General features: G+C 44.9%; 1 long non-coding RNA gene across 2 annotated transcripts; it reads left to right on the top strand.

The window, feature by feature from the left end:
- Positions 1-32173: 32173 nt before the first annotated feature.
- On the top strand, positions 32174-56173 carry LOC113624987 (uncharacterized). 2 transcript variants are annotated; one of them, XR_003434531.1, is made up of 4 exons: positions 32174-33554; positions 33741-33894; positions 50285-50384; positions 55731-56173. It is a non-coding gene; the product is annotated as an uncharacterized LOC113624987 (long non-coding RNA). The 2 variants fall into 2 exon arrangements; XR_003434530.1 differs by lacking the exons at positions 50285-50384; positions 55731-56173 and adding an exon at positions 37417-39252.
- The last annotated feature ends 11453 nt before the right edge of the window (positions 56174-67626 follow it).

The raw sequence follows: 67626 nt of genomic DNA on the forward strand, positions 1-67626 counted from the left end.
CAGATGCAGGTCCCCACTTTAGCAGAAATGACTTCCTGATCGTGGCGAGAGCAACAGGCCCCTTGAGACCTCCATCTACGGTGTGGCTTTTGGGTGTCACTCCTGGAAGCTCAGCCTGGAGTCTGTTTCTTCAGTTCTGCTATTGATTCTGTGCATTTAATACCCTTCCAGCCAGGTATAATGGGAGTTCCTCTTTGAGCAAGTGAGCACTGACCATTAGATTATGGCTGCACATACCTGGGAGGCATCACAGATCATGGTTAAGATTCAGGGGAGCCAGATGGGCTGGCTTCACTTCTCTTTACATATGCTTTGATTCTCTTCTTCGTGATGAATAGTGGAGACGGAGTCTGAGGACCCTCCTCTAGGCTTCTGGCCCCTCATTTAATAATATCGAGTTCAAGCCATACCTGCTCACTTCCTACTGCTATTTGCCAGAAGATTCGATCACTACCCAGTCTCATTCAGACAGAGCTATATGGAGGAAGAACTAGCTTCATCGTGACCCCACTGCTGAATTAAAATCATCTGGAGCTTTCCTTACACTGATATATATGTTAGAAATTTTTTCCCCTCATTTAGATGGGGGCCAAACAAAGGAATACGTCTTTTATTTATTTCCTTGAAATGATTCTTACATGATAATTGTCCTTAGCATAATCATGGCTTGGTTCCATATTCTCACAACTGAACACTTTTCTTTTCATTTTGGGGTGAGGTGACAGAATCATAGAGAAATACTAATCAGTTGGTGTGGTTTTCTTGATTAAAGGAACTGTAAATGACTATTTGAAAAAGTCAAGGAAGGCTTATTCTTGGATTAATACCAGGTAAAATTTGTGTCTACAATTCATCTTACAGAGCAACTGGCTACTCTTTAAAAGTTCAAACACAGTAAGATAAGGAAAATGAGAATAATCATGCCATAAGCCTCAATCAGTAAAATATCTCAGGGAATGGGCTGTCCAACCATTAGGGTAACAAGAAGGACTTTTCTTACTAATTTCTTTGTAGCATAATTTTGGCAGCCTCAAGAAAGACCCACACATCCAAAGAAATTCCACTCCCTTGGCTAACAAATTGCTTTGAATTTCTTTACGAAGTTATAATGGTTAATTTTATGTGCCTTGACTGAGCCATGGGGTGACCAGACGTTTGGTTAAACGTTATTCAGGGCGTTTCCTGAGGGTGTTTTTGTATGAGAGGAACATCTGCATTGGTAGACTGAGTAAAGCTGATTGCCCTCCTTAATGTGGTTGGGCCTCATCCAATCAGTTAAAGGCTTAAATAGAACAAAAATTCGGACCCTCCTCCAAGTAAGAGGGAATTCTTCCTGCCTGACTTCCTTCAAGATGTAACATTATTTTTTCCCCCTGCCTTCAAACTGAAACATCGGCTCTTCCTGGGTCTTAAACCTGCCAGCCTTTGGACTGGAACTACACCACTGGCTCACCTGGGTCTCCAGCTTCACAACTCAACCTACAGATCTTGGGGCTTCTCAGCTGCTATAACCACACGAGCCAATTCCTTATGATGTATGTACAGAAGACATATATATTCATCCTATTGGTTCTGTTTCTCTAGAGAACACTGACTAACACAGTAACAGAGAAGGGACAAAAAAGTACCCATATATCCCAGAGGACTCTCATATACACCCACATACTCAGGAGTGAGTGGCTCATCTCCCTGCCTCTCGAGCACACATTTGTAAGGAGAGGATGGAGGAAGAGCCAAACACTTGACCCTAAAGAGCACAGAAAACACCTGTGAAGGAGATACTTGCCACAAAAACCAGAAGCTTCATTTGGTCATAAAACGTATCTAAGATTTTTCAGCAGAAACTTAGCTACTGGTAGAGGGGTAAAGAGAACATTTCCATTTAGGGGACATGGACTAGACAGACTGGTTAAGAGATGGCCACAGCTTCCCAGTGACAGCTCAGCTGGAAAGGTCTCACCCCATTACTAATCAAGTAGGATTTTAAACAGTGTCCATCACTTCCCGGGCAAAATAAGAATGGGTTTTGCAAGTCACAAGTCCAGATATGCAGGCTTGGATGCAAGGTAGGTTTCCCTGGCCTGCTGGTCCCTGACTCTTTGGCAGGATGGCAGCTCACTCTGAGCTGGTGAAAATGTGACTACCCACATAGACCTCTGCTCAAAGGTCTGAATCTTGATTCCAGATTTCAGTTGTCAGCCTCGAGACCACGAGGGTCAGGAGGGATAGAGACTGGGAACCTGGCATCGCAAGAAGGACAAACAAATAGTGAAACAAGGGGAAAGTCCAGGTTGTCTGAGGCAAAGAAGCAAGCAGGGACATGGTCGAGGTGAGCTCTGGGGACCAGGCTAGACAGTTCCTCAGGCGTCTTCTGGTCTAACACTTCCGTTTTTCAGGTGGTGACACTAAGGTCCAGAGAAGGGAAGAGGCTTGCCCACATCATACAAGACATTCTAGGGACAGAACTCTGGACTCTGTCTCCAAGACCCAATAACTTCTCTGCTTTATAACAATACTTCTTAAAAGAAACCCAAACCCTATCCTTCCACCAATAGGACAGGAGATCTTAGGGTCAGGATCCAGGCCAGAGCAGCTCTAGAAAGCAGGATTTCGTACTCCGGGCCTAGAATAGAAGCCATGTGGACACTGCCCATCCCTACACCTCTCACTCCCATCCACACATTGGAGCAGGAAGGGGACCTGCAGGTGACCTGCCCAGAAGAGTGGAGAGGAAGGGCCCAGGTGACCAAACACCCATGTTCCATATCTGTCCCTGTCAATCCCCACAAATCACTTTCCCTCTTTGTGCTTCAGTTTCCCCATCTGTAGAATACATTGACCTAACTTCACGCTCTTTAGTTTTATTGATACTTGGACATCCTACATGTTAAATGATTAAGTATACCTGTTTGAGGCAGAGACAGAAATACTATATTTATGTCCAGAGGCAGAACCATTCTGTGCTGCAGTCACCAAGGTGTAGATGTTCTGGAATCAAAGGCCACACAAAGGGCAGATTTCTATTACAATTAAAAGAGGAGTCAGAGGACGCAAGAGAAAACGCTAATTTGTCTTCACTTGAAAATATTTCCAACAGAAATTTTGAGGAGGCTCATCCCCTCTTCCAGCCGTGCGCCTCTCCCATCTTTCCCGAATGGAATTCAGCTTGAGAGACAAATAAAGGATGACATTTTCCGTTCAAAGGTAACCTGTCTTGGGTCCCAGGGCAGCTGGCTTTGGCAGAGGTGACAGGTGAGAGCAGGCGCTCCTGAGTGAGGACTCGGAAGTGGACATCCTGCATGGCTTTAGGTACAGGTTACAAAGGTGTTATTGACAGCTCCCCACTGAGGTCTGGAGCAGAAAGGACACTAGATAGGAGTACGTGGGGATTTTTTTGTTTGTTTGTTTGAAAAGATATTGGGTATCCTGATGCTATTATCTTGGTAATTACAAATTGCTTACACCTGTGAAAAGCAGCCACCTAAGGGAGGGGAGGGGTCCCCTTGAATGTGGTTATCACAGGGCATTTGCCCCCTGCCCTGCCCGTCCTCCTCTGCCATCTCCCCACCTCAGGTCTCTCACATATCTTTGGCTGGTGATTCCCAGATATGGGAATCATATGCTCCGCCTGCCAGGCTGCAGTGTACCCTGCTCAGGAAGTCTATCTCGACCCATAAAGTCGGGCTGGGTGCCTGTATCAGATGTTGATGCTCCATCCAGAGCTCCTCGGATCCCTTTACTATTTCTCTGTACTCCTCCCTGGTTTTCTTCTGTTTTCCCCTTTGGAATGTTTTTGCTTCCTGAAGCTTCTCCAGGACAACTGCCCTGGGCCCACTGGCGCTGGCAGGTGTAGCGTGTTGGAGAATGTGCCTGCCCCCGCAGAAGTGCCTAGCCAATGACTGGCAGGGTGGGAGTCTGCAAGCTCATCCTCTCTTGTTGGGACAAACTCTGAGACCTGGCTAATACTCCAGAGTTTCCCTATGGGGTCAGGTGGAAGCCACTTGCAGTGGGACTTATGCCTCTCACCCTTGTTGGGTCTCTTCCCCTGTCCTGCTTCCCCTGCTCTTTTTTTTTTTTTTTTTTTAAATAATTTATTTGTTTGGCTGCGCCGGGTCTTAGTTGCCACGTGCGGGATCTTTTAGTTGCAGCATGTGGGCTCTTAGCTGCGGCGTGCAGGATCTAGTTCCCTGACCAGGGATCGAACCTGAGCTCCCTGCACTGGGAGCGCGGAGTCTTACCCACTGGACCACCAGGGAAGTCCCTCCCCTGCTCTCTTACCGGTTTCTCCCGAGACCACTGCTTGAAAAATCAGGAACATATCAGATGTACCAATCTCTAGGGAACCCAACCTAGGATGGCACTCCCATGTGCTGCCACAGCTTTATGGACCTGCCCCATTTATAGTACTGACCACAGTGACCCATAACTCTCTATCCACTAGCCGGCCCTGCCACTGGACTGACAGCTTTCCAAAGGCAGGAACTGTTTTGTCCAGGGCTGTATCTCAGGACAAACTGAGGACCTGCCAACAGACTCAATGACAGCTTGTAAATGAATGAATGAACCATTAACTCCAGCTATCAGAATCAATCCCAATAGAAGGCTGAACCCAGAAGGATATCTGAACAGTATGCTTTCTTGAAAATGGAGTAAGAATGTTATGGGACCCTACCCGCTGGGCCTAGGACCAAAATAACCCCTTCTTCCTCGTGCTCTTTTTGTGTGTCTTCACCAGCACACTTCATCAGGCCTTTGCCTGTTGATCCCATTTTCCAACAGGCCTTACTCTTAAAAATAGACCTATGGGGCTTCCCTGGTGGCGCAGTGGTTGAGAGTCCGCCTGCTGATGCAGGGGACACAGGTTTGTGCCCCAGTCCGGGAAGATCCCACATGCTGCGGAGTGGCTGGGCCCCTGAGCCATGGACGCTGAGCCTGCGCGTCCAGAGCCTGTGCTCCGCGACGGGAGAGGCCAGAACAGTGAGAGGCCCGCGTACCGCAAAAAAAAAAAAAAAAAAATAGACCTATGTATTTACATCTGTCTTCTTAGTTTTTAATTCCTCTGCAGCTTCTGCATCCAGGCTCTCAGAGTCCCCCACAGCGTCCACATTCATCTCTTAGCTTCTCGCTTACTGCTGGATACTGACCTGCCTCAGAATTCCACCCTGAGTCCTGCATCTGCCACATCAGATCTGCTAACTGCTGTCCCCAGGTGCCCCCAGTCTCCAACTGGTCCCCATCAGGTGCCCTTTCCAGACGGCAGGACCTAGAGCATTGGACTCTCACCACAACACCCCTGGCCCCTCCTCTGTTCTCACCCGGTGCCAGCACAGTGTGGAATGTGGCTGTGACAGAGAAGCCCATTCTGTCACCACCACACAATCTCTGGCACGTTCAGGCAGGCCTGGGCAGGTCACCACGGGTTTTGTTGCCAGGAGGGAAGGCCCACAGCTTTCCCAGAAAAAACCGTGATGAAGGCTTGGAACTGTCACTTGGCCTAAATGGAGACAAGCAGATTGGAGGGCTCTCACACTCTAAGTCATCTGGGGTTCTGGAGGATGGCTGGCCATGGGCTGAATTTATCCTCAGGGAGGATACCAAGGCCCGTTTGTCCAATTTATTTGAGGGCAGGGGTGAGGCACAGAAAAAATAATTCATATAAAAGAAACAAAAGAGCTTGAGAGAAAGAGGCCCCTGCTGGAAAAGGAGGCCCACCGGCTCAGGAGAGGGCCCGGGAAGCAGGTGTAGAGGAGAGAGAGCCATTGGAAAGGGCTATTTAGTTGCAGAGAAAAGGCTCCTAAATCTCACACACACAAAAAAGTGCTTGAAAATGAACTTTGTGAACTTATGCTCCTTTGCCTTTGCTAATGTGGCAAATGCCATCCTTTCATCAAATATTCACAGGCAAGCTATGAATACTTGGGAGTCAGGCTGTGCAGGAAATGATGGTGACCTTGGCTGGGCAGTCAAAGAGAGGGCAGATAGGGCTTCCCTGGTGGCGCAGTGGTTGAGAGTCCGCCTGCCGATGCAGGGGACACGGGTTCGTGCCCCGGTCCGGGAGGATCCCACATGCCACGGGGCGGCTGGGCCCGTGAGCCATGGCCGCTGGGCCTGCATGTCCGGACACGCTCCGCAACGGGGGAGGCCACAACAGTGAGAGGCCCGCGTACCGCAAAAAATAAATAAATAAATAAATAAAATTTAAAAAGAGGGCAGAGGATATGTTAATGATTTACAGCCAGGGGATTCCTTCGACACAGACTCACGGCACAAAGAGCCACAGGAGGGATGGCAAAGATGAAAAGGCTCCATGCAAGGTGATCCCGGGAAGAGCATCTGGGCAAACAAGACTAGTTTCAAGTTTTCTCTACCTTTATTTCTACCACATTGCCCATTCCAGATCCTCATCTGTCACACCCATACAAATGTCAGAGACCCCCAATCTTCTGGCCTTCTTTCCCCTCTTCCTTCAAAGAATATATATTGTCTTCCTTGCACCAGGCACTAGGGAAACTGCCGTGAACAAAACATCAAAATCTCTGCCCCGGTGGCACTTACATTCCAAAGGGAGGACACAGACACACGTATAGCAAGTCAGAGAGCCATAAGCCATGGAAAGAAGAGGAAAAGGGAATACGAGGGTAATGGGAGGGGAGGGTTGCAAAGTTAAAGACAGAGGTCAGGGAAGGCCTTGCAGTTGAAACTTTTATTAAGCTTCTCCATGCCAGACATCATGCTGGCCACTATGCATGCGTTGGGCACAAATTCCGAATAAAAGGATGGGATTCGCCCTTGTAAAGCTGACCATCTAGCTCCTTGTCTGCACACCTTAAATCTCTCCTCGATCTGGCTGGCCTGGTGATTTTCCTGTAACACAGGGACCACCACATCACTACCCTGCTTAAAAATCCTTCCATTTTCCTCACACCTCAATGTGGCGAGGATCAAATTCTGCCTCCTGAGCAGGTTTAACGTTCCCCGTCCCACCCACATTCCAGTCTAGGATCTGATTACAGCCTTCCTTCCCTCTAACTAGGTACCACACAGGCTAATTTGCCTGTCATTATGCCTGTCATTCTGCCATCATTATTAGTAGTGTGCACTGTACTCTCAAGGTGGATAATAGCTCATGCAGTCACGCTACTTGTAGCACACGCCCAACGCTTCAGCTTGTACAAAATACCCACAATTCTCCAAAAACACGTGCTATTGCCAGCTTCCTCACCTTGCTCGCGCTCCCCCCTCAGTCGGGGTTACCCTTTCCTGCCGTGCTTGTCTGACGAAATCCTCTTTATCCTAAAAACCAGCTGAAATGATACCTTCTCTCTGTTTCTGGGCTGTCTCCGCACCCTCACCCCTCTACTAGACAGCATCATTTGTTCCCTCCTCTGTGTCCCCAGTGCGTCACCCCTTAAGCTGGTGCAGTGTGCTCCACACCTCCATCTGGGTGTCATCTCCACCTCTGCCCTGGGGGAAGGGCCTGGACGCTGTCCAGCCCTGTGTCCCCAGGGCCTTGCCCAGCGTCTGAACCACAGTAGGTACTAAGTGTGGAGTAGGTTGAATGCAGTGTGGTTGTGCTCTAGCTGCAAATATAACAGCTGAAAGCACTAAATGCTTTCAAGGAAACTTCTAGAACTTGAAGACTGGATCTGCCATGCATTCCCCCCGCCCCGCCCCCAATCTGTCACATAATTTCTTCAACATAGTGTGAAGTCGGTGTCCTAACAGTGGATCTCTTGTTGATCTGCACCTTAATTTTCTGGCTCACAGGTGCTCACTCACCTGTACTCTGTATTGTCTCACCTTCCACTTCCCTTGCCTCCTGGGGGAGAGCCACTGTGACATGTACCTTAGCTCTGAGTCTTGGGTCAGGGGAGCAACGAAGGATATTCTCAGCCTATGATGACTGGGATAGTAGGGAAGTGAGATTGGGGCGGGGGTGATGTCAAGAGTGGGAGCCAGCAAAAAGCACCCCTTATCCAAAGCTGAAATGAGAAGTTTCTAAAAAGGGAGACATTCGAGGGCAAAGTGTTGGTACCAGCAGCAAAGTTTCAAGCAATTCTATGTTTATGAGTCTTCAGTAAGGGAGGACAAGGGGGGAAGTTTAACACGTGACTAAGGTCAGGAAGCCAATGGTTAGAAGAGGGGGTACGAAGCAATGGAATGAAAACAAGCTATGCTTTTAAAACCCTGGCTCACCATCACTCAGGTGTTGTTTTATTCATTCGTATTCAGTCATAGTCGCCCAATGAATACTGAGTGCCTATCTTGGGCTGGGCACTGTGCAAGGTGTTTAAAAGACAATGATTAGAAAAACAAAAGACCCAGTTCATGCCAGTCTAGTGAGGAAGTCAGAGATAATCAAATGCTCATAAGATAAAGATGCCCACTTTAGCATTAACATACATACACCACCAAATGTAAAATAGCTAGCTAGTGGGAAGCAGCCGCATAGCACAGGGAGAGCATAGCACAGTTCGGGGCTTCATGACCACCTAGAGGGGTGGGATAGGGAGGGTGGGAGGGAGACGCAAGAGGGAGGGGATAGGGGGATATATGTATACGTATAGCTGATTCACTTTGTTATACAGCAGAACATATATATAATTGCTTAACAATGTAGAGCAATTATCCTCCAATAAAGATGTTAAAAAAAATGCCCATTTTAAATGGTCGTAAGTGCTCTGAAGGAAGCATACACCGGACTCTAAGGGCCTATAATAGACCAGGCCTGCCTGGGGAAATGATGGGGAGTTGTGAGCTTAAGGATGAAGAAAAGTGGGGCTGCGGTGGCTCCCCAGGTGGAGGTGGTAGCATGTGGGAAGGTCTGGTGCCAGAGAGAAGCAACGCACCGCAGACTTGGTTTGGAGCCCAGAGGGTAAAGGGAAAGCAGGACAAGATGAGGCTGAGAGAGGAGGGCACATACCCTGCAGGGCTGTGTCAGATACCTTAGGGCATCTGGTCTTTTTGCCAAGAGCATGAGATGACAGGGAGGTTTCTAGCGGTGGGAGTGGGGGTAAAGAGTATGTATGTGTCACCTGATCAGATATGTATTTTGAAAACTTCATTCTAGCTGCAGGGTGAAAATGTGTCATAGTGGAGAGATCACTCAGCAAGCAATTGCAAGAATACAGGCCAGAGATGGGGTGTGGAGCTCAGACTAAGGAGGGGGCCACGTGACTTCCCATAACCTCCCTGAGTTTCCGTGTGTCATCCTATAAAAGAGACAGTAAGATTTAGAGCTCTGGGTAAGTAAATAGGCAGAGCGTCTACTTCACAGTAAATGCTCAATAGACGTGTGGTTTCCTTCCCTCCTGAGTGAAGCAGGCAGCTGACACCTTGGCCGAGATTCCTGGGCCTGTCAGGCTCTGCTTTCTGAGACAATTTTGGTTTTATTCACAGAAGCAACCCTGTGTTTGTGCAGGGAAATGGGGACAGGAAACAGCCCAAGACACATTGTGGAGAAGTTCCTTTCCAAAATATTTTTGAGGTGTAAAAAGAGAGGACAAACTATATAGATTCCAGGAGTCTCTCTCTCTCTCTCTCTCTCTCTCTCTCTCTCTCTCTCACACACACACACACACACACACACACACACACACACACACACACACACACACACACACACACACACGGGTGAGGTTCCTTAGGTAAAAAATGACATTGGTCTCTATCACAATAGGGAGGGCCAGTGTCCTAGCTAAGAAGGCTGATGCATTCCCAGGAGTATTGTTATATTTGAGGTTTCCTTGGAAAACCCTTCCTGTCCCTTACAGCCAATCAAGTAATGAAAGTTGCATTGGACTGTGATCAGGTAACTTAGATAAAGGCCTCTTGTGTTCATCCTGGTGTGTGCAATATCAGGTGACCTGCTCTTCCAAGGAAAATAAAGAGTAGCCATCCTCCAACTCAGCAGAGGGGGAGAGAAAGCCTCCCCCCATTTCACGTGGTCAGCTGGAACAAAGCTTCATCATTGGTTGGCTTACAGAGTACACAGCCAAGGGATACCTGCACATTTGCATTAATCAGATGGTGTTACCGTAAGCACAGTCAAAGATGCTTCTGGCAAAAAAGAAAATGTAATTTCATTATCTCCTCTCAAAGTAACAACCTACAAAAGAAAGCTCAACTTGAAGCACTGAAAACAAATCATTCGTTCCTAAAGACAAAATTGGGCAAGAACATTTTGCAAAGCTTACTGTAATGTAAACAATTCCTGCGATAAAAGCTTGTAACCAAGAAAGTCACACTTCCTTTTAGTACCCAAATGATGATGGCATTAACCCCAGCAACTGGGTTGTTAATTAATAGCTCCCATCAAAGTGTCCCTTAGTTATCTCAGAAAGCTCCCAAAGGGCGCCCCAGTCTAGCCTCTCAGACTCCTTGGGTGGGGCCTTCACCCTCCTCTCCTGGTTGGCTGTCCACTCAACCGGATGCTCCCTTGCTGTTCCAACCTGTCAAGCAGATGCCAATGACCCTATTACGGGGGCTCCTCCACGGAATGGCCAGGAAACTACTGGAGGGTCCTGATCAGAGAAGCACATGCTCTTCTTATCTTTAACAGGTTCACGATGTTGCTATGCTAGAAACAAACTGTAGGGGGCGAAAGTGCCAGCAGGGAGACCTGTTTAGAGCCTACTGATGCGCAGGTGAGAGACGAGGAGGCCTGGACCAGGGTGGTGGCAGTGGAGGTGGTGACATGTGGTCAGATTCTGGATGTATTTTAAAGGTAGAACTAATAGGATTGCCTAATTGCAACGCAAGAGAAAGAGCAGAGTCAGGGATAACGCCAAGGTCCTTGGCTGAGAACCAACCGGGATGGAGCCACCATCGCGTTCCCTGAGTAGAGAATTGGCTCTATCCACCCTGCTTGCCTGACTGAGCCCTAACATTGCCGCTTACGAGTTCTTAAGCCCGATACTGGGACCAATGAAAGCTGTCTTTCAACTTTATTCACTGAAGATTATATTTACCTCTAGCAAACAAACCATAGTCACTTGTCGGCCAAAGAAGAAAACTTTAAACAGATTTTTTTTAAATAGCAATTTTACAGGCAAAATTTCTTTTCTTTTTTTTAAATTGAGATATAATTGACATATAACCAGGCAGATTTTCTGATTATTATCTAATAACTTTAAACATAAATTATTAAAAGGCGAATAAAAATCTTTACTTAAGAAGTGTGCACCTAGACAATCTTTGGCTTAATGAGGAAATCAAAAGGGAAATTCTTACTGCTAAAAAGCAATAAAAAGGAGAAACACAAAACTAAAACAAATGACCCAGCAAAGCTGTCCTGAGAGAAATATTTATGGTCTATTACAATTCTCTTATAATTGGAGAAAGAAGACTAAAAAGTAAAAGAACTAAGGACTTGTCTTAAAGAACTAGCGAAATAACAATAAACCAAAGGAAACTAGGAAGAGATTTATAAAAATAAAAGCAAAATTTAATTAAATATGAGTTAATTAAATCTTAATTTATTGATTTATTAAAATTTAATTAAATTTAACATTTATTTAAAAGTTTAAATAAACCTAAAAGCTGCTTCCTTAAAATAGCTAAACCCTTAAGAAACCTGAATAAGTAAAAAAGAGAAACAAAAAAGGGAGATTCAACCCTATGGCAACAAATTCAAGAATTTAGAGAGAGAAGATGACTTCCTGGCACAGTACGTACTACTAACACTGACCTAAGAGAAAGAGGGAAACCTAAACAGACCAATTCCCATTACTTTGAAAGGTGATTAAAGGTGTACAATATCAAGAGTTTCTAGGACCAGATGGCTTCCCAGGTTAGTAACAAACCACTGTTTGTTCCATTTCCCTCTCTTTTTAATTCAGCCACACCACTTGGTTCTACAGTGAATGAATATAGAATAGTTACACAGTCATAATATCTGAATTCTCTTTATTGGTTTTCTATTTTAATAGAAACAGAAAAATCAGCTCACAGACGAAGCAAACTCAATTATAACTGTACTATAACATCCAAATGTTATGAATCGAAAATATGGTTCCTTGACTAAAAAGGGGAGGCTAATACGAGGAGAAGTAGATGGGAGAGTAGGCGCATCTAATAAAACAAGTGTATAAGTATGTACAACTTTGACGGATCAAGATATAGAGGTTTAGGTCTATTATTTAATGATAATCATCAGAAGAACTCAAATTAGGACTAACACAAAAACCAAGAAAAGGGAGAGGGAATGGAAAAAGGAAGTGGGAGGTGGAGTAAGTGTGCTAATTTCACCGTATTTCATATTGAGGAGTCAACAAATACTGTCTTAGATGGATAAATTATGAAATAAAGATTTAAGTATCAGAAGTTAAAGTCATGGTGGTAACCACCAGAAAAACTCAAAATAGAAGTGGGTAAAAGCAGTCATTTCTGGGTGTAAAAGAGATATAGTACTTTAATTTTATTTTGCACTTTTTTTTTTAAAGCTGATCATCTCTTTTATTTATTTATTCATCTATTTATTTATTTATGGCTGCACTGGGTCTTCATTGCTATGCACGGGCTTTCTCAGGGTCTACTCTTCGTTGCGGTGTGTGGGCTTCTGACTGCGGTGGCTTCTCTTGTTGCCGAGTGAGGGCTCTAGGCACACGGGCTTCAGTAGTTGTGGCACGTAGGCTCAGTAGTTGTGGCTCGCGGGCTCTAGAGCGCAGGCTCAGTAGTTGTGGTGCACGGGCTTAGTTGCTCCGCGACATGTGGGATCTTCCTGGACTAGGGCTCGAACACATGTCCCCTACATTGGCAGACGGATTCTTAACCACTGTGCCACCAGGGAAGTCCCTTATTTTGCACTCTTATGTTCTGTTTGCATTCTTAAAATCAATTCTTATAAATAGCAACATTCATGTATACATACACAAAAATAGAGGAGAAAAGAGCCAACACAACAGGTACCCTTTGGGGGAGGGGAAGAGAGAAAAGCCTCTGGTTGTAGCATGGCCAAGGAAGGAATTTCATGGGAAGACTTCTGATGAGCAGTTTTCAGTTGTTTGTGGTGGGGTGTGCCCTGTGAGTCCCCCTCCACCATTCCCACACAGTCTGCATTGCTCTGGGGTGGATCAGAAGTCCTCAGGAGCTACCAAATGGGGCACCCGGGTGGGCTTGGGGTGAACACAAACAGCACATGTGGATTATAGAGCTGTAAGACAAGGAGACAGCCAGCGCCCTGGTTACACAAAGATGGGTCCAACAGTTTCTGTCTTGAGGAGTTCACAGTCTATAGAAAGAGCAAGATACAGAAATACAGCTTTGCTTAGGGCTATGTGTAGGTGAACACAGAAAAGAAAACTGGAAGAGTCCAGAAGGTCACTATGGAAAAGATGACCTCTGAGTTACATGTTGGAAGTTGAGTAGAGAGAGGGAGAAAAAGGGCTTTCTTGGCAGAGGAAGAGGAAAGGGGCCTGACAGGATGACGCTTGTTCCTGGAATGTTGGGTGATTGGTGTGGCTAGACCAGAGGCTATGTGGGGTGGGGAGACTGACAGGAAATAAAGCTAGAATGATACTCTGAGGCAAATCGTGAAGAGGTTGGGCATTAGCCCATGGGTGTTGAAGCATCAGTCAAGGGCTGGGAGTGGGAAAACAGCATGACAAGATTTGCACTTTGGAAAGATCACTCTGAGTGGAGGCTGGGAGGCCAGTTAAGACTGTGAAAACTAGGGAAGATATAGTGAAAGTATGAAACAAGTCTGTGATGTGGGAGTTGTGAATCTCAGTACTTGTCAGCAGCACATGGGCGGTCACTCAGAGAAATCCAGGGAAGATGGGCTTGACCTTGACCCACTCAATGGAGTGCTGCCTGGAAAGACCTAGCCAATGGTCAAGCACAATATGTCTGGGTGCAGCAATCCCCAGGTATGGTTTAGGAAGATGGCGGGCATCAGTGATTCTGGAAGTATGGCCATCTCAACAGACAGGACACCAGACTGGAGGATCCAGAAAGGAGGTTTCAGAAATCCAGGCAGGCAGAGGCCTAAGCCAGAGCAGGGCTCTCAGATGCAGCAAAAGCCTCTCAAAGGCTTACTTTCCTCCCTTTTTCTTCTAAACCAACATCTGAATCAGAGTTGGGGCCAGATAGAGTCCTGCGGCCGCCCCAGTCAGGTCTAATTTGCTTTAATATTTATTCTATATTCATTCAACAGAGTTGGAAAGAGAAAACCTATTTTCAATAAAAATGCAATGCAAACATTATGAAAAAAAGTCCTCTTTATTTTCAAACAAAGCATTGTTAAATATTAAACAATATACTAAAATTTTTTATTTAAAATTTAAATTTTTGTGTTTCATTGATTGTTTTTTTCTCACTTATAACTAGATAACATTAGGTTACTCACCAACTCAATTACTGTAGATTAAAGTGATTTACAATAATATATGGGTTGGCCAAAAAGTTCGTTCGGGTTGTTTCCATAAGATCTTATAGAAAAACCTGAACAAACTTTTTGGTTAACCCAATAGTTACACAAGTTTTTACCCATCTACCTCCTACCCCTGGGTTTTGAACAAACTGCTTTGAATCAATCCCTTCTTCATTATTGACTAGCTGTATGACAAGGCATGTTACTAAACTAAGGAACATTTTTCTGATCTGGAAGGCAACAGTATTATTATCTTCCTCTCAGAGTTGCTGTGAGGATGAACAAAGTTTATTGTGTGGAAGTTCCAGGAACATAATAACTACTCAATAGATGCTGGTTGCCTTGCTTTCCCAGTCATGTGGTATCTAGAAGTGGGGTTACTGGCAATCGGGTATAGCCAGTGAGACAACATCCCTCATGCCCTCAGTCTTCTGGAAAATTAGGAGGAGGTAGGGAAGAATCATCAGGAGGTATTCAGGCTGTACCTGTTGAAAGTGTACCATATACTCCTGTGAAGTCGTCACTACGGTCGAGATAGTGAATATCCATCATGCCCTAAGTTTTCTTGTGCCCCTTAGTAATCGCTCCCTTCTGCCCCTCTCCACTATCCTCATTCTCCTGCTCCCAGGAAACCACTAATATGCTTTCTTTAACTCTCCAGGTTGTCTTCTTCTTATCAAGTTTTGAGAGTTCTTATACATGGTGGAAAAAAAAAGTTCTTCAACAATTATACAATTTGCGAGTGTTTTCTCCCAGTCTCTGCCTTCAGTTTGGGTTTGTCTGACATTTTCTCATGATCAAACTGGGGTTATGGGATTTGGGGAGGAATATCACAGAGGTGAGGTGCTCTTCTCATAGCATTATATTGGGGTGCCTGCTAGCAAAATGACTTATCGCTGGTGATGTTGATACGGATCAATTGGTTATGGTGGTACCTGCCAGGTTTCTCCACTGTAAAGTTTCTTTTTATCCACTTTCTATATTCTTCGAAAGTTGGTTAAGTCTATTCCGTACTCAACTAGAGGGGAATTAAGTTCCACTTCCTGGAAGGGAGAATATCTATGTACATTATTCAGATTTTTCTGTAAAGAAGTTATCCCTTTTCCCTGTTATTTATTTACTCACTCATTTATATCAGTATAAACTCACGGATATTTGTGGTTTTTTGACATGTTCCCATCCCCCCCCCTTTTTTTTTTTTTTTGCGGTATGCGGGCCTCTCACTGTTGTGGCCTCTCCCGCTGCGGAGCACAGGCTCCGGACGTGCAGGCTCAGCAGCCATGGCTCACGGGCCCAGCCGCTCCGCGGCATGTGGAATCCTCCTGGACCGGGGCACGAACCTGTGTCCCCTGCATCGGCAGGCGGACTCTCAACCACTGCACCACCAGGGAAGCCTCCAACCCCTTTTTTTTGTACTTCCTTATTTTCTATGCACTACAAAATACTCCACGCTCATCTTGTATTTTCTCTATCCCAGCCCTAGAGTTAGCTATTTCTCCAAGGATCCCTGCTTCCTTGAATTGGAGGCAATAGTATTTAGAAATAAATATCTGAATAATGTACCGTGCTCCTTGTTAGTGGTGTTACTGTTTTTAGGCATGGGGGGTATTTTTTGTTTTCCTTGTAAGTTTCTGTGTATTCAGAGGGAGATTGAGAAATTTACAATTAGCCAGTCACGGAAAAGAGTTCTACTAAAAGTGTGATTCATGAACCATCAACGTCAGCATCACCTGTGTGTTTGTTAGAACTGCAGATCTTGAGCCTCATCTCAGACCTACTAAGTCAGAAACTGAGTTGGACCCAAGACTCTGTTTTAATAAGCACTGTAGGTGATTCTTTTGCATATTAAAATTTGAGAATCAATGATGTAAGCAGTAGGCTGTAGAAATACAAGTTAACTGCTATTGTATTTGGTACTCCAGTCCTGCTATAGGTGGTGTTCCAGACAATGGCCAAGCTAGTTGGCTTCTTAATCCAGCTATGATGTCAGTCCTTGGATTCCTACCATTCTGAGGATGACACATCAGACAAGGAAGAGCAGACAGGCCAGACAGAAGAAGCAAAAACAAGAACAAAAGAACCAATCATCAACAAAATACTAGGAAACCAAATCTAGCAGCATACACAAAGGACCATATACCATGACCAAGTGGGATTTATTCCAGGAATGCAAAGTTGGTTTAACATCTGAAAATCAATTAGTTTTATATATTATCAATAGAATAAAGGACAAAAAGCACATGATCATCTCAATAAATGCAGAAAAAGTATCTGATGAATTCAGCACCTCTCCATAATAAAAACACTTAGCCTAGGGATAGAAGAGATCTTCCTCACCTATAAAAGGTATCTATGAAAAACTCACAGCTAACATCATACTTAGCAGTAAAAGACTGAATGCTTTCTTTCTAGTTTACAGATTTATTGTGAAGACTGAATGAGTGATAATGTGTGTGAAGTACTCACAACAGAACTAGGCACATACTGAGTCAGTTATAATTATAGAAATATTGGGTGTAGTTTCTTAGTACAGTTTCAACTTACTATAGTTTCTGACACTTATTAAGGGCAGGATTAATATTGGCTGTTACTATTAATATTATTTTAATGGAGTCTTATTATCTTGGGGTGAGGGAGATAGCATACAGAAGTTTCTACATGAAAGGAATCCCGGAGGGACATGGAAGGGACTATAAGCATGAGAATTCTGTTTGGAATTTTGATACAAAAGTAGTACTGAGCATTGGCCAAAGTCCTGCTATAGGGAAATACACTATGGCCAGTTTATCCTGAGGTCTGCTTGCTGGCAGCACTGAGCTGGGGTAGGGGTATTCTATAAGCAGGAGAAACTGCCTTCATGGACAGAGGTGTTAGTCACCCCCCTGCCCCCACCTCCACCCCTACACCAGCTATGGGGTCTGATCTCCCTCTACATCTTGTTTTATTTATTTATTTTACTTTTGCCTGTGTTGGGTCTTTGCTGCGGCACACAGGCTTTCTCTAGTTGCGGCGAGTGGGGGCTACTCTTCGTTGCAGTGCGTGGGCTTCTCATTGTAGTGGCTTCTCATTGCGGAGCACAGGCTCTAGGTGCGCGGGCTTCAGTAGTTGCAGCATCCGGGCTCAGTAGTTGTGGCTCGCGGACTCTAGAGCGCAGGCTCAGTAGCTGTGGCGCACGGGCTTAGCTGCTCCGCGGCGTGTGGGATCTTCCTGGACTGGAGATCAAACCTGTGTCCCCTGCATTGGCAGGCAGATTCTCAACCACTGTGCCACCAGGGAAGCCCCTTTACATCTTGTTTTACATCTTGTTTTCCCAACACAGCTGGCAGCAGTTGCCTTAGTATTTCCTGGGCCTCTTCTCCAATGACACTCCCTTCCACACAACCACTCTCAGCTGAAAGGCACCAAGAGTGACCATCTGTGAGACAGGCCTATTCAATATGCTTTTTTACAGATCAGAGGCCAGGTTTTGTTTTGTTTTGTTAATTGCATGCCAAGCTGTCACCTAGAGCTTAGTGAAGGGTATGAACATATCCATAAATTATCCAGTATTCAAAGGTGATTTTGATATTCCTATCAGGAGCCTCTTTATGCTCAAATGAGCATGCAGTATTTTTGCAAAGGTAAGCATTCCGAGGGAGCTGCTAATTATTTGAAACTAGGGTGCTTGGGTGATGCAAACAGCAATGAATAAATCCCAGGAGTGGCTAAGATAGGGCATGATTTTATAGTTGCTAGTGGGGGACTTACTTGGGAACTGTTTAAAAAAGTAAGAGTGACCCATTAGATTATTTCATAATTCAAAAGTGGCACACTATCACAGTGATGGGGTTCAGAGGGAACCCTAGGGATTTTTGTGTCCCTGATGGGGGGCAGAGTTTCCTCTGGGCAACACTGTTGTTACTGAGGTACCCCTCAATAACATGGTGGCATGAGAGCAACACTGAGTCACAAACTGAATTCTTAAAATATCGAATTAAGGAAATTCTTCTGAGGTATGGGAGAAGGGGACATTTAATCTCAGATCCACGTCTCTTACTGCTTTCTTTACTCCTTGGCAGCTGGATCTGCTGATGGTTTTAACTCAGGGTCAAGCCTGTCCCAAATTCCAAGCCAATCTCAACAGGCAAAGGCAGGGCCTTTCAGTCATTCATCTTTTTTTCCTTTCATTTATTCAGCATACACTTGGTGATAGGCATTGTTCAAGGAATGAAGGGATAAGAGACTATAAAAGGCATGGCCCCTCCCTCAGAGTAGCTCACTGCCTACGGCTGGAAATGGACACATAAATAACTCTAATCTTCAATTTGTTCTAGGAAGCCCAGCCCTGCCCCAATTAGTCTCTGCCTGACTGTGGCTTGCTCAACAAATCCAGCCCCACACGCTCCGCATTCCAGCCCCACATTACCAGGAAGTGTTAGTGCCTTGCACCCAGCTCCCAAGTCATGAGATGGTCTCACACACAGCAGGGTAAAGAAGAAAGGAGGGTCGGAAGAATGAAGGAGGCAGGACCTAGTGAGAAGGCAAGGTTGTCAAGACCAGCTGTGGGGCAGGAATAGAACATTTGATAGGACAAGGAGGAAAGGGGCAAGGCAGTGGGTCTGTTCACATCTGTATCTTCATTATCTAAAACTTAAAATTTTGGGACTTCCCTGGTGGTCCAGTGGTTAAGACTTCACCTTCCAATGCAGGGGGTGCGGTTTCGATCTCTGGTCAAGGAGCTAAGATCCCACATGCCTCGCGGCCAAAAAGCCACAACAGAAAGCAATATTTTAACAAATTCAATAAAGACTTTAAAAATGGTCCACATCCAAAAAAGAAATTCTTTAAAAAAAAAACAAAAAAAAATTTTAACTTTGTCATTAAAAAAGGTTTGTGTTATTCCCAATATTGTTTAGTGGTCAGGATTAGGGGTTTGAGGTCAAGCCAACCTGAATTCAAACCAGTATTTCTCTTACACCCAGGTAAAAGGGGCTCCTGCCAGGACCCACACGTACTAAGGATCCTACCCGCTCCCAAACACACACGTACATATACACAAACACTATCGAGTGACTTTCTTAAAACTTTTTAAGTGCCTCTCTGGTGCTTAGGACCAGGCAGAGCTGGCAGTGCTGTCCAGGTGGGTGCCCTGATCCCAGATGGGACTTGCATGAGCCCTTACCTTGTTTCTCCCCTTGGAAGCTCTCTCTGACCCTCCACCCCATGCATGGGTCAACCAGATGTCCCCTTTTTCCTTATCAGGACAGCAGCTTGGCAATCCGATTGCTTCTGCTGGCTGGCATGGCATTTCTTTTGCATGAGATGTAGCTGCCCAAACAGTACTGACATGCTGACGTTGCTACTCTCACAAATGTACCACTAAGAATGAGTTCCTGGCCCTGGGCTACTGATGTCCACCGTTGGCCCTCAGGGTTGAGCCGCATGTGTGCGTGTACTTAGGTACACTTGTCCATGTTCTGACCACAGTACTGGCTTCAGGCTACAGACTCAGAGATGTTGGGATGATAGCACACCCTGCACAAGCCTCCTCAGGCTTCACACCATGTGAATCAGCAGTATTCCCAGGTGGCTGTGCTTATCTCCTCTGGGGCTTTTGAGACCAACTGCCACTCTGAAAGATCAATGGATCTTCTGATTGATGATGTCCTCTCTAGCCAACGTGGTGACATGTGCTCCCCTGGACCTGTGTTGGACCACGCAGAAGTTCCTGTACAGAAGAGACTATTTTTCTTTCTCTGCCATGGACCCCTCACCTATCTTAGGAAAAACTTTCTTGGTTTTATGATTCATCTTCAGTTCTAGTCCATGCATTTGATCCAGAGGGTTCACGGAAAGAGATTAAAATGACCTTAAGGAATTAAGGTTTGGGGAGAGAGAATGGATTCAGTAAGAAACAGTTAAGGAATCAAATTTGTTTTCTTTGGAGAAGAGAAGGTAAATGGATGGTTTAATTCTTGCCTTTAAGTATAGGCAATAATTTAACGCAAGGAATATAGAAAAATTATTCTTTATGTCTGAAAAGACTAACAAGAGGGAACGAAATTAAATTAGAGCTGGGGAGATTTCAGAATGATAAAGGGTGATCGGAGAAAGCCTCCCTACCCTGGGGGACAGATGAAGGAAATCAGACAACCATTCACTCAGCTTTTGTTTTCCTGAGAATTTTCAGGGTTTTTTGGGAGAGGGGGTGTGGAGGAAGGGGGAAGGATGCAGGTGTGGTCCCAGTGGTTTCACCCAGGTTTTCAGCCTCAGCAGATGTGTACAGTGTTTAGCGGGTAGGCCTGAAGAGATTATTAAGTCTCAAGCCCAGGAGCAAAGGGAACTGGGTTCTCAGGGGTATCCTGAGCAGCAGAGCAGCACCTCTAGACTAAACAAACACCTCTAGGTGTGCCTCCACCTCTCTGCCTGTAAAAAGGGATTACAGACTTTCTTTTGTTCTATCATGTCTAGGAAAAGTCACTGAGGTTTATATGCAAAATAAGTTCCTTAGAGGATTCACAGTCTGACCCACAGCCCACATCAGCTGAATTTCTGCACATCGAGCTCCGGGCACAACAAACATGCTCACCATCTCCAAACACGCCCTGCTCCTTCACCCATAGCACCTTCTTTGCTGGAAATGAGCTTCCCTTCCCTACGCTCTCTCTATTCTGGCCAATTCCTACCCATCAGTGAAGGCCCAGCTTAGATGTCATCACCTTTGTGAAATGTTCCCCCACCCTCCCTCAAACTGAAGCAAACTGAGTCCTGCCTCTGCATTGCTGAATGACTTGGTCCACACTATTGCCTCCCCTCTGGACTGAGCTCACTGGGGACAGGAGTCGTGTTTCAGTCTATCAGTCGGTCAGTCAGTAAACAAATGATGGTTGGACACCTACTGTGTCACAAGCACTGTGTCAGGCACAGCAGATACATCCATGAATGAAACAGACAGGATTACTCCCCCGTAGGAGCTTACGATCTGGGTAGGACTCTAACAGATAAAGAAGGCATTACAATGAATTTGATAAGTAAGAGTCCTGTAGAAGAAGAGGGTGGGGATGCGTGTTCCAGATGGAGGGAAAGGCATATGTAAATGGTGGTGGCCAGATAGAACCTGGCACATTTAAGGAAGAGAAAGCAGCTCAGTACTGCTGTTGAATAATACTGGCAAGAGATGGGGACAGAGGGGAGAGCAGGGGCCACGTTACCCTGTGCCTTTTGAGCCCTTTAGGAAGATTAAACTTTATCCTAAGAGCAAAGAAGAACATCTGAAGAGTTTTAAGCAGGGAAGTGGCATCTCAGATTAGCCCTTTGAAAGATGACTCTGGCTGCAATTTGAGGAATAGATAGGCAGGACTTGTTATGGAGGCAGGGCCAGCAGTGAGGAAGGATTTTGGTGAAATAATTTGGTGAAATAAGATGGTAGCAGCAGGAATAAAGACAAGTGGGTTGTTGACAGCGGTGTCTCACAGGTGGAATGGACAGAGCTTGTGGCTTACTATATATGGCTACAGATGGAGGGTAGAGATGGTAATGGAGGGGAAGACTCAGTGGAGCCTTCTAGGCTTTTTTCTTGGACAATGTTTAATGGAGGGTATTAACCTCCTAGGGCTGCCTTTGCAAAGTACCACAAACTGGGTGGCTTAGAACAACAGACAATTATTGTCTCAGGGTTCCGGAGGTCAGAAGTCTACCATCAAAGTGTTGGCAGTGCCATGTACCTTCTGAAAGCTCTAGGGGTGGATCTGCTCCAGGCCTCTCTTGTAGCTTCTGGTAGCCTCAAGTGTTCCTTGGCTTTGTAGATGGCTGTCTGCTCCCTGTGTCTCTTCATGTGGCTTTCTTACAGTACTCATGTCTCTGTCCAAATTTCCCCTTTTCCTAAGAACACCAGTCATATTGGAGTAGGCCCACTCTACTCCTATATGACCTTATCTTGATTAATTATACCTGTAGCAACTCTATTTCCTAACAAGGTCCCATTATGTATAGGGGATGTATAGGTATTATGTATTATTATTATGTATAGGTATAGGGGATGAGGACTTCATTAAATGAATTTGCGGGGAGGGGAATTCAACCCATGTTGCAGGGCGTGGGGGTAGCATCATTCACTAAGACAAAGAACTCGTGATAAAACAGGTTTGGTGATAGAAAGATGAAGCCTTGAGCTTGGGGGTTGTTGCATTCAGTGGCCCTGTGGGAAACCAATGAAGAGATGTCTAGAAAACTCTTTGATACATTGGTTTGGTACTTAGAAGAGAGGTATGGCCTGGGCTGGGAATATACATCTGAGAGTCTTCAGCATATGGGGTAGATAAGATGGTGAATCTCTGGGGAGGGTCAGACCCCCTGGGGAAAATGAACAATTCATCTTTGAAACCCCAGCACTTAGCTCAGCCCCTGCCATTGCTCTAAATGTTGAATGAATAAGTGCCTGATGAAATGAAAATGTTTCTTAAGCTCGCCATTAGTTTGAGACAAGAAGGCTTTGCATGGGTGACGGCACGGCCCCCTCTGGCTCTGTGACATGGAGGGAGTATACTTTGTAGGAATGAGAAACAAGCGTCCTTAGGTTTTACCTTATATTCTCCTTGGCTCTAATTTAGTAAATTTGTCAAAAGCTTCCCACCCTACATCTCCCAGGGAAAGCCATGAGGTCAAGGGTGAGGGATCCTAGGGTTGTGCCCATCTCTTGACTTGTAGGAACATGAACCAGAGGAAAGGTACACGAGTCTTGTTGCAGTCTGCAGCAACATCTCCGTTTACCTGAAAGTCTTCACCTTTGCCATCAGCCCAGCTTTTCAATAAACTAAATTGTACTGAAGTTTCTAAATAAAGACTTTCCTACACCATCTCCTTTCCCTCCAAATCCCAAGACTGATGGTAATTTGATCTCGGGGGAATCTGGGGCAGAGTCACTCTCTGGCCTGGCCACGCTGGACTGGGAACTGCAGGGGGCGGGAGCTGTGGGTGGTGTAATTGTCTGCTGGGCGCTTGATCCAGCCTTCTTTGTGCCTGTTGCCTGGTGACATCCAGAGGCCCCTATCTCAGAACCACACTCGGGCTTGCTATTGGTTCAGTGGTGGCATTTGTTGACAATAGATACTTCCCTGGCCCTGGACTCTGAAAGAGACCTCTGGAGCTTGAGTTTCAGGCTACACTGCTTGTCCAAGCGCAGTTCCTTAACTCTTTATGTACCCTGCCAGGAAGGCCCAGCTGCAGCTGCCAGGGCACCGTGAGTGTGTCCAGCCCAACTCTATAGCACTGTTCTCTGCCTCAGAGTGTGCAGCTGGGCTGGGGGATTTTCTTTTCTTTTAATCTTATTTTCTTTTATTTCTTTATACAGCAGGTTCTTATTAGTTATCTATTTTATACATATTAGTGTATATATGTCAGTCCCAATCTCCCAGTTCATCCCCCCCACCCCCCGTCCCCTGCTTTCCTGGGCTGGGGAATTTTCTTTTCTGCTCTGCTTCTGTGGCAGAACAGGGTTTTCTTCCCTTCTCACCTCTTCCTGGGTTTTCTTGCAAGACAGTTTAAACAAACAGACTTTGTTGGCTTAACAAGTCATCTGAGCTGAGCTAGGAAAGGCAGTCAATATTAACAGAAAGGCTTGTTTTGTCAGTGTTCTTTTCTGAACAATCTGAAAGATCTGAACCTCTTCCTGCGGTGCCTAGGAGTCTGTGGATGAGATCTACACCTTCCTGGGATGGAGCTGGGGCCACGCGGGAGAAGAGAGGTTAGAAGGAGACTGAGGTGACTACAGGGGAGGTGAAAAGAGAGGGAAGCCAGTCAGAGAAGGGGTTCTGGATGCCTCCAAGGTGGACCCTATTGGATCAGTGACTGAATGAAGGGACCAAAGGGATGGTACCATTTATGGAGGTCAGTCCTCCACTTGGGTGAGCACCTGGCATCCGGGCTTTTCAGGCAGCTCCCTAGGCCCTTCCCACCCACCTCCTCCTCACCTTCTGCCTTGGGCACCCTTTAGAGAATGGGTCAGCTGAGGGTCAGGCTGGGGACAAGCTGAGTCAGGGCAGCTGCAGTGAGGACTAGAGTTTGCCCAGTTAAGGGAAAGAGAGTTCTGGCTGGTTCCTCAAAGGTTCCAGCCCTGATCTTCTAAACCCAGTACCACTTGGAGGAATGTTCAGGCCCAGCATCCTGGCAAAGCCCCTAGCCCCAATCTCCACCCCCTTGTGCCTCTCTCTCCTTCCACGTGCAACAAAACCACTCACATTTAGGCAGGGAAAGCAGAGGATCTTGCAAAGACCAAGTAAGGCTGTGTGTCAGACATGAGAAAATGACGGGAAACGGGAGGAAGGGGAATGGTCTTCCCTCCCTTCTGCTGACCCTTGCAGCCAAATGCCCAAGCCTGACCTACATTCCGAGAGGAGGCCCTAAGAACATTGCAGGAAGGAGAGGAAGAACTAGGGGTTCTAAGCGGTGTCCTCAGGATTAACTGACCTCCATCTACAGCAGCCAGCACTCCGGAGGAAGTAGGGTTTGGAGCTGGAGCAGAAGTGCCAGGATCCCGTGGCCAGGAGACATGTGTAGCAAACCCCAGTGATCCATGGGTCCTAGGGATTTCTGTTGGGCCTGCTGGAGCCCAGATGTCTGGTTGTCCCTGTCGAAGGGCACCACTGGGTTGGATGCAGTGAAAGGACCCATCACTCCCCACCCCTGTCCAGCAGGGCTGGGGATCATATTATGCAGCTTCTTTTCTTTTCCTAGTTCATCTTTCTTCCAGCACTAATTGCTCATCAGGGTTTCTGATGTGACTCTCCCTTTTGTTTGCATCTGAGATCCAAGGAAAAGGTGGGCTTTGTTCCAATGCAAGTGTAATGTGCCAGCTGAGAACGCAGTAGCCCTTTGCTGCCACCAGTTTCCACAACCATTTGGACTAAGAACCAGCAGGAAATAGCCCCTGAAATGGGTACAAAAGTTTTGCTGTAACAAAGTACCACAAACAGGAAGTACCACAACAGAAACGTATTGTCTCCCGGTTCTGGAGGCTCGAAATCTGAGATCGAGGTGTCAGCAGAGTTGGTCCTTCTAGGAGAGAATCTGCTCCACGCCTGCCTCCTAGCTCCTGGTGGTTTGCTGTCAATCTGCAGTGTTCCATGAGAAATCTCACTCCTATCTCTGCCTTGACCATCACACGATATTCTGCTGTGCACGTGCCTGAGTCCAGGCTTCTCCTTTTTATAGGGAACCCAGTCATATTGCATTAGAAGCCTACTCTAGTATGACCTCATCTTAAGTAATTACATCTGCAATGATGCTATTTCCGAATAAGGTCACATTCTAAGTCACTGGGGTTAGGACTTCAACATATGAACTTTGGGGGAGAGAGAGAGCTTTTGAGCATTTGGTAAAATAATCAGTCATCTCTAGAAATCAATGTAAGTCCACTAAGAACAAGCCATGTCAGTCTAACCATTTCCTATTGTCATAGGGTTAAACACAAGTAACCAGATTTACCTGCAGGGATGGGCAGGGGCCAGAGCCCAAGCGCCCTTTTGGCCACACAAAAGGAGACGACATTTGCCTATATAACGTAACTGACCTCTCATTTGTTCCAAGGTCTCTAAAACTCAGAAGTAAAACAGTTCAGCGAGAAAGTTATCCCCCAACTGGCTTCAACATTTGGCCTGGTGGGCAACAAGTTATCATAGTTACTAGGATAGCAGTCATATTATAAATCCAGGGAGGCAGTTCTCAGAATCATTTATAATGAAATCTCTAAAGCCTGGAAAACAATCTCCTATCACTTCCTTTGTCATCATACGACTTCCTTTTAATTTCCAAGCCTCGTTAGTGCCTCTTCCCACAGAGTCTGTGAACGAAAGCAAATGCCTGCTTTCGCCAGGAATAACAGTGCAAAGGAGTGTGGGTGTCAGGGCCCTAACGCCCAAGCTTGGGCCTCCATTTCCCGCCATTGTTCGCTCAGTCATGTTCCCATACACTGGTTTGGGCTGTCCTGGAGGGAGTTTTTCCAGATAAAAAATGGCCTGGTTGGCTGCCAGTGATTCAGGCAGGTTCACAGCCCCACACCTGTTTTATCTCTCATGCTTATCACTCATCATCAGCTTCCAGGACACAGACAATAGGGGCAAAGAGGCATGTTGGCTGGGCCAGGTCTTAGGTGGCCCCAAGGGTTTTAGAGGTCTCCAAATAACCAGACTCCGGCAGTCTCACCAGGTCCCTCTAGGTTCTAGGCGAGGGGTCCTTTCCCAGTTAAAGCAGCAGGGATTCAGTGAGTTCCCTTGGTGTTCAAGCTATATAATGCCCATTTCCCTGGGGCCCATAATGGCAGAAACGGATCTCTCCATGTGTGTTGATTTGTCCCCTCTTCTGATCCTGCTGTCTCAGGAAGCCCCAGAGGTGACTGAGCATTTAAGTATCCAGGGAGGAAGGGGTGCCAAAGGGCCTTTTAGATAGTTGTGGTTTTGGTTTTGTTTGTTTTCCCCCAAACTGTGTTAAACTTAAAAATAACCCCAATGGTGAAATTAGTGAAATCTGAATAAACTCTGGATTGTACTAATGTCGATTCCTTGGTTTTGATATTACACTACAGTTAGGCAAGGGTGCAATTTTTTGCAACTTTCTGTGAACCTGTAATTATTTGAAAGTACAAAAGTTCTTTCAAAAGTAATCTTGATGGGTCCCCAAAGCCTAGTCAATGTACCTTGCCTTTGAAAAAGGTGCAGAGTCTAATAGCTGAGAGCACAGGATTTAGGCCAGACAGATCTCAGTGTCAATGCAGGCTTTACGCCTACAAGCTGTGTGACTTTGGGCAAGTTACTTAATCCTTCTGAGCATGGTTTCCTTATCTAGGAGAGAAATCTTAGTGCTTCCCTGATGGATTGAGTGTGAGGACTAAATGAGGTAACTCATAGAAAGCACCTAACAGGACAGATGATAAAGCACAAAATGTCCCTTTAAAACCATAATCTATTGAATAGAGGAGCCATGCATGTGTTTTCAATAGTGGGTCACAAGCTCAGACAGTCCTGTGTAGCTGAATTTTTTCAGTGGCCCCCATGGTGAGTAGAGATGATCCACACATGGATGTGATTCAAACATGAGTCAAGTGCCTATGGAAGAACTGTTTGAATTTTGTCCCAATTTTTTTCCCTATAAATTGTCCAAAGTCCCAAGTTTCCTAATGTGGAATTAGATTAAACAATTAACATCACAGAATTAGCAATATTCCGTTTCCACTGCAAAGAGGAATTGGCTGAAGCCTACCAGCCAGCCAGGTTCCTGGAGCTCAGGCGGGGTGGGAAGCCTCGGGGGCTGAAAGGTGTTAGGCCCTCTTGCCCCCAACTCCTGAGTGAGAGCTAATTAAGGAGAAGCAAATTTTTGTGAACTAACCCAGGCACCTGCACTCCAGAAAAAGAAGGACCCCTTTGTGCCGGGGAAGCATCTTAGCTACCATGAGCACCTCCTGGAGATATAAGAATGGGTCCCGAAGCCAGCTCTTGACATGCCCTTTCTAGTCCTTCTCCCCTTCCCAAGCCCTATATTCCAGACATCCTGGTTACTCATCATTTCTCAGACACCACCTGGTTTCTCCAAACAGGTTGTCCATCCACCTGGAGAGCTCCTCTTCCACCCACTCCTATAGTCTCACGCACCTCAGCTGGTTCCATTCCATCCATTTTTCAAAGCTTTCATCAAATGTTTTATCATTGTCACTCACAGGTCATCTCTCGTTTGAACTCTCCTAGGTCCTGGTTTTTCTCTTTCTCACAGCCTTTACCACAATCATTCAACAAATATCTACTGTGTTCTGTGCACCAAGCTCTGAGGTCGGCCCTAGAGGTGCTGCAGGAGGGTAACAGAATGTGGGAGCTGTGCGTTGGGATGGGGGTGGGGAGAGGGCCGTTAAAGAGTCACAGTGAATCTGAAACTAAAGAATTTTGCTGGGGGCTTCCCTGGTGTCTCAGCGGTTAAGAATCCGCTTGCCAATTCAGGGAACACAGGTTTGAGCCCTGGTCCGGGAAGATCCCACATGCTGCAGAGCAACTAAGCCTGTGTGTCACAACTACTGAGCCTGCGCTCTAGAGCCCGTGAGCCACAACTACCGAGCCCATGTGCTGCAACTATTGAAGCCCATGCGCCTAGAGCCCATGCACTGCAACAAGAGAAGCCACTGCAATAAGCCCGTGCACCACAAGGAAGAGTAGCCCCTGCTCGCCACAACTAGAGAAAGCCCACTCATAGCAACAAAGACCCAACGCAGCCAAAAATAAATAAATAAATTTATTTAAAAAAAGAATATGAGTAAGACATAGTCCCTGCCTTCGGGGATCTCATGGGTTAGTAAGGGGAACAGACCAGAAAAGACACCAACATCTGTGACACCTACGTCAATAACAATGAGTGCTCTCCGGGTACTAAGTATGTGCCTAGAGATATCCATTCACTATTTCGCATGATACTGAGGTCAATACAGTGAAGCAGGTAATAATATTCTCATTTTATGGATAAAGGAGATGAGACTAAGATTTTAAGTTATCTGTCCAAGATTACAACTGGCTAATGGCAGGGTGGAGATGTGAATTCAGCCTTGCCTGGCTCCAACTCCATGCTCTGGGCGTTACCCTCATGGCCTGTGGGCAACGTGTCTCAATGCTTCTTCCCTGCCTTGCCCCCCGCTGCAGAAACTCCTGGCCTGCCTGCTGCAGGACATGGTTTCTGGGACATAATCTACCCACCTCTAACAGTGAGGGCAGAGGCCTTGGTTTGTCACAAGAACTGATGTGCTTTAGTATTTTCAGAGCCCCTGCCCTCAGTGAGCCTGCAGTCTAGGAGAAGAGATACCACGCGTATGCATAAATATTCAGGTTATATGACAGACAAATTGATGGCCTGTTCCCTATCTTTGAGACTGTGTCAGCCATCATCTCCCCTGATAGCACCTTCTCTACCTCCATTATAGGTTCCCTGCATTGCACTGTACTTATTTTCTACATGATCAGTTGTGAGGCCTTCCAGAGCCGTGAGTGTGGTGTAACTTCACATCGTGTACATTGCTCATATTTAGCCTCCTCATTCCTGGGGCAGGTCACCGTCCTCCTATCTCTTGCCTTGGGTTCTTGCCACAACTTCCTTACAGCTCCTGGTTTCAAGTCTCTCCCTGGTTTGAACCATTCTTCACACTGTAGTCACAGTGATCTGGGACCACAGATCTTGAGTCTATCCCTCACTTAAGACCCTCAATGGCATACCACAACCATCAGGGTGAATCAGAGCATCTAAGCCTGGTGTTCCAGGACCTCCCGCTATATCTTGTACATTCTATGCTTTAAGCAACGTTCTCTGCTCCAGCAAGAAGGGGCTGCTTGCAGAGTCTCCTACACACTTGGCTGCTCTTCGGCTCTGGGTCCAGTTCTTTTGTCTGTGTTGAAAGTGTACTCTCTCCCCACCTTCACCTGGCCGACTTCTACTCATTCACCAAGACTCAACTTGGACAGAGATCACACAGGAAGTCTCCTCGAACCTGCACTCACGTTGTATGATAATCCTCTCCTTATGTGTCGGTTTTCACCGCTAGACTGAATTTCATGGGGACAACAAAGGTGTCTTCCTCATCTCCGAATCTCTAGCACCCACCGGAAAATAATAATCACTCAGTAAGTACTTGTTTAAGTAAATGAATGAGTGAATGATTCATTACAGAGTACTAGGAGGTATTAAGTGCCAAATGAGTAGTACAGACAATAAGTGTAACAGAAAGGAGGAAGCGGTCACTTCCAGTTGGGAGAGCCCCAGAGGGCTTCACGGATAAAAAGAATTTTATGCTGGGCCTTGCAGGACGAGATAACACATGTGAAAGTGCTGGCCCAACGCCCACCTGCCGTTGGCGTTGAATCAGGGTGAAACGAATCTGATTTGGCTATAGGTGGAAAGAAACGGGGAGGACATTCCATGGGGGCAGGAGGTGGGAGCAAAGGTTTGAAGGTGGAAAAACACACGGCAAGTTCAGGGAGCAATCAAAAGGCCAGTTTGACTGGAGGAAAGGATTTGCATCCGGGAGGACAAGTAGGTTGGAAGTGTGGGTGAGGCAAGCCGTGGACGATGCAGAGATATCTCATACTATTGCCCAAAGTGGTCAGTATACAAGGGCCCCAATGCCGCCTGCACCTGTCTTTTCCATCAAGGAGGTGTAAATTTGAACTTGATTAAGGGGATCTTTGAACAATGTAAGCAAAATACTCAGGATTGTGAGATAGAGGCAGAGTGGGTAAGGTGCAGGATTAGGTAATTATTTGGTGTTTCTGTAGTGTGAACAGGAGAGTAAAAAGAGCTCTGACCAGTTTTCATTTTCCCTTGCCTTTCTAGTTTTGCCTGAATCAGAGAGCAGCTGAGTTGACCTAGAAAAAAAAAGTTGCTGTAAGCAGGAAATGCAGTACGGAGGGGAATGGGAAATCCCAAAATCGTGCCAGGAGAGAAAGCAGTCAGTGCTGGTCAGGTGGGAAGAGTGAGGCCTGCTTGCCCCACTTCGGTCCTGGCCCGCTCTCGGAAGCAGCCTACCTGAAAGGTGCTGGACAGTACAGGATAATGACAGATGGGCCTGTGTCATGACATGTTTGGAGCCAGCACCGATATTACACCATGTTTGGAGAAGGAAAGCAGGAAATGTAGAGGGGAGCACACAGGAGAGCTCTACCCTCTCACCAACCCCATATGCATGTAGCGGGGAGCACACAGGAGAGCTCTGTCCCCTCAACAACCCCACCTGCATCCTGTGTGTGACCTAAAGGAGACGGCACACTGCCGTGAAAGAGAGAGGGGGAAGGGGGTTCTGAGCCAGGAGCTTTCTAGCCCACACCTCTGCCATTTACCGGCTCTGTGGGCTTCACTGGCCATTGAAACTCTCTAAGACGTGGTGTTCTTTCTTTTCTGCTTTTCTAATGAGGGAGGGCGGTTAAGGGTGCCTTCCAGATCTCAAGTTCTATGAGACTCCCACAATTTCCTCTAAGAAACAGAACCAATAGGAATGTGTATATACAGAAGCAGACATATTACAGGGAATTTGTGGTTATCGAGCCTGGTCAGTCCAATATTGCCAGGGTGTGTCAGCAGCCTGGAGATCCAGGGGAGCTGATGTTGCAATTTGTTTGAAGGCTGTCTGCTGTAGACCCAGGAAGAACTGAGGTTACTCTTGAAGTGCAAAGGTAGGTGCCTGGAGAATTCTCTGCCACATGGGGGAGGCCAGTCCTTTTAGTCTAATCAGTCCTTCAACTGATTGAATGAGGCTCACCCACATTAGGGAGGGCAACCTGTCTTAATAAAGGTCCACTGAATCCCAAAACACTCTCACAGCAAGACCCAGAATAATATTTGACCAAATATCTGGGTACCCATGAAACAGGAGGGAAGGGGGCAGGGCACAACCTTTGAAAGAATGACACAGCCCAAGGACATGACATAAACTGATTAGAACCAAATGGGTCCAAGATGGCAGACTAGTCAACTTCCACTAGACCTTGAGCCTCAGTATATGCTCACTGTAACACCCACGGGTGCCATGACACACCCACAGGTGCCATGACAGTTCCAAGACTGACAGTAAGGATCAAAAAGTGGGTGGTGGCCCAATTCCTGGAAATCCCCGCCCCTTCCTGAAATAGCTGGAATACTCCTCCCACTCATTAGCCTATGAAATTACCCACCTCTATAAAAACTGACAACCCCATACCCTGGTGCCTTTCTCACCTTCTGAGATGGCCCACACTCTGTCTGTGGAGTGTGTTTCTCTCTAAATAAATCCACTTCTTACCTATCACTTTGTCTCTCACTGAATTCTTTCTGTGATGAGACATCAAGAACCTGAGCTTCATTAAGTCCTGAAACCAGGTGTGTGATCTCAGTTGGAAGACTGTGGGTTTTGGCTGGGTTGGAGTCCTGGCCATGTGGGTTTGAGTCCCAATCTGAGGTACATGGTGTCACCCATGGCCCAGCCAAGTTGACACATAAAATTAGCCATTACACGTAGTTATCCAGCCTAAGATTACAGATCTCACTCATCTTTTGCTCCAGCTACAAAAGAATATTCCCCATACCTGCCCTGTATTTTCCAACTTCTATTCCTTTGCTCATGCAGTGCCTTCCACCTCTAATACCCTTCCCTGTCCCTCAGTTCCATTTATTGAAATCCTATATTTCCTTCACAAGTAGCTTTATACCACCTACTCCTGAAAGCGCTGTCACGTTCTAGCAGAAAATCTAAGATAATTTCCACAACCTCTGTATCCTTGGGTTTCCTCTTCTGTAAACTAGGGATAATGATTCCTAACACAGTAAAGATTGCATGAGCTAATACACATAAGGCAGTCAGAACAGTGCCTATCACGAGCATTGATGGTTTTTTATTATTATTCTCTACCCGTTCCCCCATTCCCTACTAGGAACGTGTGAATAATAATAATAATGGTGAATGAAAATTTAGCAGTTATCTTCAAGGTAAAGTGCTTTGAAAACAGACATCTACACGTAAAATTTACTTCTGTTCTCCCCTTTCATTTGTATCTCAGTGGTCTTGAACATCCAATGGTTATAAGATTTACTGTCCAGGGCTGTAAACACAAAACAACGTCTGCTCTATTCACAAGCATTAAAGGATGTTGAAGGATAATTGTGACTATATGTGATTTTTGTCTCATGCACTGATTCCACGTAGAATCTAAACAGTGACTCTACTTTGTGTGTTTGGTTTTAACCACTAAATCCTTTCTCCTGGGGTTTACTGAGGAAGCCCTGGGGGAGAGTGGTCAGCAAAATGTTTGCCCTAGGCATGGCTGAGATGCTCTTAGTTTTCTCACTCTGCCTTTACTTTCACTGGTTGGTCATAGTGCCAATGCCTAGGGGTTTAGAGCTCTCAGAATCGCTCTGATTCTAACCCTTCAAGGGCTGTCTTCTGGCTGAATTACTAGCTGTTTAGCAACTGTATTTCAACAGCTTGTAAGCCTTTCACTATTGTGGGGAAATGTAAACGAGGGACTCTGAGCCCACAAGGGGCAAATGCTTAGTCAAGTGGGTGTCACCCAGGCATGAAGACTACAGAGATGCAAATGACCAACCTGAGACAAAGAGCACCTATTTGTGCCTGGATGTCACCTTCAGGCAGAGAGACTTCAATGGGGAAAATGGCCCAGAGGACCCTTGGTACAGAGTCAAAAGGAGAAGAGAGGAGGTGAGCACTGTCCTTGGAAATGATAGTGGAGATTATAAGCCCCCAACATGCTCTTGTTTACTACATTTGGGGAGCTGTGAGGAAGCCTAGACCAGTGGAGAATAAAAACTTTGTAAGAGTTCAATATCTGTGTTATTTTCCCATATTTGCATCTTGTTTTCTCTCTGGCTGTGCTGCTGGGAACAGCGGTTAGATGCGTGGACTTGGCTTTAAGGAGAGCCAAGAGAGGTAGCTGGAGCGGCTGCTTCCCTCCTCATCAGGCTTGAATGGGGAAGAAAAGGGCCTTAAGAACCCTGGGACCTGCGAGAAGACGCTACTTCCAAGCAGTATGAAGTTCTGGGTGAGTTGCTTCAACAACCATTGCAATATTCGACTTAAAATGCCTATCCCCTTGATTCCTACATCCCATATTAAACTTGTTTTTGTATACAAGTGTATGATGTCCCCCTTAGACTCTAAGCTCATGGAGGGTGCGAGACATCCTTAGTTATGCTGTCACTGCCAGGCTCTGTCTATCACAGGGTGTTGCCTGCAGAAGGCACAGTCTTTAGCTATTGCTATATAACAAACCACCCCAAAACTTAGCAGCTTGGAACAAGAGTGATGTATTATTTCTCATGGTTCTGCCATTTGGGCTGTGTTTGGTGGAGCAGTTCATGCTACATGGCATTGGCAGGGTCACTAGTTAGGCTGCATTCTGCTGTGCTGGAAGGTCCTAGAAGGCCTTGCTCACATGTCTGGCTCTCAGGTGCTCCTCCACCTGGCCTCTATCTGTCCATTCAGTAGTATAACCACAGCTTCTTTATACCATGGTGGTGGCTTCCAAGAATAAAAGTGGAAATGGAAGCTGCCAGGCCTCTTAAAGGCTACACTCAAAACAGATATAATGTCACTTCCACCATGCTCTGTTGGTCAAAGCAAGTTATAAGGCCAGCCCAGATTCAAGGGAGGGGAATTAAGCTCTGCTTCTTGAAGTGGGAGGGACATGCTTATCTAGGGAGGGGAAAACTGTGGTGGCTATCTCTGGAGATTCCCACAGGCACTTGGTCAGTATTTGTTGAATTTGCTTTCCAATGTGAGGACTGGTGAGTGTGACATCATGAAGGGAAGCTTATATTTTTCTCCTTTTCATGCATCACTATTTTTTGTCTCATAAGCCAACAGGTTAGACCAGTGCTATCCAAAAGAAATATAATGTGACTCACAAATGTGAGTCACATATGCAATTTTTAATTTTCTAATAACTCCATTTAAAAAGTAATGGGTGAAATTAATTTTAATATTATATTTTATTTAATCTAATATATCTAAAATATATCATTTCAGCATGTTCTCAATCAAAAATGAATAATGAGATAGTCTACATTCTTTAAAAAATTTTTTTACTAAATTTCAAAATTTGATGTGGATTTTACACTTACAGCACATCTCAGTTTGGACGAGTGCCTAAGAGCCACATACGGTGGCTACACTATTGGACAGCTCAGAGCAAAACAATTTATTAATTTTCCTTATATCTAAAATAAGAGTGATAGGGACTTCCCTCATGGTTCAGTGGTTGGGAGCCCGTGCTTCCACCGCAAGGGGCACAGGTTCAATCCTTGTTCAGGGAACTAAGATCCTGCATGCCGCACAGTGGGGCTAAATAAATAAATAAAAGTATAAAAAAATTAAATTAAATTAAAAAATAATAAGGGTGATAAAACAGAACAGGCAAGCAGTATAATGCATTTTTTTCAGTGCTATTGTGAGTGTGAAATGAGAAAGAATACATTACACACTCAGCAACTATCTTGCATGCAATAAGAGCTCATTAAATGTTTGTCTGAGAATTTTGGGCTGTTATAAAAAATGTGCCATAGACTGGGTGGCTTATAAACAAAGCTGGGAAGTCCGAGATCTGCACTGGCAGATTCAGTGTCTGGTGAGGGCCTACTTTCTGGTTCACAGATGGCTGTCTTTTGCTGTGTCCTCACATGGTGGAAGGAGGTGAGGCTGCTCTCTGGGGTCTCTTCCATGTGGGAATTAATCCCATTCATGAGACCCCCACCCCCCAACCCCATGACCTAATCACCTCCCAAAGTCCCCACCTCCTAATACCATTACATTGGAGATTAGGTTTCAACACATGAATTTTAGGGGACATAAACATTCGGTCTAACTTTGGTCCCTCTTCATTGTTTATGGGTATTTCATTGCGGGACTGGAGACCCTCTCAAGCTTGCTCAAGTAAGGCTACATGTTCCTTGAGCTGGAGAGCATTTATTATTTGCTTTTATCTGGTGCTCTTAACCAGGTTTCTTGTTTTTCTCATTTCTCAACTTTTCTTGAAATTTCTTTTCTCTCTGCATATCTGCTGTGTTTTCTTCTCCCCACTGACCAGCTTCTTTTGTCTACTCATAGTTCATCATAGCTTCCCCAGCCTTTCTTGCTATGACATGATCTTTTGATAAACTGTCACCGACTAATAACTGGTTTGGGTTTTCCATGTTTCCCAACAAATTCCCAAGAGGTAATCTGATTGGCCTGGTTCATCTTTTCATGCCAGTTCATGTCTTACCTTAGCTGAGAAATGCCTGCCTTGGGTTCAGGTGCCCATCCTTGGCCTATTCAGCTGTGGGGAGGGATGCACCTTCTTATAGTACTCAATGTGGCCACCGGGAAATCAGGGGCTGTGAGTGGGGAAGTTTCCCTTAGAGGAGATGTGGGCAGACAGGCACTGAATGATATCACAATACACTGTTTCTCTCTCTGTCACTGGGATTTTCCAGTTGAGCACATCAGTCTGACCCCGACAGAAGGAAAGTTTCTTCCCTTTACTTGCTACTTCCCTTTCCTCTGGGATAGACTCTCTTAACAACAATGCATATAATTGGAGACTGCAGGAACCCTGCTTGCCGAGGAAGTCTGGTTAGGCGCGAGGCAGTGCTCAACCGGTGGGAGGGGATGCAGATAGTCTTCCTTCTGTAGTTCTTGACAAACCCATTCTTGGCTCAGTACTCACCACAACAGGTTGATCTAAGTGCTTACTTTGCCAGCATCGCCAGAAATCAGTGTTTTTCTAAGTGGAATTTGTTGTGTCACCCTGTTGCACTAGAATCAGCTGGGAATGCTCACGAAAAATGCAAATTCCTAGTCCCAACTGCAGACCTATGAGTGAGAAGCCCAGGGAGTGCGGTCAAGAATCCGCATGTTTACAAGCTCCGTAGATAAGTCTAATGCACAGTGAGTCTGAGAAGCATTGCACTAAGCTACCCTATGAACCTCGTCTATTTCAGACTATTCTGTTCCATTAGATTTCATGAAAATCCCTTAGAACACCTGATATGCAGAACCTACATTTCTTTTCTAGAACTTTCCAGGTAGTCTAAGGTCCATCCAAGTATCCTCAAAGGCAGATATAAATAAGCATGCAGGTCCTGGCCACCATCCACTCTGACCCGAAACCCTGGATTCAAACAGGGAGCACCCAAACTTTGCCTCTGACTTGACATTTCCCATGGGATGGCAAAGGGATTTCCCTGGTAGCTCTTGTGCGATAAATAAGCACAAATCTCAAGACACCACCCTGGACAGAGGCCCTCTTGGCTGGCAGCCGGAGTCACAGCTCAGTGGGATAAGCCCAAAGAAGCCCCAGGTGGGTGGAAATCAGTGCATGTGGGGCAGCCTCTCTGCAGAATCACAATGGAGCCACGGTTTGCACTAGAGTCAGACAATGACTCCGATTCAAGGGACCAGGTGCCAAGGCCGAAGGGTGCTCTGGGTAAAAGGGAGGACCTGGGCCCCTTTCCTGGCTCAGTCTCTGCCTGGAAATGATTCCACTTTGTTTTTAATCCTATTTGTCTTTCTTTCATATTTCTAGGAGCGCCAATAAATGGCCATCCATTTCTTCCAGGGTAATCACATCTTTTTCGCATTTGACCCCCCAAAATTTAGACACTTACTACCTCAGCCTGTCTATGCTGTATATGAGCAAGAGGTATGCATTCTCCAGATTCTGGAGAAAATGAAGTAATCGCCTTAACAATGAGTCAGGAATGACATTCAGCCTCTCTCAGCAGTCAACAGCAAGTTCTTTCGCAATGCCTCACTGCCTGCCACGTATCACAGATTTCCAGCTCCAGTCACTCCAGATATTTTCATTTGTACTCCAGGACAGAAACCACCATTTGACTTGTGAGCATTTAGTGGATTATGTGCTTCATAATCCATTTCCTTCCCCCTAAGCATCTATTTGTAATACTAAGAGGTCTTCAAAGTAGGCGAAATGTACGAATATGGTTCCTATTTGGTGCCTGCTTATTCACTGAACAGAAAACTTACTATCCTCTTCCTTTCCAGCCTGGAACTGGATGCATTATACTTGTCTCCAGCCTTTTCCTGAATGGGCTCATCTCTCACTCTAAAGAGATGATCAAAGAGACAAAAATTAACACAGACCTGTGAAAATCTATTATTTTATACAAGAGAAGGAGAAAAATGGCCCAATATTCTGGAATCAAATGTAGATTTCTCGCCCTCTGACATAGATTTTTTTGTATGATATCAAAATACTCTTAGAAACTCTTCGCCTTGTGTTTTTAGTAGCTACTACTGAAATTCTCCTACTAAACAGGAACAGGACGTACTGAAAATACAATCAGCCAAACAAGAAGAGACTTTGTGGAATTTAAAGTGCAGTACCATTCGGCATCTATGTTGGGCATAGAAAAATAATAAATATGACACTGTAGAAAACTATATTAATGAAAGGATAAACTGAAGAAACTATACTAGAGAACAGAAAAAATATATATGTAAATGAGAGATAAAGAATAGCTAGTATAGAAAACAGGTCCCAGGATCTATCTTATTAATTCTACTGAGAAAGGAAAGCTGAAGCAATAATAAGCGAAAATATTCTTGACTTTACAAACAAAATCAACCTAACTGAGTGTATATTCAGTGCGTTTTATCCAAAATATTAACAGGTACAAAAATATTGGCAATGAAAAAAATTTAAAACAGAAGGAATTATCTTAAAAAACGGAAGAGGCTATTGACAGAAGAAAACAAAAGAATGACCCTCCTAGGTCTTCCCATCACAATGAATGCCAAAAGGTCATGAAGAAATGTCTACAGAGATATGTAGAGAGAAGGTTATTATCTACAAATTCAGAAAAAATTGTTATCTGTGACAACAATAGAAAGATGTTCTCAGAAATGCAAGAACTATGAAAATGTACATTTCATCACTCCTCCTGAAGGTTCCTGAGAATGTCCACCAGAAAATCATGAGGGGAGTCCAAAGTAAGATCTTAGGACAAGAAGGAGGAAAGAACTGGAAATAAGTACTGAAACCAGTTACACGTGCATACACACACACAATTACCCTGGGTTTTTTATTTGTGGCCACACCACACGACTTGTGGGATCTGTTCCCTGACCAGGGACTGAATCCAGACCAAGGCAGGGAAAGCCTGGAATCTTAATCACTAGGCCACCATGGAACTCCCAGAGGAAAGGATGATTGTAGTTTTGTTTTGTTTTGTTTTTCCACACACACAATTATTATCAATGTGCTTATGGGAGCTTGAATATAAAAAGTAAACTGAATGGATAATTATATTTTTAATTGTTCAGTTAAGGGACTTCCCTTGTGGTCCAGTGGTTAAGACTATGCACTCCTTGGGGCTTCCCTGGTGGCGCAGTGGTTGAAAGTCCGCCTGCTGATGCAGGGGACATGGGTTCGTGCCCCGGACTGGGAGGATTCCACATGCCACGGAGTGGCTGGGCCGTGAGCCATGGCCACTGAACCTGTGCGTCCAGAGCCTGTGCTCTGCAACGGGAGGGGCCACAACAGTGAGAGGTCTGCGTACCACACACACAAAAAAAAAGACTATGCACTCCCAATGCAGGGGGCCCAGGTTCAATCCCTGGTCAGGGAACTAGATCCCACATGCCACAACTAAGAGCCCGCATGCCGCAACTAAAGATCCCACATGCCGCAACTAAAGATCCCACGTGCCGCAACTAAAGATCCCACGTGCCGCAACTAAGACTTGGCGCAGCCAAATAAATAAGTAAATATTAAAACCAATTATTCAGTTAAAATTATTGGAAATGTGGAAAAATAGACGAGAAAGAAAGAACACTTGGTTCCTCATTCCATGTAAAGAGGAGTAAAAAAATTAAATGTTTACTTTTAAATAAAATAATAAATATGCTCTTCTGGTTGTCTGTTATCAACTTGCCGTCATTCTGCATGGCTGCAGAGAAGCCAGGAACTACCTTTCCTAGAATCACCTTCCCTGAATGGTTCTGGGTTAGATTTTGCCCAGGAGAGATGCTCTTGAGAAGTCTGGAAGGAGAGGTCTTTGTGACCACAAAAGTGGGTAGTCCTGTGACTTCACAGGGGCTTCCCAGTGAGTCCCAAGAATCACCTGCTTTAGACCTTCAGGCTCAGATCTTGGTATGGATTCACTGACCTTCCCAGCCCTGCTCTTCCAAAGTTGTGCCAGCCCTAGTTCCTGTTTTAAACTTTTCATTCCTGGAATACCTAGACAGTGGTTTTCCTGACTAAAGCCTAGTGATACATTTGACTTTAAGAATTACTTTATAATTTAGTCACCACTCAAATTTAAAGCAGGAAATCTAATTTCCAAATCATTGCAGAAGATAAAAGCAAACAAAATACTCTCCCTATAGCAAAAAACAGAATAGAAAGTAAACAGAAAACGTAAGGCATAAAGCAAGATGTCAGAAGTAACACCAGGCATAACAGTTATGCCAACAAACATTAACACTTTTAAACCCCTTTAAAAATAGGCAAAGATTCAGCTTGGAGCAAAAACAACAAAGCGATTCAATGACTGCTTACCAAAGATGACTTAAAATTCTACTAAAAGATTGAAAATAAAAGGATGGGGTATGGACATGTCATGTAAACGTAAACAAAAAGAAATCAAAAAGAATTTAATGTAACAAAGATTAAACAGGATAATTAGAATTTTTAAAACGTTTAGACACCTAGTTACATTCTCATTGTAAAAAGTCCAAACAATATAGAATTAAATAGAGGTAAAGGTAAGCACTGCTAACATTTTGCTGCTTATCCTTTTAGTCTTCTATCATTTATTGATTATCTATCTATCATCTATGTTATATTGACTCTAAGATGTATCTATTTTTTAAAGTTCCATTATTTCCTGTACATCCAAGAAAGGAAAACACTATGAGTTAAATTATGACATGCTAGCAACTGTGAGATGCATCCCAATTTTAGATATTAAAAAATATTTGAATCTTAACAATGGATTTATTTCTAATGTATTTTTATAAGAATTGACTTACTTTATATAAGGGTTTTCTTATTTGTCTATCTATCTATAATATTATCTTCTGTCATTTTATTTCTTTTCCTAATGATATGACTTGGTAGATTGTTCTATTTCACGTCATAACTATCTACCCCAATAAAAATGCTACATGGTGTTTCATAACTTGCATGTATCATCATTTATTAGTTCTTTTCTTTAAATGTTAAACTTAATATTTAGGTTATTTCCATTATTTTTTGCAATGACAAAATGCTGCAATGATCACTTTACACATTCTTATGGAGCACCTGTGTGCCGTTTTTCTAGAATAGATAACTTGCTCTCTCAAGTATAAGCACCTTTAAAACTCTGGTAGAACTAGCAGATTGTCCTCCACCAAGACCATACCAGTTTATTGTCCCATTAATACTTGCTTCCTCATCAAAATGGGTATTGTTATCATTATATACATTTTTGCTGATTTGGTAAGTTGTTTTCATCTCCACTTTCTTGATTACCAGAGAGGTTGATTAACTTATCATGTTTATTGCTCATCACATTTCTTCTGTGAATTGCCTTTTTATATCCTTTGCTCATTTTTCCATTGGAGTGTTTTTTTCTTCTTGATTTGTGGATTTCCTTAGTGTTGAGGATAATAGTTTGTCGACCCATTATGTAAACTGCAAATATTTTCTCCCCCTGTGCTGCTATTTTTACTTTATTATGATGAAATCTGTTATCTGGAATATCAAATAGATATAATCAATTATGTCAATCTTTTCCTTCACAGATTTTAGGGTTTGTATCCTGATTAAAAAACACTTAATTCCAAATCATTTAAAGTCTTCTCCTATATGTTCTCCCAATAAAGAAATGTATTATTTCACTTAAGATGTCCAGAAGTAAGGTGGATTTAGGCTGGTATGGTCAGTGGCCCAATGACATTTTCCTGAACTTGACTTCTTTTCATTCCATTGTCGATACTGGCTTTATTTCAGGCTGCCAACAAGATGGCTAGAGCAGGTGCAGATTTCATATGCAGAATTCACAGCAAATCCAGAGGAACAAAAGGGATTGTGTTTTCCTGTTTCTCTTCCCTTTTCTTTTCCTTTTTTTTTGGGCCGCATAGCTTGTGGGATCTTAGTTCCCCAAACAGGGATTGAACCTGGGCCCTCAGCAGTGAAAGCATAGAGTCCTAACCACTGGACCGCCAGGGAATTCCCATGTTTCTCTTCCTTGGAAACATGAAAATCTTTTCCCAAAGTTTCAAAATACTTCCCCTCATGTCTTGGCCCAGGGAAACGTGGTGACTGTGAATACCTTAGATTAATCCTTTGGGGTGCACAGCTGGTGGGGGTGGTCAAGCACAATGATCACCACGAACTCTTTGTGAAATTTTTCATGTCTGACTCTTTACCTGAAATTACTTTGCGCGTGGTGCTAGGTAAAGACCACCCCCTTAATGAATATCTAATTATTTGCTTAATGAATATCTAATTATTTTAATACCAGTTATTGACTAAGTCATGGTTTTGTTATTAAAAATGCCACTTTTAACACACGTGCACATATACACACGGGCACACATGTGTGGGTCTCTGGACTTGCTTCTCTTCTGGGTCACTCTATGTTTATTTCTACACCAAAGTCATCAACTCCGTTGTGTTTTGCTATGTGGGAAGACAGCCCCACCCACTTCTGATTTTGTGCTTTCCAAAAATTTTTGTTATTTTCAGATGATTTCTTGGACATTACTGAATCAGCTTGTAAGGGTAAAAGAATAACCCTTCTGTAGTTTTGAATAGGATTACATTAAATACCTATTGTTTAGGAAAAGAATCACCATCTTCACAATACTGAACCTCCCAATCTAGGATTATTTGGGTCATTTTTTATAGCTCTCAGAGAGATTTATTGTTTTCTTCATATTAAGCCATACACATTTGTTACTGGGTATGTTAGTCTGTTCAGGCTGCCATAACAAAATACCACAGACTGGGCGGCTTAACAACAGAAATTTATTTCTCACAGTTCTGGAGGCTGAAAAGTCCATGATCAAGGTGCTGGACGATTTGGTCTCTGTGAGAATTCTCTTCCTGGCTTGCAGACAGCTGCCTTTTTGCTTTGTCCTCACGTGATTGAGGGTGGGGAGAGAGAAATCTTCCTCTTCTTATAAGGTCACATCCTATTGGATTAGGGCACCACCCTTATGACTTCATTTAACCTTAATTACCTTCTAAAGACCCTGTTTCTAGATAGAGTCACACTGGGGGTTAGGGGTTCCACGTATAAATTGTGAGGGGCGCAAGGGGCACAGTTCAGTCCGTAGCATTAGACTTGTTATTGGGATTTCATAGTATCTGAAGATAGTATGAACAGAGAAAGAACTGTTCAGCAGAGCAGAGTCAAGAGGAGACATAGGGGGGCTTCCCTGGTGGCGTAGTGGGTTAAGAATCCGACTGCCAATGCAGGGGACACGGGTTCAAGCCCTGGTCCAGGAAGATCACACATGCCTCAGAGCAGCTAAGCCCGTGCACCACAACTACTGAGCCTACGCTCTAGAGCCCGTGAGCCACAACTGCTGAGCCCGTGTGCCACAACTACTGAAGCCCGCGCACCTAGAGCCCGTGTTCCACAACAAGAGAAGCCCCCGCAATGAGAAGCCTGTGCACTGCAATGAAGAGTAGCCCCAGCTCGCCGCAACCAGAGAAAAGCCTGCACGCAGCAACGAAGACCCAACGCAGCCAAAAATAAAACAAATTTAAAAAAAAAAAAAAAAGAGGAGACATGGGGAAGAATAAAAGTTGATCTCTGCCTGTACTCAATTGAGTTCAGCTTATTCAATAAAGGTTTCACTATAGATTTACTACCCAACGTATATTCCCACCTGCAGAGTTCCTATTTTCCCATACCCTTGCCATCACTATCATTTCTAAAATCCTTGCACAAATGACGAAAACTTGTAACTTATTTATATCTGCTTTGCCCTGACTGAATAGTGAGGGTATCTCTCATATGTTACTCTCCATTCAATTTTTCTCTTTCTGTGCCTTACTTGTTTATGCCTTTTCCCATTTCTCTATTGGGTTGCAGTCTTTTCCTTTTTAATTTGTAGGCTTTCTTTACGTTTGGGATACAGATACTTTGTAACATGTGCAAACATTTCTCCCATCATGTGGCTTACCTTTTCATATTTTAAAAATGTGTCTTTTGATGTACCAAAGCTCTTCATTTTAATATAGTCATGTTTATAACTCTTTTCCTCATGGTAGGTCTTGTCAAAAAATTCTTCCCTACCCCAAGGACATAAAGATATAATATAAGGATATAACATATATTTTGTTAATAGGTTTAAAGGTTTGTGTTTTACATTTGTGTCTTTAATCCTCCTAGGAATTACTTTGGATAAAGGGTGAAGTAGGAGTCTGATTTCATTTTTGTCCACTTAGAAATCCAATTGCCCCCAAACCACTTAGAGACTATTCTTCCTTTCTGCACTTGGGTTTTTTTTTTTTGTTTTTTTTTTGCGATACGCGGGCTTCTCACTGTTGTGGCCTCTCCCGTTGCAGAGCACAGGCTCCGGATGCGCAGGCTCAGCGGCCATGGCTCACGGGCCCAGCCGCTCGCGGCATGTGGCATCTTCCCGGACCAGGGCACGAACCCGTGTCCCCTGCATCGGCAGGTGGACTCTCAACCACTGCGCCACCAGAGAAGCCCCTGCACTTGGGTTTTTAAAAAATAATTAATTAATTAATTTTTTTCGGCTGCACCTTGCAGCCTGTGGGATCTTAGTTCCCTGACCAGGGATTGAACCTGTGCCCCCTGCAGTGGAAGCACAGAGTCTTAACCACTGAACTGCCAGGAAAGTCCCCACGCTTGGTTGTTATATCTCCTCTGCTGTATTATACTAGGTTTCCTGTCATTTGTGTTTTCGTTTCCAGGTTTTCTAGTCTGTTTTTCCAATCTATTGGTCTCTTCCTGCTTCTAGGGCAACTCGCCCAATAACATGGAAGGCTGTGCATGCACACACACGTGTGTGTGTGTGTGTGTGTGTGTGTGTGTGTCTGATAGAGATGGGTGGAGTTTGATCCCGGGGTAGAGTTTCAGGTCTGAAAGGTTTTCTTGGCTATCAGAAGGCTGCCCACTTTTTAAGAATACTTATGGTAAGGGCCACACGTGCCAAGAACTGGGGAGCAAAGCAACAGGCATACTCCATAAATTGCAGGAATTTCAGGAATGCTGTAGCTCCAATGTCATAAACATCTTGGTTTGCAACATCCAGATTTCTTGCAAGGAAGTGACGGGAGCAAGTCAAACTCAACCTTCCTGTGCTCTGTACTCGGGAATATAACCACAGTTACCTCACGATGGTCCAAGCAAGTTGAGACTGAGGGTAAGGGAAGATGTCCTCCTAATTCTGTGACATGATATGTTGATGGGTGGTGAAACTGTATATGATTTCCCCTCTCCTTTCAGCTCTTCTGAATTTTCTAAATTTTCTATAGTACACGTGTTGCTTTTGTTTATGTATCTATTAGGAATATGTTCAGCTGCAAAAATAGAATATTTGACTAACAGTGGTTTAAAAAAAATAGGGATTTATTTGTCTCAAAAATAAGAAGTCAGGACTTCCCTGGTGGTGCAGTGGTTAGGCATCCACCTGTCAATGCAGGTGGCATGGGTTCAAGCCCTGGTCCGGGAAGATCCCACATGCCACGGAGCAGCTAAACCTGTGCACCACAACTACTGAGCCTGCGTGCCACAACTACTGAAGCCTGTGTGCCTAGAGCCCGTGCTCCGCAATAAGAGAAGTCATCACAATGAGAAGCCCACGCACCGCAACGAAGAGTAGACCCCACTCACCACAACTAGAGAAAGCCTGCACAGAGCAACAAAGACCCAATGCAGCCAAAAATAAATAAATAAATAAATGTATTAAAAAAAAGAAAGAAAAAAAAGAAAAAGAAGTCATTGGGCTGAGCCAGTGTCACAATGCTGTCAGAGACACACTTTCTGTTTTAGATGTAGGCTTTCATCCTCATGACTGTAACCTCATCATCACAAGATGGCTGTTGTTCCTCTAGGATTCATGCTCATGTTCAAGGAAAAAAGAAAAAGGAAAAGGAAGGAGGAACCAGTAACACCTTTACTAGGAAAACAGAAGCTTTTCCAGAACTCCATCATAATAGTCTGCTGATGTCTTATTGGTCATAACTACCCCTAAGTGCAAGGGAGTCTGAGAAGGTGACAATTTCTAAAAGGGTACACTGTTGCATGGAACATACTAAAGAAGCGCTGGCAAAGGATGGACCACAGGCCTGATGCCTGTTTCTATAAACAGAGTTTATTAAACACAGCCACACTCATTCATTTACATATTGTCTATGGCTGCTTTTGCTACAACAGTAGAATTGAGTAGGTGCAACAGACCATACGGCCTCAAAATTAAAAATGTTTATCATCTTGCCCTTTACAGAAAAAGTTCGTGGACCCCTAATCTAAGGGAGAGGGGAAAAGGATAGCTGTTGGGAGGCAACTAGTAAGTAAGAAAAAAGAAAGATCCAGCATTATGTAGGCAGCCAGTAGCCCTTGAGGAATGATGGTCATCGTGAAGAAGGCAAGTTGTCTTAATGTACACAGCCCACAGAAAAGGATAGATGTTTAAAAAAGAAAACAAAAACCTAAGTTAGAATGGAACTCACTGGAACAAATACATTTTTAGACAGTTTCCAGGCCCTGCTGGGCACCAGCCTTGATGCCTGAAGGGCAATAGTTTAATCCTCTAACCCTATTATTTTTTCATCATTTTCTGCTCATTAGCACAGAGGAGAAATCTCTTCAGGTTTCCTAAGTCCCTTCTTAGGCTCTTTAAAAGGAAAGCATTAAGGTGAGCAGGCTGTGTGAAGTAATCTCCTTTCTCTGTCCTCACCCTCCAATGAAAGGGAAATGTAACACTGCCTTGTAAGTTACACTGAAAGGAAATAGTTCTCATTGTATCTGAAAAAATGTGTGGTGGTAGCTGAGAAAGAGACCACAGGATCCTGGGGAATGTGTCCTCTGAGCTTCTGTACAAAGCCCAGTGGACACTGGTATTTCGCTGAGGTTCCTTATAACGATCTCGCTGTACAAACAGATCATTTTACTCCTTTGAGTTACCTTGACTGTGAAAGATCAGCCCAAGTAAACTGGCAAATGAATAGTGCTGATCTTCCTTGATCCTAAGTAAGAAAAATAAATCCATCTCAGGACAAAGATGACCCCAAATTCTCATGACAATCTCTGGTTGACCTTGACTCAGCGATGAGGCATAATATGAGAATGGGGCAATCCACTTCCAGAGCGCCATGGCTCAGGTTTTTTCTGCAGAGACCAACTGTCTGCAGTAACTATCATGGCAGCTGCTCACAACCTACATTCCCGATGCCTAAGGTAGTGTTTTAAGACTGAGGCCAACCACGGCCCCTTGGCTTATAAGGAATCCACCTTCCCCATGGCTGCTAGAGGGATCTATTCTCAAATGCAAATCTGATGAGGGATGTTGGCGAATGCACTGGGATCAACCAACTGTTGATGTCTGGAGCATTTGTATGCAGATGAATCCTGAGTCTGTGTTTGAGCTGAGTGTCACAGATTTGAGAGGTCTGTATGAATGGGGAAGGGAGAAGTGGTGTCACAAATACAGGTATTCACTGTGACTGCCCAGAGTACAGCCTTAACTTCCCTGTTGTATGGCTCCTGCCAACCTCTCCAGGCCCCTCCTGCTCCAAATTTACCAAAACCTCCTTCAAGGTCAGTTCAACCCTAACCTTCCCTGTCACACCTTTTCTAATTTATTCAGGCTTCCACCTCTGTATTCCAAAAGCACCAAATATATATCTCAACAATCCCATGTTGACGAAATGATCTGTTTTGCCTTCTGGTTCACCTACCAAACCGTAAGCTTTTAAGAGAAGCTACGTAAACTCTGTCTCTAGCACAACTCTTGGCACATAGTAGGCACTGAATAAAGTTTTGCTGTTTTGCCCAAATTCCCTTCACAGGCAGATGGAGACTGTGGGTTTTGCATAGGGCAAGGATAAAAGCAAGGAAATCTTCGCAGCAGAGAGTCTGTATGAGCTGAGTTTTGAAGGGCAAGGAGTGATTAGCTGGATGAAATAGGAGAATGAGCTTACTGGGAAGAGAAAGCAATGTTAGCAAATGCACAAAGGCATGAAACAGCGTGATATGTCCAGGAAATTGCAAGGAGCTCCATCAAGAAGGAGCAAAGGGAGCAGGAACTGGTCTTAGCCAGATAAAGAAGAGCCTTGTGAGCTAAACCAAAGACACCAAGCCTCATCTTAAAGCTGAAGAGAACCACTGAAAGTCTGTAAGCAGGAGAGCAACAGGGTGATATCTGAATTTAAGAAAGGTCACTCTTGTTGCAGAGTAGATGATGGCTTCATGAAGGAAAGGTTGGAGGCAAGAATCATTTCTATTGCAACAATCCAGTGGAGAAAAACTGAACTGTCATATCTTTGATAACCTTGATATATCAATTCCATGCCAAAGAAGATATCCTAAGAAAATAATCAGAGGCACAGAGAGATTTATGTACAAAAATTTTCTGCATCATCATTTGTAATGGCAAATTTTAAAGAATAATTGTAACTTCTATTTATGGGGGATGGTTAAATAAATTACGGTACATGTATCATACTTTGAAAACATGTTCTAGATCTGTGCCATTCAGTATGGTAGCTGCTAGCCACATGTGACTATTGAACACTTGACATGTGGCTAGTCTGAATTGAGATGAGGTATAGATATGAAAAAAACTGGAGTTTTGAAGACTTGGAATTAAAAAAAGAACTTAAAATATCCCCTTGGCAATTTTTTATGTTGGTTATATGTTGAAATGATAACATTTTGAACATGTTGGGTTAAATAAAGTATATTAATAATTTGACCTGATTTTTCTTTCTTTTTTAACATAGCTATTAGAATATTTGAAATTAATATATAGCTTACAGTATATATCTATGGGACAACAATAGTCTTGATAAAAGTTACAAGATGGGGAAAAGTAGGTTTCAAGCAATATCATGTGACAGGATGTTTTTATGGTTTAATATTACGTGCAAACCAACTTGCAAACTTGTAATGGGGCAAACTGACATCATGGGCCTCCTGATGAGATGTACCAAAAAGAACACAACATCACTCAGGAAGTATTCCTGCCTAAAATATATGGTCCGAATCTAATCAGGAGGAAACACCAGACAAACTCAAACTGAGGGACAGTCTAGCCTGTACTCTCCAAATATATCAACATCATAAAAGACAAAGAAAAGCTGAGAAAGGATCCTAGATCAAAGGAATTTAACAATCAAATGCCACATTTTCAAAAATGCTCTAAAGGACGTTACTGGGACATTTGGCAAAATCTGAATATGGACATAAAATCATATTGACTCCATGTTACATTTCTGAGTTTCATCATTGTGCTGTGGTTAAGAGAATGTCCTTGTTCACAGAAAATGTACACTGAAAAGTATTTAGAAGTAAAGGATCACAGTGTCTGTAACTTATTCTCAAATGTTTCAGCAAAAGTTATTGTAGGTATATATCTATGTTTGTATATATAGAGAAAGCAAAAAGGAATTCATTGAACTCTTTTCGCATCTTTTCCATAAATTTTAAAATATTTTGAGTAGAATGTTAAAAAAAATTTAAGTATAAATTTTTTGAAAAGCATATGAGAGGCAGCAGTGTAGGAAGTGCCAGCTGATTCTCATTTTTAAATAGTAGCACCCTTAGAAGATCCAGGTAAGAGGGGCTCCTGCCCTGCACCTTGCAGTTTAGAGGGCCATATCCTACCCCTCTCTGGCTGCGCCCCTCCCAACAGGACAAGAAGGCTGCAGGGCCAAAGGGATGTACCCTCCCAGGGCCCATCAATCCCATTCTAGAGCATTCTCCAAGTTCCCAGAACTTGGAATTCCCTGCCATATAATGCAGAGCCCACGTCCAGACTTGTGTGTGCCTGTTGCCTGGGTCCATCTTCCTAAGAATGGACCATGCTGTTGCGGTGTACATGCCTGAGTGACAGATGTTTGCAGGGGACACTGCATGAAGCTAGGATGTGTGGGCAGGGTAACCATATGCATTCAGGGGACACCCCTTGCAGTGCAGGATGGAGCCAGGAGTGGGAAGAAAAGGGAGCAGGCTGCAGGGTGGGAGCCAGAGGCCCCTTCTCCCCACACCACCTGTTCAGGGTGGAACTCCAAGGAGTCTGAGAAGTCCAAATTCAGATCTGGCCTTGTAGGTCATTATGAAGTTCGATATGTCTAAGTCAGATGATAAAATGCATTTTATATACAGTTTGCCAGCCTGATGCATAACTTTCAAGTATTTAGACATATGGTATGCAGACTTCCATTTGTGCTCTTTCCCCAGGTCCTGCAATGGTGGGAGTGTGATGAGGGATAGGAAGCTGAGAGGAGCCTGCCTGCATAGACCTGGCACTACCACCGCCTCCTGTTCCTCATTCAAAAAGGTAGGGGGGACTCCCCAAACAATGGGAAAACCAGACCCTGTAATGATTTGGGAAGATTGACGGGAACCTGGCCTGAATACATGGGGAGACTGAGATAACTCAGAAAAGCATGCAGGCCCTTGACCAGCAAGCCCCAAGGAAAAAAACATTTTCCAAGAAAAACTCTCACAGGTGAGGACAGAGCACTTTCAGTTTGGCAAGGATCTACTCTCCAGGCCCTGAAAGGTGCACATTATCTGGAAACTCTTGTCTCCAGTCCTTCAAGCTTTACCTATTATCCCAAAGGGGATTGGAGGTGGGACCACAAGCCCAGAGTCCAGGGCTGTACAGGCAGCCTCCTTAGAGCCTTAGAAGTGCTGGGTACTGAGCTCACCCATGGCCCAAGGAAAGCCTCAAGGGGGCAGCCCTGAGATGCTAGAAAGGCCCAGGCTGGGGGTTCTGACTGCCTCCATCCTGGGCACTGACGCACACTGGCAGTACCACCGTCAGGAAGGATCACAAATCCCTGGATCTGACACTTCTTACTCTTCACATGGCTGGCTCCTGACTACACAGGGCTCAGCTCAAAACCATCCTCTGAGAGCCTTCACTGAGCACCCAGCTAATGCCACAACCTGCGACCCCAGAGCCACCCCAGTCGTGCCTTCTTCTCCCTCTGTTACGGTCTTCACAGCACTTACCACTCCTGAAAGTATCTTGTTCATTTATTTGTTCCCTTATTTATTATCAGACTCCCTTCTTTTATACTAGAACTTTTATGAGAGCAGGGAATTTTACCTGTCTTATATATCACTATAGCTTTAATCTAATACCAGACAGAGAGCAGACATTCAATAAACATTTGTTTAAAAATGTATACCAGGCCTTCCCTGGTGGGGCAGTGGTTGAGAGTCCGCCTGCTGATGCAGGGTACACGGGTTCGTGCCCCGGTCCGGGAGGATCCCACGTGCCGCGGAGCGGCTGGGCCCGTGAGCCATGGCCGCTGGGCCTGCGCGTCCGGAGCCTGTGCTTCGCAACGGGAGGGGCCGCGGTGGTGAGAGGCCCACATACCGCAAAAAAAAAAAAAAAGCATACCAGTAAGCCAGGCTGTTTCAAGCTTTCCTTCTAAAGTTTCTTTCTGTAGGGGGCATAAACAGCAAGCCCAACAGGGCCATGAAACATAGGCCCAAACAGCTGACCCAGCAAGGGTCAGCACGCCAAAAATTAATATGAAATATTTTTATTCTAAAAGGTCAGAGTATTTAGTTTTCTGTTGTTGTATATCAAATGACCAGAAATTCAGTGGCTTAAAACAACACAAATTTTTTATCTCATAGTTTCCGCTGGTCAGGAAGCTTGCATGTTTTAGCAGCTTCTCTGCTCAGAGTCTCATAATGAAATGAAGGTGCCAGCTGGCTGTGTCCTCACTCAGAGACTTAACTGGGGAAACATATATTCCCCAGCTCCCCCTGTTGATGACAGAATTCAGTTCCTTGTGGTTGTAGGACTGAGGTCCCTGCTGTCTTGCTAGCTATAGAACAGCGACTGCTTTTAGCTGCTAGAGACCACTCTTGGCTCCTTGCCATGTGGCCCTCTCCACCTCAGCAATGAAGACCCTCCCCACACATTGAATCCCTCTCATGCTTTAAATCTCTCTGACTTCCCCTTCTGCACCCAGCCAGAGAAAATGCTTTGCTTTTAAAGGGTTCAAGTGATTATATCAGGCCCACCCAGATAATCTCCTTAAGGTCAACTGGTCATATAACCCAAACCCAGGAGGAAAATTTTTCATATTCACAGTTTTGGGGATTATTCAGAACACATACACCAAGGTCAGGAAATCTCGAGGACATCTTAGAATTATGCCTACCACAGTCAAATTTATTTGTCTATTTCATTGTATATTTGTTTTGAAAAATATGTTTATTTAAATTTGTATGTAAATTTATAACATATATATTTATAATATAGATTGTTTATTATACTATACTATATAGTATAGTATATAATTATATATTATGTATAGTTATATAATATATGATATATTATATCAAAATAACATAATATATTGTTATATATTATAAACATATATTTATAATACAAATATTAATGTACATATAAACTATGTATATAACAATATATATGTATATAATTTGTATAAAACAATATTTAAATAAAATTGACTGGCTAGGAAAACGTAAGATGGCTCTTCTGTGGCATTACGTGCCCTCTGGCCACCACCGCATATCCAATTTGGAAATCCCAGGTGGAATGTGTCTATCACAGGGATGCCATAGCATCACATAAGGCAAAGCACGAGAGAGAAAGGAGACCAGGATGTAGTGGGTGGTCCATCTACTTTTGCTGAAGTTAAATCAAAAGCCCTAGGTCCCATCACTTGAGGGTGCCCCAGTCGTGGGCAGATGGTGGCAGGAAGCTGGGGCATGGTGCAGGCTTGGGGAGAGAGCCACGGCTGCTATGTGGGTAGGGGAAGCAATCAGAACTTCTGACTTGGAGTCTGACAGAGACGAGCTTTAATCCTGTCTCTCCCACTCGCCAGTTTTGCATCCTTGGGTGATTCATTTAATTTGTGTTTGAGTTTTGGCTTCTCCATCTTAAAATGGGGACAATTAGACTTACCATGGTTTGCTGTATCAAACAGAATAATGCTTGGGGCAGTTCTCAGTCCAAGCCTCAGATTAGGGTAGGTATTCTGTAAATGTTTGTGGATTCCAAATCTGGAATTTTCCCACTGAGCTAAGTCTTTACATTAGGGCATTATGTCTCCATGGAGCTTCTATCACAAGGCAGATGTGTACCTAGAAGGGGTAAGACCTTACCTTGGCTCTGTGCTTGGCACCTGCTAGACAAAGAGAAAACCCTTTGGTCCTGAGCAGTCAGCCTTGGTGAGGGGAAGCGGGTCTTGACAGAGAGCTGGTGGCAGAGGAGGTGGCCCCCAGGCCAGGGACACCTGGGGATTGCAGGAGCATGTAGGAAAGCCCAGATCAAGGGTGGCCACTCCTGGGGCTCAGAACTTAGTGGGCAAATCCAGCAGTCCCTGGGAATCCCTGAAGCAATGGGAACTCTTTACACCCATCCTTCCCAAGAGGGAGTGGGGTTGAGCCCCCAAGCCAGTAGCACACTCCCCAACCCTAACTGTCCAGTCACTGCACTCTGACAGCCTTCCTTCCTCCCTTGCCCTAATTCCCTCCCCACCCACTCCCAATCTATCTGTCATCCTAGCAGATTTCCACTCTGACCTACAAATTCAATGACCCTCCTTTGAGGAGCTCTCACAACACTGGTAAATAACTGTAACTAAAGTGATCTATTTTTTCCATAGGTACATGTGCACAGTGCTATCATAGCAGCCTGGGGTGGAAGGGAACTGGAGACGGGAGGCGCTGTCTGGAAGGGACTCCAGGGGCTCTTGAGGGCTAGGTGGAGTTGCAGAGCTGTAGAAGGGGGAGGAATTCTAGAGGGAGCAGGGGCTGTCCACAAACATCTTGGCTCTCCTTCCGGACACATGATACAATTTCATCTCTCTACTACTGCTTTCGAACTAGGCAGGGAGAAGAGGGGGGGGGGAGAGAGAGAGAGAGAGAGAGAGAGACAGTGGGGAAAAAAGAGTGTGAGGTGTGAGGGTGCAGGGGGCAGGGAGGAGGAAATGTGAGAAGAGAAAAATATTTAGAAGTTTTTTCTCAATCTTCTTTATCGGCTGTGAAGAAAGAAAATATTTGTGAGGAATGTGGTTCTGGTGATGTGAACAAGTAGCCTAGGGTGTGTGTGTGTGTGTGAGACAGAGAGAGAGAGAGACAGACAGACAGAGACAGAGACAGAGAGAGACAGAGAGAGACAGAGATAGGGACAGAGAGTCTTAAAAGTGGGTCAAACCAGAATCAGGCTGACTAGCAGGTAGCCAGGAATCTCTTTGTACTGAGACAAGTCAGGCATTTGTCCTGCCCAGGCCACTGAGGGCACCAATGCAGGCACTGTGTCTAGGCATTGTGGCCCAAGCTGCATATGTTCTTTAACCACATCCACCTGATGAAAGTCCAAGCCAGAAATAGGAAGGATTTACAAGGTCCCCACTCTCCCACTACAGAGGCATTCGCTGTTGAGTTATGAAGCCAATGGGGTCAAGACTCCTTAGAGTCACAGAATGTATTACACCTTCTTCTAAGCACTCTGGATCCCATCAGTGCCACTGGACACCTCTGAGGTGAGAAAGTGACTCAGAAAGAGGAAAGGACCACCCCCTGCCAAAACTGTGCCAGGAATTAGTGCCCAACAGGAATCCTAAGAAACTAATCCTAGGATTTGGAATCAGGAACAGATCCCAGGTAGAGCAACTGCCCCAATACCTTGCTTACTTGCATGTGTTCTGACCTGAATAGCACCAACTATAATTAACCATGCTGATTGTACCCAGCCTTAGCAAATCAGCCAATTAAGTCATGGGTGATTAGCTGTAGAACAAAACAAAACGAAGAATCCCAGCCTTGCAAATTCTTTAGCTCCTTGTTGTAGCTTTTCCTCTCACAGTTGTCTGGCCTGCATTTTGCCTTGTCCAACCTAGAGAGGAGACTTGTGGGTGATCTGGACACCAAGAGGAGAAAGAGGAAAGGGAGGTGGAAGAGAGAGTGGGAAGAAAAGGTGTGGCCAAATGCTATGTTTCCAAACAAATAATCCAGTGCTGCATAAGTTGCAAAGAAACCAAGAGCCTCCATTCAGCATAAAAGTGAAAGAAGGGAAGGAAGGAAAGGTCTGCCTCTGAGACACCTGGAGGGGCTTGTGATTTTCTCTGATACTTACCATTCTGCACTGAACTTGAAGCATTCTGGGTCCTTGACAACAGGGGGAGGAGGGGAAGGGAGTAGACCCAGACTGGGCAGAGATTGTAAGGTAAAGAGCACAGCCAAAAAAGTGACCTTCCCTCTGATGCAGCCCAGACTAAAGCAAGTGGGCAAGGCAGGTGTGCCCCACACAGTGCTAGATGGAAAGGGGTGTGTGGTGTGTGTGTGTGTGTGTGTGTGTGTGTGTGTGTGTGTGTGTGTGTGTCTGGTGTGTGTGTGTCTGGCCACCGCAGTGAGAGTGCCGAGTCCTAACCACTGGACTGCCAGGGAATTCCCAGAAAGTTATTAAAAAGAAAGGAGCTGGGTTGCCAGCTCTGGGCATTGAGGGCTCTCTGGAGCCTGCAGAGGAAGGATTAGGGGCCATGTTCTGTATAATGGTGGAAGCCATCTTTAGCTCCAACTCCAAAAAGGAAGTGACCCTTCCCAATTAAAGAGGGGTAAACCTCCTTTCCAGTGCCATTATGTGTCCCACAGTCCACAGAGAGAATATTATGTGTCTCTCAATCCACAGAGAGAAGAGACCCAAGGCCAGCAGAGAGCTAGCAAGAGGCAATATCCCACAGCTGTCCTGGCACAGCAACAATCAAGAATACTGCGTTTCTGAAGCATGAGCTGGCCGAGCATGTGCTCCAAAGTGAGGGAGTCAAGAACGGTGAGGGGAACATAAGAGAGGGCGAACCCTCCTCCTCCCATGCAGCCTCAGGGTACCCGAGCAACAAGCAGCTGGGTCCCCTCATCTTCCTCCTGCAGGTCCAAGTCATGTAGAATCCTAACCCAGACAAGACATGGGTTACTGGCCTTGGCCTCCTTGTCCAAGATCCTGTGACTTGGTGATACTTTGACCCCATCCTGAGTACCTCTCTTCTCTTCCTGACATCATGCATACCTGCCTCCAGTTCTGACACCAATTCCGATGTGTGTTTTTTTTTCCCATACCACCAAGCAATTAACTCAATTCTGACACTATCTACCTAGAGATAGCATCAGATTCTACAGGTTAAGGGCTCAGTCCTACAAGACTGCAGCCTCCCTTGCCACTTCAGATGCCAGTCACAAGTCCAGGTTCACCTGTGCTTCTGACCAACCAGCTACATACTGGAGGTTCCAACGACATCCTTCTTGGGTTCCATTAATTTTCTAGAGTGGATCACAGAACTACCAGTTTATTATAAAAGGATATAACTCAGGAACAGCCAGATGGAAGAGATGCTTAGGGCAAGGTATGTGGGTAAAGCGGTATAAAGCTTCCACGCTCTCTGAGTGTACCACTCTCCAGAAATGAACATGCGTTCGCCAACCTGGAAGCTCTCCCAACTCAGTCCTTTTGGGTTTTTACAGATGCTTCATTACATAGGCATGCGTGATTAAATTATTGACCATTGGTGATTGATTCAACTTCCAGCCCCTCTTTACTACCAGGACATCAGCGGGTGGAAGATCCAACTCTTCCATCACTTGGTTGGTTCTCTTGGCAACCAGCCCCATCCTTAGGTGCTTTCCAAAAGTTGCCTTATTAACATAACAAAGACACCTTGATTGCTCTCAGACTTAGGAAATTCCAAGGGTTTGAGGAGCTCTGTGCAAGGAATGGGGCAAAAACCAAATATACTTAATCATGATACCACACTGCCTCAAAGCACTTCTCTCTCCTTTGGCTGCCATGTGGTAGCAGTCCACAAGACTGAGCTTCATGTGCTTCCCTCCCAAAGCCTTAGATCAATTACACTACCTGGTACTCCACCCCCACCCTAAATCCCAGACCCCGCATGTACTCACCCACCCCCTTCTGATGACTGGGTCCTGATTTCCTGCCTCTCTAGGGTTCAGCCACTACCTGAATCCCCATTGCTCTTTATCTCCCACGGCCCAGATGCTGACCATTCCTGCAATGCTGTGTCTGAGCACAGAATCTCACTTCAGGAAGAGAAAGGATCCCTCAGGCTCAAGTTTATCCAGGAGGTTGTTCCTCTGCTTTGCCTATTCTGGAACCAGAAACTTGCCTCTAAGACTCAGGTAGAGGCTTCCAGTTTTAGCATTCATATTTGACAACATACAACGTTGAAAACAAGACTTGAAACATCACGAAGATAACACTGCTGTTTCTGAGAATGACCAGGCCCATGTTCTCCAAGGAGAATCACATGCAAGAAATATAAAGGACATAGAGTGGCCGGGGGTCCTCATTTCACTGGGAGCTGATAGACGTGTGAACTTTGGCCTCATCTTGGGACATCCTCCCAGTGAATTCTGATGTAATGAGGGGACCCTACATCCAGTTTTCATTTTAACTCTATTCCCCTCTGGGCCTGCCTGGGTCTCAGGGTCTGGATAATATATATATATATATATATATATATATATATATATTTTTTTATTTTTTTTTTTTTTTCCGGTACGCGGGCCTCTCACTGTTGTGGCCTCTCCCGTTGCGGAGCATAGGCTCCGGACGCGCAGGCTCAGCGGCCATGGCTCATGGGCCCAGCCGCTCCGCAGCATGTGGGATCTTCCCGGACCAGGGCACGAACCCGCGTCCCCTGCATCGGCAGGCGGACTCTCAACCACTGCGCCACCAGGGAAGCCCTGGATAATATATTTTGAGGGTACATTCATCCATCTATTCATTGATTCATTCATTCAGTATATAATCCTGTGACCTACTATATATGAGACCCTACCCTGGGGCTTGCAGCTTCCACAGAATGATAGCATTACACAGTGGTTATGAGTGTAGACTAATGCCTGGGTTCAAGTTCTGGAATTCGTACTCATGAGCTATATGATTTTGACCTAATTATTAATTTTCTGAGCCTCAATTTCCTCCTGAGTAGAAAGGAAACATGATAGTACCTAATTTGTGGAGTTTTATTATGCTTGACATATAGTAACTGCTTGATATCTATTAGTTATTATTTTATTTTATGCTGATCCCACTTGGGTTACCAGCCACTCCTCCCATAAAATAAAGAAATCTATAATTTTCAGGCAATAAAACAATATGAATTTAAAAATCTCTGTGTCAACTAAGATAGTCTGGGCTGTATTCAGGTTGCTTCTCATCTTGCTTTCTGATCTGCCGGGAACAGAGGGACTTCGTCATTTAGAGAGGAAAGAGGTAGAATTTCCGAGTACCTTCTTTGGGGATCTTAGTGGGCAAAAGTCTGCTCGTTGTCCCAGACGTGCCCTCCCCAGCTTCTCAAGCTCGGCAGCCTCGTGCTACCCCAGGTCATGAGCTTGTCCAAAGTGAAGCAGGACGTTTATCAGTGGCCTCAGCCCCTCCAACATACAGGGCTTAGGGTACAGTTGCTAACTCAGCTTTGGATGGGGGTCTGCCAGGTAAGAGCAGCTCTCATGCCCCCTGCTCCAGGTCTCCTTTTCTGTCCACTAGATGCAGGAACCAGCGTACTAGAGAGCATGCTGGGCATCTGTGGACCCCCCATACCCTAACACACCACACCCACCCACTCCCCTTCCTGTGTGCGCCTACTGCCAAGACTGTGCCTCTGCCTGCATTTCCTCTCCTTAATTTCCATGTAGGGCCACTCCTCCTCCATAGGCCAGGGGCCCTGCTCTGCATCTCTGCCAGTGGCCAAGGCTCCAGTTCCTGACCTAGATTCTGAATCCTCCTCCTCCAGGCTGAACTCTCTTTCCCACCTCCCTGCCAACTGCTCCATTTGCATACCCCTGGCTCACATGGTTAGATCTGTCCCTACTCACTGGTCAGGCTGGATTTGGAAACTGTTTGCCACCATATTCCTTCTGTTATCCTTGGGGCTGATTAAACCACCTGGGTTTGGATTCCTGAGTCTCTCCATCAGGACTGTTTCTCCAGCCCCCAGGCCACTTAGTTCAGACACTCAGGCTTTGGAGAATCCAGCACCTGCCAGTGGTATGATCTTGCAAAAGTTAAAATGTCTATGCCCTAGTTTTCTCAAGTGTAAAATGGGAAAATAAGACCTATCTTATAGGCCCGTTGTGAGGATTCAATGAGATAATACACAGGCAGCACCTAGCACATTGCCTGGCACACAGTAAGTAATCAATAAAAAACAACCGTCAAAGAGCTTAAAGCAATGGTATAAAAAGACATCTGTTCAGTTTTTGGTACAGTTCTGTGTTCACATATTTCTCATTGATCCTTGAAAACTGTAATGATGCTCCCTTTCCCACACAGCCCTTCCTGTCCCCAACTAGAATTCGGGACCCAAGGGACAGTTTGGAAGGGTCTGAGGTGGGTAGAGTCTGTGCTCCCAGGTGCTGGGCAGACTGGTCTGGGGGTTCAGCCACCTCTTGGTCACCAAAGGTGCAGATGTTTCCCAGGCTCTAGGTATGAGCTGAACCCAGGGAAAAGGAGAAAGGAGGGAAAGAGGATGGAGTGGGGGAAGTGGCTGAGTAGAAAGGACTCAGGAAATGAGAATGGGATCACTGAGCAATGGGCCTCCCTGCAAACAGGGCAGAAGCAAACCTAAAGGCTCTTCTGTGCTAGGACCAAGTGGCCATGACAGCACACCAAAGCCAGGCTGCTCCTCCATTTTCTCGTCCACACTCTCAAGACTCATGGGCAGGGCTGAGCTGTGAAGACACTGCTGCTCCACACTGATGCTATCTGCTTGGCACTTAGCCCACCTTTCATCAGCCCTCCAACTCTTCACAAGGCTATAATTATGCTTCCCAGCAGAAGCACATTTCACAGATGGGGTGGTGATGAGAGCAATTAGACTTGGCCTGTGGGTCAGAGTTGCCTCTGATCCTAGCCTCTCAAAACACAGCGTTAGCCACTCATTCTGAGGAAGACAAGTAGCAGGGATTTGTCAAGGCATTAAGCCTGGCAACGAAGGACACAAAGCAGGTTCCTAGAATCTCTTTCCTCTGGTGTCAAGAAGGTCAGCTTAACTATTGCCATAGTGAGAGTCAGGAGAGGACCCTGCCTAGACTAGGGAATGGAAGATTCAAGTTCAAAGGCTGTCTCTGCCTCAGGCTCCTCAGAGATACTAAATTAAACTAAAAATGGAGACACTCAACATCACCATCAGAAACACCATCCCACAACAGTGGGATCATGCCAACGCACATGGCTGTTAGCACCTGCGCCACACATGTCTTCCCTTTGCTGCTCTGGGTCAGTGGACTGAAGCTGGAAGAGAACGTACTGAGTTTGAATGCCATGTCACAGACTCTGTTACCACTCAGAGCCTTTGAGACCACATCAGCCTGGACATTAGACGATCACCAGCCTGATGTGATCAGCTGTGTGAGGGTACAATCAGCTGTGAAAGTGTGTATAAAACCAGGCAGCCTATTAGTACTCTGATGCTGCTTCCCAACATCACTCACCTGAGAGCCAGAGAGGGACTTCCCTGGGTCTCACCTGTTTCCCAATCAGGAAAGCTCTCTCTAGTACAATGTAAGCTCCACGAGGGAGCCAGATTTGATGTTTTGTTCCCTGCTGTATCCACAGCGTGGGGTACATAGTAGACAGTCAATTAATATCTGATGAATGAATGCATGAACTTCTCCACTTCACATGGCCAGGCCCACCAGTGTCAGCCTGGAGCCATGCTCTCCACAGAACTTCGCCTCCCCTACCTACAATAACTGGACACACTCAGCCTCTGCTGAATATCCTCCTCAATCTTCTAGACCTTAACTGTACACACGAATCACCAGAGGAGCTTCTAAAATAATATTCAATACTAGTGCCCAGACCCTACCTCTAGACTTGATTGGGGGTAAGACTATGGCATTGGTATATTTTTTTAAATACCAATGAAAAATAAATGATTCTAATGTGAGAACTACTGCTCCAGACAGAAGAAAGGATGGTTCCCCAAGGACAAAATGGGAATGGGATAGGGAGACCAGACGAGGTCAGTATTCGGGGGGAACAAGTTCACTTGGATTCCTGCAAAATCCACATTCTTTGAGTTTGATTAATCAAAGAGTCAAAGTAAACATATGGGCTTTTTCTTTCCTAGTAGGAACCTAAGTCAACCAAAGCTGCTGCAGGAGGCCCCTTTCGCCTCTCCTCACATGGACACCAAAAAGACATAACTTTCCCCCACACCTACCCAGCAGCTCATTCAGGACCGCTCTGAACCTACTCTGCCCACTTGAGGCTCCCAGACAGGGACTGTAATATTGATTGGGTTCACCTGGCTGAGGTCCGCCTCCTTAATGATGCCTAGAGGGATTCTTTACTGAGACCCAGAAATTAAAGACAGCAAAACCATCTGTTGCTAACAAATAAACCCACACTATGGGATGAGCTATGCACTGTGTTTATAAACACACGCACACCCCTAGACGCACACACACATATGCGTGTGCACACACCAATGATAAATAAAGTGTAACAATGGTATACATCTGGTGTTAACTTCTGTAAACCAGTTTATTGAATGGGATGAATTCAATGGTTGTACAAACAGAAAACAGGTTAGTTTTTCTCTTATTGCTACCTTCAGCTGCACTGCCTTCCTTTCATGGCTTTCTGGTCACTTTTGTGTATTTAAAGGGTTCAGTCCAATTTAAAACTTGAAGCATTCAAATGTTATAACTGACAAGGGGTTAATATCCAAAATATATAAACAGCTCATACAACTCAATATCAGAAAAACAAACAACCTGATTAAAAAATGAGCAGAAAACCTGAATAGACATTTTTCCCAAGAAGACACACAGATGAGCAACAGGCACATGAAAAGAGACTCAACCTCATTAATCATCAGAGAAATGCAAATTAAAACCACAATGAGATATTACCTCACACCTGTCCGAATGGCTATTATCAAAAAGACCATAAATAATAAATGTTGGGGAGAAGGTGGAGAAAAGGGAACCCTCATACACTGTTGGTGGGAATGTAAATTGGTGTAGCCACTAGGAAAACATTGTGATCGTTTCTCAAAAAACGTAAAATAGAACTACCATATGACCCAGCAATTCTACTCCTGGGTATTTGAAAGAAAAAAAATTAAAACAATCATTTGCAAAGATACATGTATCCCAATGTTCATAGCAGCATTATTTATAATTGCCAAGATATGGAAGCTACCTAAGTGTCTATCAACAGATGAATGGATAAAGACGGTGTGTGTGTGTGTGTGTGTGTGTGTGTGTGTGTGTGTGTATACATATATATATATATATATATATATAATGAAATACTACTCAGTCATAAAGAATGTAATTTTGAAATCTGCAACAACATGGATGGACTTGGAGGATATTATGCTGAGTGAAATAAGTCAGACAGAGAAAGACAAATACCGTATGATATCACTTATATGTGGAATCTAAAAAATAAACTAGTGAATATCACAGAAAAGAAACAGATTCACAGATATAGAGAGCAAATTAGTGATTATCAGTGGGGAGAGGGAGGGGGGAGGAGCAATATAGGGGTAGGGGGTTAAGAGGTACAAACTACTATGTATAAAATAAAGAAGCTACAAATATATATTATATAGCACAGGGAATATAGCCAATATTTATAATAACTATAAAGGAATACAACCTTTAACGGAATACAACCTTTAAAAATTGTGAATCACTATGTTGTACACCTGAAACATACTGTATATCAACTATACCCCAATTTTTATAAATAAATAAATAAACAAGGGTGAAGAAGGTTCTTCCAGAACACAGATGGGAACTTATTCTGAATAAAGAGGAAGTGAAGACTGGGGGGGAAATGCAATGGATACAGAAAGAATTTAAAGAAAAAAACAAAATAAATAATAAAAACCAAAATGATTAATTGGTTAAAACAAAAACAAAAAAAGCTTGAAACACTCCCAGTTCTAGATGTCTCACTCCTACTTTCCTTCCTCTAAGCCCAGGCTGGACGTGTGGCTTGGGGATCATCAACGAGGAGGTGAGGACTGCTGTGTTCCTTCACTCTTTCTTCATTTCCTTCCTACTTCCTGCTGTAGATTCCTCCAGGGTTGGGGAAGAGAGTGTCTGGTGTCTTACCTGTCCTGCAGGTGCTTTTCTCTTGAGTGTTGACAGCTTCTGGGAACTGTAAGTGTTCAAAGACTGGCTCCACTGCAGGTTCTCCAACCGGCGGGGTGCACTGTCTAGTCAACATCTTGCAACACTCTTAGCAACTTCCCCCAACAACTCACTGTGCAGCCTTTTCCTGTCACCTCTTAACTGGTAGGCGATCCTCTCTGACAAAGTCCCAATTGATCTCAAGCCTAATTATCTTCCCCAGTGCATGTTTATCCCAAAGGAAAATCATGCTTTCTTTTCACACTAAAGCTGGTCTTTTTGCTCACTCTTTTTATCCTACCTTAGTGGATGACTTCAGCCACCCTCTTGCCTTCCAAATTTAGTAGGAGGTAAGGTTAGGAGGGGGTACCAGTGTCCACGTTCAAATATACCTCCAAACTCCAAGGGAACAAACGTCACTTTCTCCCAATGACCCTCTCAAGATAGACCCACAATTTCTGCAGCTCACCAGGACTGTGAGATACCAGCCCTCTTTTTTGCAAATCTCAATTTCATCAGTTTCCCTTCACTTGGTTTGGGAGTGATGGGAAAGAGAAGAGAAACATCACAGCTCTCCCAGCTAAGCTGACAACTCCTTACCTCAGTGACTCTCCAGAGAGCTCCTTTCAAATCTCTTGTTTTCTATATAAGCCCAGCTGGGTTAATGGCTGCTGACCTATTTTTGTTAACCCTTGAGAAGTCCTGAACAGATATGTTAAGCACCTCTCTCTAGAGTGTGTGGATACTTCTCATCATGCCAAAATTTTGAATCAACAGGAAGAGTTCCATTTTATATCATTTTATGCTACCAAATCCAACTCCCCAGGATCCTCAAATAAGGAAAAACTGTTGGTAGTAACCATGATGACCCACCCAGACCCGCTTTGTGATTATATGCTGTTGATACACATCGGGGACCCACAATGATCTGAGTCCCTGGAAGCCACTGCTAGTCTGACACACTGGGCGTTCTGAGCTGAAATGCTGCTGCCCAGACTTCTCAGCCACACGGACTATTGTGATTCTCTGACAATTTCTGTTCTTAATTGCTAAATGTCTCACCATGGATATACTGGAGGTGTAGCTCTCGCTTTAAAATAGACCTTAGGAGATCTTCTTGGATTTAGCCAGAAAAAGAAAGAGAAATGTCCTGGGTTAAAGGCTGCCTAGAATCCTTTCACCATCTCCTCAGAAATCTCCCTCTTCACGGTTGTTTCTTGAGTCACCTTCCCAAATATCTACCAGCTGCATCTCCTGTGTGGCCCACTCCATGTCTCTTGGGAGTTTTGCTGATCTATATTTCATGCTTACTTTTCTGTGGGTTACATACTTTTCGCTTTTCTTTCTCTCTTTGTCCTCCCTATTCTCTTCTTCTAGTCTCTTTTTCTACTTTTTCTTCATTTTTTCTACTTGTGCCTCAGTTATGCTTGAGGAGACGCTCAAGACCAAAGACATTTGTGAGCCCTGACTGAAAGCTGAAAACGGTTGCATCTAATGGATCCAAAATGCTCTGTGGTCTCAGTCCTTCTGGCTGGACTGGGGACCCTATGCCCAGCTTTGGGGCATTTATATGCTGCAGTCACATTGGCAAAGGCTGTTGATGTCCCACCGATATGCCTCTACCCTTTCCATCTCCGTGCATGCCAGCCTACTTCCAACTGCGACTCCTGGCCCCATGCCTGGGGGCTTTATCCAGCTGCTGAGCACACCTGGAGCAGGTCAGGTGCTAGGAATTAACACCCTCCCTTTCCCCCAGGAGCAGCATGCAGCCAATGACTGATAGGAGTCAGTGACTAAAGAACTCATTTCCCTTGCTCCCTTGGTGGGATAACTCCAAAGTGCATATTCTACACTGGCTCCCAGAGTTGCTTCCCCCAGAGGGATGAAGCTCCAGTTGCCACACCTTTATGGGCGGCCTTCCCTTCCTTGTTAAACTCTCAGCTTCAGGACGCTGTCTCAGGGTACCCTTCTAGGGGAATCTCAACTAAGAACAATTCTGAGACAGAAATGAAAATATTGTGGACAGATTGGCAGGACCGGTAGACTCAGACCCAGGACTAAGCAAGTCTTCCCAGGTGCATGCCACATCTGTGTTGCATCTTTCAATGTAAGGCTATATATAGCCAGGACATCTTTAAGAGAGTACACCTAGCAGCAGACATGCAGCAAAGGGTGAGAATTTTATTCCTCTGTCTGCTCCTCTTCTTTCTCCTTTCTTCTTTCACCTCCTTCTCCTCTTTCTCCATGGCCTCTCACATTTAGAGTATGACCCCTGGCTCTGTAACTCAGCCATTCCTTCCTCCTTTTAGAGCTCGCAGCCTTTAGCTGAGCTGGGTATGGGTGCCCGTCTCCCTTCTCTGTCCTGTGAGTGGCCTGGAGAGCAACCAGCATGCCACCTTCTGTGAGCACACCCCAAAGAGCCAACCATTGTCTCAGGTCTTTTGGAAAGAAGTCAGCAAAATGATTCACTGATGAAAGAATCTGGTCTTAGGAAATAAATTCAGTCAAACCTAGGCATTTGTTTTCCTAGTAGATGATGGGAAACCTCTTATCTCTCTGTCAACTGTGTCAAGAAAGTGACTAACTCATTACTTAATATCAGTAAAGATGATTTAAGGACTTCAGATAGAAGCCAGTAAAAAGGCACGCTGTAGCAGTGATTGCAGGCGAGAGGGCGGTGCTCACTCCTCCCTCCAAGGGTTCAGAAGCCCATGAGGCTGCTCCGTCACTGGATGCATGAGTTCATGGCGAAACCCCACTGGGGTTCTAAGATGCCCTCTAACTGGGGTGTAGGTAGCCCGAAGGGCAGCAAAATCACAGCCATTGAAAGCCACTATTACTGACTGTATGGCATCGTAGCCCTCAGGGTACAGGATGAAGGACAGGTTGAGGTATCCCCATGACAGCACTGCCCTGAACAATTCCCCATGGAGCAGGTGGTGTCTGCTACCCCGTACTGTGTGTGTGCAGCAGGGCTCCTGGCCCCATCTACATGGGGTAGGTCAAGCATGGTTGTCCTCAGAGCACAGCAGCTGGAGGGATCCTTTGCCTGCACGTTTTGCAGACACACTCAAATTCTCTCTGCCAGGCAGAATGATTTATTTGTATGTCTTCATTGAGGACAATTATTTTTTAGCACCTTGCTAGGCATACTGGGTGATCTCATCACAGGGAAGAGCCCACGAGTGCCTGCATCGCTCAGAGCAGAAGTGGGAAAGGAGCCTCCCCCTCCTGCTCATCGAGAAATTCTCCTCTTTCCCTGGCACCTTCACAGAGATATGAGGAGCCTGCTTTTTTTGTCTTGAGAGCACTGGTTTGCCCATAAAAGTTTCATCGAGGAGGATATTTTAAAGGTGCCTCCCTTTTGGAGAGAGTTTTTCTTTTTTAGAAAGAAAGGGAAAAACATTTCAGATCTCTGGCTTTTTAAATTAACAACAAGTAGCATTAAACCTGATTCAATATGTAAACGTAATACTAAACATGTCTTAGATTTCCAGATGTAGGTAGTTGAGCAGGGGAAGAGCAAAAAGAGAGGAAAGGAATGGAGACAGGACACAGGATGGGCCCTGGCAACAGAGGAGAACCCATGGAAAATAGGGGAGAGAGATGGAGACAGAGAGATGGACTGAGGGGAAAAGAGAGGGAGAGGCAGCGGGCAGGGAAAGAGGCCTGGGCAGGCAGACAGCAGGGATGGGGGGCGGGGCAGAGAAAGACACCAGGTAGAGAGAGGGCAGGAAGGAAGAAACGGGCAGAGGGCACAACCCCTCCCAAGGCTTCCTGGTTCTCCTTTCCCTACTCACCAATTTCTCCAACAAGGGTCTAGTCCAGACTCTTCTACTTCCACACTACCCATCCCTCAACTCCTTACACCCCCTCACCATGCCTCAGTTTGGATGCCCTGCTCCTACAAGACTTCTATGGGCCAGATTGACACTGCAGCTCCCTCCCTGATTCCTCTACTTCTGTGGCATCCGAGACAGTGGAAGCTGGGTCTATGGGATACAGAGGTTCCCATACCAGTTCTGTTGTTTATTAGCTGTTATATCTTGGGCACGTCCCTTACCCTCTTTGAGTTTTCATATCTGTAAACTGGCAGTAATAACAGTACTTAGCTTGCTTCCAACACTGGACTCTGTAGTGGTTTTTGGATGTGTGTGTAGGTGTGTGCACGTGTGTGTTTATATGATAAGAGATAAGGACACAAAGACTCACTGTGAACTATAAAATGATACACAGGGCGTCCCTGGTGGCGCAGTGGTTGAGAGTCCACCTGCCGACGCAGGTGACACGGGTTTGTGCCCCGGTCCGGGAAGATCCCACATGCCGCAGAGTGGCTGGGCCCGTGAGCCATGGCCGCTGAGCCTGCGCATCCGGAGCCTGTGCTCCGCAATGGGAGAGGCCACTGTTGTGGCCTC

The sequence above is a fragment of the Aethalodelphis obliquidens genome, unplaced genomic scaffold (assembly GCF_003676395.1).
Source record: "Aethalodelphis obliquidens isolate GAN/ISIS:26980383/991018 unplaced genomic scaffold, ASM367639v1 scaffold14, whole genome shotgun sequence".
Classification (NCBI taxonomy): Eukaryota; Metazoa; Chordata; class Mammalia; order Artiodactyla; family Delphinidae; genus Aethalodelphis; species Aethalodelphis obliquidens.